This window comes from Mauremys reevesii, unplaced genomic scaffold (genome assembly GCF_016161935.1).
Source record: "Mauremys reevesii isolate NIE-2019 unplaced genomic scaffold, ASM1616193v1 Contig2, whole genome shotgun sequence".
Lineage (NCBI taxonomy): Eukaryota > Metazoa > Chordata > Testudines > Geoemydidae > Mauremys > Mauremys reevesii.
In genome coordinates, this window is record NW_024100826.1 from 687,771 (window position 1) to 749,256 (window position 61,486).

Consider the following 61,486-nt stretch of genomic DNA (forward strand, 5'->3'; position numbering starts at 1 on the left):
AACTAAAGCCTCCAAAGGGAAGGCAGTGCTAGGACTTACCGCGCATTCGGTAGGGCTCTTCTCGGCTCCGATAGAGAGGCAGCCAGAAATGATGAACTGTGTGGGGAAGGGGAAATGAACATTGTCAGGTACACCTTGTTCATGGCTGGTTGCAGGGCTGCTACTAGCCGATCAGGCATCTTTACCAGATATGGCCTAGCTACAGAACTTCATTATATACACCAGATGCATATGTTGTAAGATCCGTTAATGCACTGTCAGGAATGACTGCTGTGAGCTTAAGTAAGGCATGTCACACACAGCGCTACCTACTGGCGGAACAGTATAATACTGTTGAGCATGCCATTACTGTCTCATAGACTTTAAGGTCAGAAGAGACCATCATGATCACCTAGTCTGACCTCCTGCATATCGCAGGCTACAGAACCTCACCCACCCACTCCTGAGACCACTCATGATTTAAAGACTTCAAGTTTCAGAGAACCCACCATTTACACTAGTTTAAACCTGCAAGTGACCCATGCCCCATGCTGCAGAAGAAGGCAAAAAACCACCAGGATCTTTGCCAATCTGACCCCAGGGAAAATTCCTTTCTGACCCCAAATATTAGACCCTGAGCATGTGGGCAAGACCCACCAGCCAGACACCTGGGAAAGAATTCTCTGTAGTAACTCAGAGCCCTCTCCACCTAGTGTCTGATCACCAGGTACTGGAGATATTTGCTGTTAGCAGTCATAGATCTACTACATGCTGTTGTAGGCAGTCCCATCATACCATCCCCTCCATAAACTTATTAAGCTCAGTCTGGAAGCCAGTTAGGTCTTTTGCCCCCACTACTCCCCTTGGAAGGCTGTTCCAGAAATTCACTCCTCTGATGGCTAGAAACCTTCCTGTAATTTCAAGCCTAAACTTGTTGATGGCCAGTTTATAGCCATATGTTCTTGTGTCCACATTGGCGTTTAACTTAAATAACTCCTTTCCCTCCCTGTATTTATCCCTCTGATGTATTTATAGAGAGCAATCACATCTCCCCTCAGCCTTCATTTGGTTAGGCTAAACAAGCCAAGCTCTTTGAGTCTCTTTTCATAAAGGAGATTTTCCATTCCTCAGAACATCCTAGTAGCCCTTCTCTGCACCTGTTCCAGTTTGAATTCATCTTTCTTAAACATGGAAGACCAGGACTGCACATAGTATTCCAGATGAGGTCTCATCAGAGCCTTGTATATTGGGTATTAACACTTCCCTGTCTCTACTGGAAATACCTTGCCTGATATGTCCTAGGACTGCATTAGCCTTTTTCACAGCCTCATATTATTAAGCTATGGGTCTCTTTCAACTTTGGGATAACGTCTGGTTCCCCTAAGGGATCCGTCTCTGATGGAAATGAGGCAGGAGCACGGACCCCTTCTCCCTGCTAGGGCAAACAGGATGGCAAGCTCAGGAAATAGAATTTACTTCTGCCAGAAAGCAGTTACCTCTCTGGACTCCTGCAATCAGGAATCTTTGCTCTTTGGCTGGAAGGTGGGGTTCTCCAGGTAAGTAGGCCCTATACTTCCAGGCACAGGGCCACTAAGGCCCAGACCGTCAAAGGTAAGTGGCTGTTTCACTTCTGTGGAAATCAGTGAATTAAGTCCCTAAATAATCCTGAGGATCCAGGCCTGGGGCATGGACCATCTTTTTGTTTTGTGTCTGCACAGCACTTAGCACCATGGGGTCCTGGTCCAGGACTTGGAGCCCCAGGAGATAATCCGACATAAATAATAATAATCCATCTAATTCATCAGCATTCCGATCCTCTGTATGTGCCTCTAAAAGACATTGCAAGTGAGAGACAATACCCTCTGGGTAGGCCATGGGACAGTCATACAAACCCAGTCCTTGGTGGGTAGAGAGGAGAGAAAAATGGGCTGGTCATGGGATGCCAGTCTGAGGTGGGCTGAGAGGGGAGAACACAGGATGGTCATGGAAAGCCAGCCCAAGGAGAGAGGAGAACATGGGATGGTCATGGGAAGCCAACCCAGCCTGGATTCATTCAGTTCTATTTATGCTACTCACAGACACTCCTCCCAGGAAGGGGATCTCTCCAATCACAAAGACAGAGGTGTAAACGTTGGTGATGGTCGTCAGGACAATCCCAAAGCCAATGTGCATGAAGCCCATCATGATCTGGATAGTCTGAGAGAATGATCACAGCAATAAAATGGGTCACAATCACCCCTGCCATCACGTTGCTGACTTTATAGAGGGGTGCCCAGCAACTCTGCATTTCAAAAGCACTGTGCAAATGCAGCATGTGCTAGGTACAGGCCATTAAGGGCACTGTTGCAGCTTATCACTGAGTAGCTTGTGCTTTTTAGTTCTGAAAGTCAAGAGTTCAAACTCTGCTGTTGACTCAAGCAAGGGTCAGTGACACAAACATCAACTAACCCTCCCATATTCTCCCTGTTTGATAGATGTAGAAATTGAGGCAGAGCAGTGAAGTGACCTGCTGTAGCTCTTCCACTCAGCAGTGGTTGACTCCTAGCCACACTGAGCTCAGGACCATAGGCCAGAGCCAGAGGAGAACAAGAGACGGGGGAAGGCTGGAATTGCTGTGTGATGAGTTCTGACATCCTCAGTGGTGTCTGGGAAGAGCATCATGAAAGGCCTTGAAGGCAGGACAGTGCAAGGGCCGGATTCCTTCTTCTGCCATATTCTGGGACTGTGGGTTGTCCCCATGTCCCCCCAGCATCTCTCCCTCCATGCATGGCCAGCACCCTTCCTTTTGGGGGTGCTCTTTACCCAGCCAGAGGAGAGCCCTGCAAAATATGCTCTTCACTGCCCCAAAGCAAAGCTCTGTAACCCCCTAGCTAGGACGCAACTCTGCAGAAACCTCAGCCTCTGCCAGCAGGAGAATGGGCCTATGAATCTGTCATGTTTGGGAGCTGTGCTTTGCTCTGTGGAGCTCCCGGCAGGAGAGAACAGGCCCCAGGGGTTCTGTGGGGCTGCCAGCCTCTGCCCTCCCAAGCAGAAGGAGGGAGCAGGACTGGCCGTGGAAGCCAAGGCAGAGCAGAGTGCCCTCAGGTGGGCAGGCCCTGGAACCCTCCCACTATGCCCGTGCCGGCTCTGGGACTCTGCTCTCCTGACACTGACCAGAGCCCCTGCTGCTGCCAGTGACATGCTCACCCTGGCCAGCTGCCAATCCCACGTCTGGCAGCACCTGCGGCTGCCAGCTGGAACAGGTGTCAGCCTAGGTCTGCCTGCCCCTCCGTCCGGCTCCCCCTGCACTCTCCACCAGCTGGGGAATCAGGCTTGCAGGCCCCTGAGCAAGAGGCAGGGTGACCAGATAGCAAGTGTGAAAAATCAGGACGGGGTGGGGGGTAATCTGCCCCTACATAAGACAAAGCCCCAGATATCCTGAGTGTCCCTATAAAACTGGGACATCTGGTCACCCTTGCGTGGGGGTCACCTTGCCACACAAGCGCCTCTCAAGGAAGAGCAGCCCAGGCAGGGGGGCCCCCGAGGGGCAGCTGCAGGGGGCTTTGGCTGATGGATTTCCAGCCCAGGAGGAAGCGCTATGATCCTCGTCTGACAACCCGCATAGCACAGGCCAGGAGCGGGAGGCGCCCCACCTCTCCCCGGCACTCGGAGGCGGCTCAGGCCCTGCCAGTCCCTGCACCCCCCTGCCCAGTGCAGCCCCCTCACTTTTGCCATCTCTCAGCCACACTCACCCCCATCACTCGGTTCTTCCCCTTGGGAATCGTCTCCGCCGTGTACATCACGGCGCGTCTCCCCAGCCGTATGGTCCCCTCCCCTGGCATGGACGCCACCAGGGTGTTCGCTCCCAGCCCTTCGGGGTCCCCGGCGGCTGGACCCGAAGCTGCATCAGCCCCCCACCCCCCCGTTCCCACGCCTGGCTGAGCCTGGACCACGAGCGCCGGCCCGGCTCCCCAGCACCAGCGCTCCTCGGTGGGAAGGAGCCGGGGCGATCCCATTGGCTGCCGCGCAGGATGAGCTCACGGAGACAGAAGTGCTGGAGGACGCGCACACAGCAGGGAAAGGCGCGCGCGGGGCGGCGGGGGCGGAAATTCATTCACAAGCGCGAGCTCCAGCCCTGATTATGCAGGAGTAGCGACTGGGGTGGCAGCCCGGGGGCGGGGGGAGCTGCAGAGCCCCCTGGCTGTGGCTGCGGCTGCTGCTGCCAGCACTTCAATCCGTGCCGTGAGCCGAGGGAAGGAAACGCCAGTCCCGGGGCTGATGGGGTCGTGGGTCAGAAGCGGAGAGCGAGAATGGGAGGAACCGGTATTTACAGAGCCGACCAGCTGGAGCCTGAGGTTTTGGAGGAAAGTGAAAACTCTCGTTTGCAAGGAGCGAGAGCAGGGAAGTGTCTTCACGCAGAGGCGCACAGGCTCCGTGGGTCACCACTGTGCTCCCTGAAGGGTTAGATGTGAACACTCTGTTTCAATCTCTACAAGTGGTCATGGACAATCAGACAAAGGAAAAAGCCAGCCACAGCGCTCAATGGCCTCATGTAGCACGGAGTCCCACAGGCCCTGAGACTGCTTCCTTTCTTTTCTTGAAAATGACTCGGCCATTCATTTCATCGGGTGACTCCCTTGCTCAGTATATATGGTCAGATCTTGGAGGCAACAGGCTTCCAGCAACTTGGTGGCCACTAAAATCCAGCCCCCAGAATGCCTATTTGCTGTTGCAGCAGAAAGAACGCTCTGACACCTTAGTCTTAACTTAACCTCTACCCTCACCCTGAGGTCACTGCCTCAGCCCAATATCCAGAATCTATATAACCATAGCAATCAGGATTTTCTGGTTCCCCCATTGTCCCCCAGATTAATAGATCTCTGCCCATGGAAACCTACAACATTCCCTGCAATTCTGGAATGGAGCAGATGCAAACAGACAGACAAATATCATCAAGTTGAGCGTAAGGCCTTGCTTTGCATCCTTATGCTGTGCCTGAGAGATAGGGAAGCATTAGCCCTCCTTTTATAGGTGGGGCAATATGGAAAAACTTTCTAACTCTAAGGGTAGTTCAGCTCTGGAACAGGCTTCCAAGGGAGGCTGTGGCATCCCCATTGTTGGAGGTTTCTAAGAACAGGTGGGGCAAACACCTGTCAGGGATGGTTTAGGTTTACTGAGTCCTGCCTCAGCACAGGGGACTGGACTTGATATCCTCTCAAGGTCCCTTCCAGCCATACGTTTCTCTGATTCTGTCATGGCCCTGCCCTGCCTCCCAGGGATACAGCGAGAATAAATACAAATAAGATGGTGATACACTTTGAGATCTCAGCCTGAAAAACGATAGCATTGCATTATACCAATAAAAAAGCCCAGATAGGGCATAAGCACAGACAAGTTTGGTGTCATTCTTGCATGGAAACCCTAACTTGTGGGGAAACCAAAACAAGAACGGTAGTGCAGAGCCAAGGTTGGCCAGCAAAGGACTGCCACCCCCTTTTCCTTTCATCTGTTAAGGCAAACCCAGGCCCCCTCTGCTGATCCGGCACTGCTCTCTCTCCAGGGCTTTAACCAATAGCCTCATCACACTATTTACAATGCTCTTACTCTGCTTGTCATGCTGGGTCTATTCCCAGCACCCTGCTGGCTGCAGGTGTCTCTTTGACAGGAGGCTCCCAGCACAGCCACCTGGATGGCTTTATTGCTTTCACAGCTGGAATCCCCTTTGGAGTGTTTTACCTGATTTTAGGAGGTTAATATTATTAATTTGGATAGTATGGCTTATAGACTCGCCAGTTAATCTGATCAGCAGATAATAAAAGGTTCTTGTCTCAGAATCAGGCTACACAGAGTTTGCAAGGACCCTTGGGATGTATGACAGGACACTCACACAGACACATGTAACCTTAACGACTTTTATTAAGATAAATGGAATAGTAATCAAATGGTAAAATAACCAGAGTTACAAATGCAATAATATTGTTCTAGAGATACATGTGAGATTATATACTAGAGACAGGGGTGGCTCTAGGAATTCCGCCGCCCCAAGCAGGGCGCCGCGCCGCGGGGCGTGCTCTGGCTGTCGCCAGTCCCGTGGCTCTGGGGGACCTCCTGCAGACGTGCCTGCGGAGGGTCCACTGGTCCCGCGGCTCTGGTGGACCTCCCGCAGGCATGCCTGCGGATGCTCCACCGGAGCCATGGGACCAGCGGACCCTCCGCAGTCATGCCTGCGGGAGGTTCGGTGGGCCTGCGGCTCCGGTGGACCTCCCGCAGGCATGACTGCGGAAAGTCCGCCGGAGCCGCCTGCCGCCCTGCCGGCAAAATGCCACCCCAAGCGCGCGCTTGGCGCGCTGGGGTCTAGATCCGGCCCTGACTAGAGAGCTTTTGATTAATATACTCATCCTCTTCCTTGATAGCCTGGTGGTAAGACACAAAGGACCAGCCTCACCTCTGGCATGCCAAGAGAGTTCAGGTCCATGTTCTGCAATTCTTGAGCGGGAAGTGCAGAGCTTAGGAGACACTGAAGAGCTATCAAAGCTAACTTAGTTTTACTTAACTGACTTAAAATTTACAATTAAGAACTAACAGACTAATAACAAAAGAAGCCTGGAAACTTGAAGCCTAGAAATGCCAGAAGCTTCCTTGGCGTGGTGGGTCACTCCGCTTATAGAACTTGAGTACCTGAGCCCTCCTATGTCCAAACTTAGTTTCATCATCCACAATCTGTTGGAGGTACACTTACCCCATAAGCTGGTATGTTTGTATGTATTGATGACATATACAAAAATATTAATGACATTGGCTCATAGTCACATTTGTTATTTCTGTCCTACTTGGTTATTTCGGTTCTTTCCCCGTGGTTTACCTGTTAAGTTTAAAAGGGTATGAACTTAAGAAGCCTCCTATGCCAACCTGCTTCCACATATCCTTTATCTATCTATGGTAAAGGTTGCAGCCATATGCTTTGGCTCATCACCACCTATCTAGGTGAAAGATTCCCTAGACATATGTATGCTAACTTTGCCTTAGCTTAACATACAGGATGTGGCCTGTAGGTCTCTTGTGTTACAGCCAAAATACTTTAATATAAACCTATAAATATATTATAATAAAACAAATAATCAAACCCATAAGAAAATAAGAAATCATAAGAAAAGATATATAGGCAAGCAAACAGGCTAGCCCTATAGGATATAAGTGCGACCCACTTTCACCCCTCTTCTTCCAGCCCCAAAACTCCCCTCTCCCTGCCTCACACCAGAATTCCCCTTCTTTCCTGTCTGCACACCTGCTCCACAATCAGTGTTTCATTTTAATTTTAGCCACTTTTTGGATTGATTTCATTACAAAAGCAAAGGACACAGACACAAAGTCATTTTGAATCAAAACACCAAATTTTTTCAGAATGTATTTTAGGTTTTTGTTGTCCCCCTCCCCCAACTGACACCATTTGACAAAACCAACATTAATTCCCAAAATGTTTTGGGGGTTGCTAAATCAGCATTTTTCACTGAAAAAAAAGTTGCAGCCACAAAATGTCACCCTGTTCTAAATCACACTTGAGAATCAGCCTAAGCCCACTGGGGAAGAGGGTGTTCTGATCTGTGATGGAGGGACTGATGCTGGTTTCTTGGTGAACTCCTGTTTCCCCTAAAGCTGTAGGTTGCTTCTCCAGTCCAACACAAGCTTGGACCTAATTACTAGAGAAGGGAGTGTCCATCACTACAGACTGAGAGGAGAGTTCAAGGCTTGGTCCATCCCAGGCCTTTCTGCTCACATTACCCAATGAGGGGGACCATGGAGCTCACCCCCCTGGATAGGGTGACAATAGCATGACCCTCATGGTGGATGGATCTTGCTAATGTATGGCATAGAGCAACCAGGGATTGGGAATGTAACATTTCAAATGGGGGGTGGGGCACTAATTGTAAAGCAACAGACCAAAACTATATACTTCCAAGAGCAAAAACTGAGTCAGACTCCAGCCATCTGCTCTGGTCTCAGTGGACAACCTATACATTGTTTCCCCATGAGGGACCAAATATGCAACAGCAACACTGCTGGGGACCTCTCTGCCTGACTATCCAACCCTGTTCTCCAGCCAGGCTTTTTATAGCCCCTGGAGAGATCCCATGAGCACTTGCTCTTAAAGTGACAGTCTTTTATACACAGATTGTTTTGCAGCATGAGCTTTCGTGGGTGAATACCCACTTAAGCTGCTTGCATCCGAAGAAGTGGGTATTCACCCACGAAAGCTCATGCTGCAAAACTTCTGTTAGTCTATAAGGTGCCACAGGATTCTTTACTGCTTCTACAGAACCAGACTAACACGGCTACCCCTCTGATACTATACACAGATTGTCTTCTTAACTATGAAGCAGTTGATGCCCACATGATTTCCATTGGAGCCTTCTTTTTGAGGCAGCAGAGCAGAGTTCTGTTTGAGTCAAATGGAGGATCAATATCTAGGAGCTATCAGTAGAGGAATGCCCTTGCTAGCTGGATCAGTGGAGATTACAGAGAGAAGGGTGGAAATGAATGGATGGGTGCTGAGGGGGGATGGGAGCATACAACTTGATCTTTCCCATGCTGGGGAAGGAGGACAGGGATGTGCCCAGATCTGTAAGGCACTCACTCATAGGTCCATAAAACCAGAAATAAAAGTCTAATAACATCCTATTAATTTGGTTCTGGAACTTCTATTTGACATCAGGCACTAAATCTGAACAGGGGCATCTCAGGAAGGGCTGGTGACATTTTTTGTCTGAAACTTTTTTAGGTGAAAAATGGAGATGGGGTGACCCTGAAACGCTTTATGAATTTGTGCTGGTTTTGCTGAACTGGTTTGGCAAAACAACCAACCTCCCAACCCTAAAAATAGTCTGAAAAACTCAAGGTGTTTCATTGACATTTTTGAATTTTTTTTTTTTGCGCTTTGAAAGGTCTTTTCTTTTAGAAATTTACTTTTTAAATTTTTTTTTAAAATTCCCCAAATCAAAAACTAACATTTTGTTTGACCCCAGACAATTTTTTTAAAACGACTTGATTTGCTAAACATTTTATTTTCGGCTCGGCCCAGTTATTCCCCCCACACCCACCCACCCCATGGTATGGAATTACCAGGGAACTGAAAATCTGGTTATTCACCCAGCTCTAATCCCAGCAATAGACATTTCATGTGGAAACTGCTCATGGATAATACTTTTCCTAGATCTGTGCAAAAAAGCACTGTAGGAAAGCTGAAATGTGAAATTGGGGAGGGAGGCTCAATGACCTCAAATTTGTGCCACAATCTCTATCCTGGCTCTTGAACTGACATGCCAATGTTCAAGTCAATCTGGTGTAGAAGGTGGATTTTAGAAAGGTTTTCAGAGTGGAAGATAAATAGAAACTCTGGTGCGGTCTTGGCTGTGGTGGCCTGTGATGAGTGGGTGGATGGGTACAGGGAGCTGGAATAGATGGAGAGTTTATTCTGTGGGGAAAGTTTCTGTAAATGTAAAACCAACAAGTAAATCCAGGATCAATTCCTCCCTTTCGGACAGTTCATCACTTCTGGATCCCTCTCTGTTGCAGCTGAAAAGAAACTCAAAAGGGGCTGGGTAAGTTACAGCATTTTCTCCTCTTGTGTGTTTCAGAGAGATATAAAGCCAGATCCTCAGCTGTGACTAAAGAAGGAGGATACGTGCGCAAAACTGCCCTTGCCCCCATCCTGAGGTCACTTTGTTATTGGACAGTCCCTCTCCAGGCTGCTCCAGGCTTAAGGGGATATTCTGGCAGCTGTGGATTGCTGGATACAGACATGAGCCCTGACTGATCACTCTTCCTTGGGCCACACCCCCTATGCCAGCAGATAGAGGGCATAACAGTGGCTATAGGATATCTAATTATTTCTCTATATGGGTGTGATGGTGTCCACTCACCACAGCAGCATTTCCTGCTGGCTGTCATGGGGATTAGCTATGCCAGTTGGTGCACCCTCTCCTGGTGGTGCCTCTCCCATTGTCTCCCGCCTGCAGACCTCCCTCAGTCCAAGTACCATTGCAGCCTCTTTATGACTCGGCTGTGTCACAATTTGTATTTCCCCCCTTCCAGGGTTAGGTATCACTGTCCACCAGTCAAGCCACCATGGCAAATGGGGTTGGGAGACTCAGGCCTGCCCACTACTCTGGGACCCAGCATAGGGACCCTGTAGATAGAAGCCTCCTGCTGCATCTCCTTAACTTTGTTCAAAGCTGATCCAATTCCCTGGGCCACTTCCCTGCAGCCCCAGCACCTTCTTCACCCTCTTATCAGGCTTTCAGTAAGTCCCAGCAGCCAGCCAGGAGCTCCCTTTTGCTCCCCCAGTCCCTGCCAGCAACTGCGCTGTTCAAGGTTCTACCCTTGCTGCAGCCTGCTAGGAACACCATCCTCACTCCTTGGTCTCCCCATCGCAACTGCCACTGTTCTGCCCTGCAGCTGCTTTTGTACTAGCCTGCTGGGCCCTGATTGGCTGCTCTGTGCTGTTTCTCTTCCATTGGCTGTTTTCTGCACAGCCTCTCTAGGCTGCTTGGAGGACTCACCTCCACTGCTCTTTTCTGGGATGGGATGTGGCAGGCCCACAAGGTCTCCACTAACCCCTTTCACTCCTGGGGCGGTGTGTAAACACCCATCACAGCATGGACAAATCTTTGCAGAGCTGGATCTGCAGGGTTTAGAGCTGCTTGTGCTGGTAGAACTTAGTGGTCTGCATGTGGCCCAGTTTTGGGGCCTTATAGCTTAATTCTGCTCTGCTCAGAATGTTCCCCAGGGAGAGAGCAGTTTGGGGAGAGAAGCAGAGACCCTATCTGTCACAGCCTAACTGGACCCTGGATGCTGCTCCTGCTCTGATAGAAAGGGACCCCTGCTGAGTAAACCTGGGATAGTATCCATGTGATCAGTTGGGTGGTGTTACAGGGTGGTGCCTGTAGGAGGTATTGTGTGTAGAGGTAGGACCAAAGCCTGAACACACAAACCCCAGCGGACTCTGGGGGAACTCAATGCAGAGCTTTCAGTTACTCTCTCTCTGCATTGGGGGCAGGAACCAAGTGGAGGAAGATCCCTGTGCCTAGGCCTACCTGGCTCTTGTTATAAGTTAGCGATGCCTCAGGACTGCTCAAACTTAGCCTTTGTTTTCCATGGGGCCCCTGGGGGGTTTGAGAAGCAGAGAATAGCCAGAATGCAGTGTACTCAGGTCATGCAACTGATTCTACATCTTATGCCAGGGGCTGAAATCAGGACTGGTGCAGCATATTTATGCCTGAACTACACCAGCTGGGGATGCCCCCTGTGCAGCTGGTGTCCTGAGGGGACATTCCCACCCCATTCATGCTATCAGAGGCTTAAGGGGTCTTAAACTCAGACTCATACTTTAAGGCCAGAAGGGACCATCATGATCATCTAGTCTGCCCTTCTTCATATTGCAGGCCACAAAACCTCACACATCCACTCCCGTAATAGACCCCTAACCTCTGGCTGAGTTACTGAACTCCTCAAATCATGATTTAAAGTCTTCAAGTTACAGAGAATCCACCATTTACACTAGTTTGAACCTGCAAGTGACCCATGCCCCATACTGCAGAGGAAGGTGACCTCTCCCCGCCCATCCCATGGTCTCTGTCAATCTAACCCAGAGGAAAATCCTTGGTGCGACAGCTAACAAAACCTTTTCTCTGAATCTGAACTTCACGACTCAGTCCAGTCAGAGCTTCACCTCTAAAGAAGCCCAGAAGGTACAGTCATGGTGCACAGCTGGAGCTCACGGCCTTTTTTAGCTCTAAAGACAGGAAAGATTGTAGAGTGGGTGGAGGATGAGGACATGAACAGGAGTGACACTGAAGGGGTGTCTCTAAATGCAGGAAAATTCTCTTTTCTAAGCATAGCTCTGCCAAAATGAGTAATTAATCCCAGTTGCTCTGGGCATCCTTTAGCTATGATTTATACACTCAGAGAAATATTGGGCTGGAAAGAACCTCGAGAGGCCATCTAGTCCATCTCCCTGCAGTGAGGCAGGACCAAGTACACCTAGCCCATCCCTGACAGGCATTTGGCTGCCCATTTTAATGATATGGTCACCTTTGATGGCTCTGATTCACTGTACAAGCTTTGCAGGGACTGAACCAAGAACACCTCATCTAACATGTCCCATCAAGACTTTCCCCATGCAGCAAAGTCAGTCACATGCAACACAACCTTCCTAAGGTTCACAATTCTTCAGCATAGCAAGAAATCAGGCATAAAAATCTACACCTATGTCATTTTCACAACAGCATAATGATGAACCCTTGGGCATATCGTTGTGAGCAAGGATCAAACCTACAGCCTCTATAACTTAAGTTTACTAGCTGAGCTGGAAGTCTCAGCTTTTCTAACTAAAGCTGTCAATTGCTAGCTGTGGCCTAGCCCCCACGAGAGAGGGGCAGAAGGTCACACTGAGCATGGGTTACAATAACCATACTAGTTTTTCCCTACAAACATAGAGGCACATGGGTAGCCCATGTAGCTAGATACAGATCAGTGGCAGCAGCTGCATGGTGCTCTGTGCATGCTAGAGCAAGTGGGAGTCATTTACAACATTGCTAAGTGGGGGTACAATTTTTCCACATTGGAATGAACGCATTTTATACAGGTGCAAATGACACGAGTTAACCTTTCTGCTCAATGTTTTCAGCAGCATCAGAGTCTGGTTCAAATATCTAGGTATGTCTCTTAATACACACACCACTAGCTCAAGCCCCCACCCAGATTTTCTGGGATCATTACATACTTTTCCTGGATGCCTTCAATAGGCAGTACTGCTCTACTCACAAGCAACTGAGTCTCTACATGAAGCAAGGAGAACTTTATTTGGGGAAGTGGAACCTGCTCGACTTGGGAAAACACAACATTATATCTACATGAATGTTCAATAAAAGTCCTCCCCGACGATAACTTTGGCTGTAGGCCATTAACTCAGTTCTCCACCCACAGGTGTGAATATCCAACAGGCAAATGTCCTGTACCCCAGCCCTTCCCACTTTCCCACCTGCTGAACCCCACTCAAGGTTTGGAGTCAGCTGTTAGTGTAGTCCCGCAGTCCAGGCATGCACTCAGACAGTCCTGTCCCCAATCTCTTGGGGGAATGCTGTTTGATCCTCTCCTGAGACTCCACCCCCAACCCAGCTGTGATGACTTCAGCTTTATTTATTGGTTGGACAGAAAGAACCTCACCTCTCTTTCTGCAGCTTCCTTCATTAGTTTCAGCAATGAGCATTTTCTGTGTTGCTCCCCAAACAAGTACCTGCTGCTACATCCCCTCCAATAAAAAATAAATAAATCATCTCAACAACTAAGAAATGTTCAGTGGTAGAAAAATTAGTAGCACATAGAAACTTTGAGCAAAATCCTCCATAGGATACATTCCTTGCCAAAAACCTTTCCTTTTTGCACTCAGTTCCATTATACAACCAATTCTGAGTTTTTGTACAGTTATGGTGATTCCTGGACAGGGCCAGCTTAATCTGTTGTGGGCCTGGCACCAAACATATTTGTGGGCTCCCACGGGACACTACAGCAGGAGCACCGGCACTTTCCCCCACATCGCATCTTCCCCCCGTCCCGAGGCCTTGCCCCGCCTCTTGTTGCTTTTGCTCCTCCCCCCTCTCCATCGCTCAATGCTCTCCACCACCGTTCCCCGCACAGGGGTTTAAGCAAAGTGAATGAAGTCACTGTATGCTTTGCTTTATATGTCCATAGACTTCCTTTCTGACAAAAAAAAAAACTTCATGTGGATCAACTAGCCACTTCCAAGAAATGAAGGCATAAACATGCATGACATTTCCCTCCATATATGAGCCTAGTTTGGTCCTTCATAACCCCATACAATTTTTGGCGACTCAGTGCATGGCACTTTCTAAAGCCAGACCTTAATTACATTTATCACTAAATAATATTTTAACATGATAAATAATAGTAGTGTTTAATGTCTTTGGCATCCAAAAATCAAAGACTTCTGGACATGGTAACAAATTCTTTATAATAGTAAAATTATAAACCAAAGCTATAGATTGTATATATACCAGAGCAGGATTAGAATTAAAATCCTTGAGATTTCAATATCTGCACAGAGTATAAAATGCACAATTTCCAGTAACAACAATAGAAAAGTTGTGTCTAATACTCTTCTCACCATGTTGCCTTCATCTATAACTATTCCTTAATTTCTGGGGGAGAGTCCAGGGCTGGGCTGGTAGGGGGCTGCAGGTCAGGACTGAGAGGCACTGGCAGAGATGTGCGGGGATCCCAGGGCTGGGCTAGCAAGGAGCTGCCCAGTTTGGTCCCCGGGGAGAGGCAGGGGTCGAGAGCAAACACAGTGGGGCGGGGAGGGTGCAGATAGTATCCCTCTCCCCTGGGGTGGCGTGGAGCCAGTACATACCTCTCTCCACAGAAGCCAGGTCCTTGGGAGCCAGTTCTCTCTCTCTCTCTCTAGCTGAGCTGTAGCTCCTCCAGGCAGCAGCAACTGCTCTTCAAGCCCTCTTGGCAGGGACACTGACTGTGGTTACTCCTGTAACCTGACTTTCAATGTCCAGACAGCAGTGCTTACCAGCACTGCCAGGTCCGCTGTTTGACTGGATTTTCTGGTAAAAACTGTACATCTGGCAGAGGTGCCAGACCAGGGGACTATGGCCTCATCACTTTTAAAGGGGAAAGTGATGGGATTCGGAGGGGACAGAGATGAGAGAGCAGAGAAGAGCGAGTGGCAGATGGAGCCTTGAGGGGGGAAGAGGCCAAGCGGGAGTGGAAAGAGGCAGATTGAGGGCGGGGCCATCGTCCAGGTACTAGGGCCCCGTCTGAGTGTGGGCCTGACACCACAGCGCCATTGGTGCCATTGTAAACCTGGTACTGCTTCTGGACTGTCTGACTGAATTCTGGGTAGAAATCTTATGCAAATGAACCAGCCCATTGGCCATCCTTTCCCCTGTTCACCAACAGATGGGAGTAGAGAGCTTCAGACCCTCTAGAACAGTGGTTCCCAAACTTTAACAGCTGTGAACCCCTTTCACTAGCATGTCAAGTCTCGTGAACCCCCTCTTAAAAATGAATATTTCCAGGGATTTTCTCCTATACCTGAGTGTGTGAGCCATTAGGGAATTTTTTCCCAAGAACCCCCTGTAACATTTTGCAAACCCCAGTTTGGGACCCACTGCTCTAGAACTTTAGGCCACTGGGCTTATGCAAAGAAGCAGGGAATTGGACTCTAAATACATAGCAGGGAAACATGTTTAGTTGTGAGAATTTGCTGACGTATATAGGCCATCTAAGATTACAGTTTACTTGGCTTCACAGTGGTGCGATTATTTCCTGGGATTGCCTATAAGGAAGGCTGAGCTGCTGGTTGAAAAGAAAGGGCCAGTACTCATGCGGTAGAAATTGGCATTGCTTCTTTAACATCAATAGAACTATGCTGATTTTCACAAGCCAAGGATCTTTCCCATTATGGGGCTGACATAATTCTTAAAGCAGAGACTTAAGAGAAAATGGTAGCCAGTAAGGATCAAATGAATCATTATGGCTAGCACTGTTCAAAATTTTGTCCAAAAAAGTTTTCCCCATCAGAAAAAGCTGGTGTGACTACATTGGTATTGGGGGGTGGGGGAGGTGGTTTTTTTTTGGCAAAACCTTGTCTATTTTGATTAACTTTCCCAAGAAAATTATTTTCTACACAATTATTTTTCATGTTGGAAAAGTTTTATTTCTGAAACACTTGACATTTCAGTTTGGAAAGAAACTGTTTTGAAATGTTTCAGAGTGGTAGGTGTGTTAGTCTGTATCAGCAAAAACAATGGGAAGTCCTCGTGGCACCTTAGAGACCACACCCTGCTACAAACCCCAGTGCCAACTCTGTCCACATATCTATTCAAGGGACACCATCATAGGACCTAACCACATCAGCCACACCATCCAGGGCTCGTTCACCTGCACATCTACCAATGTGAAACATGCCATCATGTGCCAGCAATGCCCCTCTGCTATGTACATTGGCCAAACCAGACAGTCTCTACGAAAAAGAATAAATGGACACAAATCAGACATCAGGAATCATAACATTAAAAAACCAGTAGGTAAACACTTCAATCTCTCTGGTCACTCGATAACCAACCTCAAAGTGGCAATTTTCCACCAAAAAAACTTCAGATGCAGACTCCAACATGAAGCTGCAGAACTGGAATTAATTTACAAACTGGACACCATCTGGGAGTGGTTGGGTCATTACAAAACCTAAACTTAATTTTCCCAACATTAATTTTCTCCCTACTGTTACTCATACCCAGGAGCGACGCCAGGGTTTTTGGCGCCGTAGGCAGGGTCCTTCCACGCTCCTGGTCGTTGGCGGCAATTCTGCGCTGGGGGGGTCCTTCCGCGCTCCCGGTCTTCAGGGCACTTCGGCAGCGAGTCCCGGAGCGAGTGAAGGACCCGCCGCAGAATTGCCACCGAAGACCAGGAGCGTGGAAGGACCCCCCACCACCACCACGGGCGGCAAAATGCCGCCCCCCCCCCAAATCCTGGCGCCCTAAGTCGCCTAAATGGAAGCACCAGCCCTGCTCATACCTTTCCTACCTTGGTATCCTGCTGTTAATTGATTTATCTCGTTAGACTGACCTAACACTTGGTAAAGCAACCCCCATCCTTTCATGTATTTATACCTGCTCCTGTATTTTTCACTTCATGTATCTGATGAAGTGGGTTCTAGCCTTTGAAAACTTATGCCTAAATAAATTTGTTAGTCTCTAAGGTACCACAAGGACTCCTCGTTGTTTTTGTGTATTTTGTTGCATTTTTTAAATCATTAAGGGCAGCTGCTAGCTAGTACTGATGGAAACATCTTATTTTCTAACAAAATATCTCCTGTTTGTGCATAAATGACACCTTGTAAGGTAAGGCAGGGTGTTACAGGTAGGGAAACTGAGGCTCAGATGCTAAATGACTTTTCCCAGATCACACTGTGACAGAGCTGGGAATTAATTCCAAATCTTCCCAGTCATGTCTTCATCCTCAAGGGACTCTGGTACCTCTTCTTCTGCATTCCTATGCCAAGGAGATAAAATAAACTAGAAAAAGCGACTTAAGATCCCCTTTGAGTTTTTAATGGAACAAAAAACATGATTTCTAAAAACATTGGGATCCAGACACCACTAAGGGGGGGGGACGGACCTCAATGTAGATCACCTGCCAAAACCATCCCTCCAACACAGGAGCCTACCAGGCTGCTGACATGTTAATTTATCAGCTACAACGCATCTGACTGAGCAAGGCAAATGGTGTGGGCAGTTATTACCGCAAGTGTTTAATGGGCGGGTGAGAGGGAAGGATATATAATGGAGGTAGGGAGTGATGGAGAAGAGGTAGCTGGGAGCACGTAGGGAGAAGGACTGGAGATTTCAAACTGTTCTTTTAGGGACCTTTCAGCTACTTTTAACTCATTTTTTATTGCAAACTCATTTAACTGGCAATCCATTCCTACTGTATTCTGAAGTCAATGGAATTGCCCACATGCATTAAGAGAGGCATATTAGCAGGGCTGGTTGAAAATTTAACTGTTTGTCGATGGAAAATTGGGTTTCTGATTAACCTAAATTGTTCATGAAAAGTGTTTTCTAGAAAAGCAAATTTCATTTTTTGAAAAATTAAAAAAAAAAAAAACAACCCAAACTGAAATATTTTGATTAAAATCCACCACTGTGGTACTTCCTGGGAGTTGTAGTTCAGTTTCCTTATATCCCCATTCTCCCCGATGGGCCAGGCTCCCCAGCTGGACTACGTCTTCTATGATGCACTGTGTCCACTCACCAACAAAGGAGGCCTGGAGTAAATGATACACCATGATTCACACTGTTGTGAGTATAGAATTTGGCTCATAACACTACCACCTAGTTCTTTTTACCCCAGATCTCAAAACCCTTTACAAAGGAGATTAATATCATAAGCCTCATTTTACAGTAATGGAAACTGAGGCACAGGGAGGCAACATGACTTGCCCAAGGTCACCCAGCAAAGCCAGGATTAGAACTCAGGTCTCCTAGCCAGTGATCTAGCCATTAAACCACACTGCCGCCTTGTTTCTATGCAGGAGTCAGGGCATGAGAAGCCCTTGCCTCCTTCACTGAGTGGCAGTGACTCCTGAAGAGCACATTAAATGGAAGCAGGGCTCACAGTTTTTTGCTGCAATCCTAAATTAGCAAAATTTATATAGGCAGTGCAACCCCCTCCCTTTAGGGCTCTGAGAAAGGGTTGCCAAGCAGCACTTGCGCTGCTAGAAACAACTTCCACATATACATGAATTATGCTTTTCAAATCTGTATGATTCAGCTAAATCAAAGCCAGTTTGCACCAGGATCTGAACTGTTTCGCTGACAGATGTCAGCTCCCCCTCCCTCCCACTTCAGCACTGAAGCACTCCAAAAAAAGTTCACAAAAGAGAATGGATAATGAATGATGTTTGTTTGGGTTTTGTTTTCTTTCTCCAGAGAAGCCAGTTTTGTTCAAATTTTGACTCTCTGGACATGGATCAGGGCTTGAAAACTTGACTCCAAAGCTTTTATCTTTCAGCCTGATCAGAAATACTGAAAACAAGATGTTCTATTGGAAATGCTTAGGCTACCTTAGCTGTATTACTGCCACTGATGCTCCAACTATTGTAAAATGTCCATCTACGTCATAGAGTCTTAGCGTTTAAGGCCAGAAAAGTCCACCAAATCATCTAGTCTGACCTCCTGTAGATCATAGGCCAATAATACCACCCAGCACCCACACACCAACTCCAACAACTAGGCCAAACAATTACAGCCCTCTGGACACTAATCTATTGTGTGCCACAGGCAGAGAACACGAGCAACAGAAATGTTGAATAAATATTTCTGTTCTGTATTTGAGACTAAACAGACGCTAGTCTCATCATACGGTTCCATTCCACTGGTATCTCTGGAGGGTGTTAAACAGCAACTACTAAAGTTAGACACTTTTAAATCAGCAGCTCCAGATAACTTTTATCCAAGGGTTTTTAAAGAGTTTACTGAGGAGCTCACTGCACAGTTAATATTGATTTTCAGTAATCCTGAATCACCAGGGAAGTTCCAGAAGACTGGAAGAAAGCTAGTGTTGTGACAATAAAAAAAAAGAGTAAAGGGGATGACCCAAATAATTATAGGCCAGTCAACCTGGTATCGATTCCAGGGAAGAGAATGGAGTGGCTGATAGAGGACTTGATTAATAAAGAATTAAAAGAGGGTAGTATACTTAATGAAAACCAGTATGGGCTTATGGCAAGAAGATCCTGTCAAACTAATGTAATCTCATAAAAAAAAATAAAGTTTGGTTGTTAAAAGTAATAGTGTTCAGAGCACCCCAAAGTGGGGACACCTTAGCCCCTGGCCTAAGTGAACACGACATGATTGGGGGTCAAGACCCCCAGGAATCATGGGCCCAGCCTTGTCGAGAACTCTGCCACACTGGAGCCTGGAAGAGGAATCCTCAAGGTCAGGCAGGCATCCGAGTAAAGGGAAATGGAGTGAGGACTCAGATCCTTCTGCTAACCAAATCCACTGAGGTAGTGGATAAGTCAGGAAAGTTCCCCCAATAGTGGGATCATTCCCCCTGCTTACATCTGGATGCTCTACAGGAGGAGAACAAGGCAATAATCAATGAAGAGACAGATCATTGGTTTCTAAATCAAGCTCAGATGTTTCTCAAAGACATGTGCTAGTTCCAACAGGAATTTATCCAGGGAAGTCCCTGGCCTGGATTATGCAGGAGGTCAGACTAGATAATCACAATGGTCCCTTCTGGCCTTAGAATCTATTTATATCCAGGGCTGAGTCCTGCATCTCCTGGGAGCTTAGAAACCCCCATCACAAGGCGCTTCTTCGGCTACCCAGTGAGCAGCCCTGCCTCACCTGTTTTCATAGTCTCTCAGTCAAATAGGCTGGTTTCCTTTCACCACATGTATATTTATTCTTCAGTTCCATAGGCATCGACTTCCCCACTTTCCCACGGGTGCTCAACTCCCCCATCTGTCCCCAGCCCTGCCCCCACTCCACCCCTTCCATGAGTCCCCACCCCTTCCCTGCCTCTTCCCACCCCTTCCCTGCTCCCATTCCAACTCCATCCCCACCCCAGCCCCGCCTCTTCCCCTGTGCACACCACATTTCCGCTTCTACCCTTGCACCTCCCGGAGCATGCTAGCGTTGCCAAACAGCTGTTTGGCAGTGGTCAGGTGGGAAGCGCTGGGAGGTAGGCGGAGGAGCTCAGGGGGGGAGGAGGAGGTGGGGGGGAGGGGAGCTTGGCTGTCAGTGGGTGCAGAGCACCCATTAATTTTTCCCCGTGTGTGCTCCCAAGCAAGACAGAACCTGACACAGGTACACAGCGGGAGAAGACTTACCTGCAGCCTTCTCTCCTCTTCCAACTCACCCTCTGAGATCCAGTGCTTTCCGTTACTCTCAGTTACGTAGCCAACTGTCTCATTACTCCCGCAATTACCACCAGGTGTCAGCAATCTCCCCAACAGATGCCGGCTAATTGCTTCCAGTTAAATTCTTCATGCTGCAGTCACCTCAGCCACCAGGCTGCTACAGCCAACTCTGTCACCCCTCCCCCCGCCATGTAACAAGTTCTGATGTTCTCAGTGGTGTCCAATGCCAGTAATAGTGCAGGACCTGGGAGCCTGCCCATCAGGCAAAATTCTTACCTGGTTTTGTTTTGAATTCCCTTCCTTAGCCTCCCTCACAGGGCATCCCTCTCAAAGCTGTAAAGGCCACTTGGCTTCCCTTCCCTGCAGTGTGCAATCATCATTCAAAGGTTCCCTGCTTTTGAGCCTCTTCTATGTTGTTCCTCAACTAACTTGAGAGCGTCACGTGTGATGCAAGAGTCTCCCTACAGATTTTGCCAGTGCAGGCCCTTCTCCTGAAAAATGGCTCATGCACATGGACTTGTGTTTGGGAATGGGAGGGGGGAAAACAGACTCACCAGTGGTAACACTGATTCCTTCCCAAAGAGCTTCTCCATGTTGCAGAGAACATGGGCTGACCTGGCTGTTGAAATCTGGAGGAACGTCCATGACTACCATTAGCAAACATTGATAATTCCATATGGACAGTATAGGATCTTCAAAAGATGAGGAGGATGAAGAGAAATTTGTTTACAAGCAGAGCGGTTCTCAATGACTGTGGGGCTTTTTCCAGTCCCTCATTTGTGCATGGATTAGTGCAGAGTTCCTCTGGGTGGTATCTATTGATTCCTTCCCAGGGCAGTGGGGGTTGCCCTGGGTTCTATGCTTTGTGTCACCCTCTGGATCCTTTGTTTTGATCCTGTGACCTGCATTCCCATTCCTGTTTTTCCATTTGTTGCCCCCCTAATCAGTTAAATTCTGGGTTCTCTGGACCCGCCTTCATCTGGAGGGGTGGGCCTTTGGTTTTTCTCATGGGCTCCACCCACCATCCCAGGATTCAAATAGGTTCATGCTTTGCAAATGGGTTCTTTGTTTCCTTTCCCTTTGGAAAGGAGAGAAACAAACAGAAGTGAGTGAAGAGAGCGAGACAGAGAGAGAGGCAGAAGAAGAATGGAAATAGAGAGAAAAATGGAAAGATAGAGAAGCTGGCAAAAGAAAACGAAGGAAGTATTGTTTCTCCACAGAATAGCCAAATTATTTTTGCTAAAACTTTATACTAAAATTTACCTTTGGCCCAAAATATCAGCCTGAAAGATAAAAGTTTTGGAAAGTTATGACTGAAAACAGGGGATTTGAAAAATGGAAACTGTTAGGCAACCTAAACTAGAGGGATCACTAGTGTTCCACCTATAAAAGTATATGATCCTCAAAGCACAGACTAATGTAACAACACAGGCACTGAAGGTATGTCTATATGTGACAAAAGCCCACGGTTGAGCCTGGGCTCAAGCTAAACCCCCTTAGCTTCTACACTGCAATGGTGCTAACCCAGGGCTTGCAGAAATTTAACTTTGAGCCATTTGGGGTGGGGCACATTCTGAGTCCCCCCACCACAGCAACTCGCTCTTCCCTTCCTCTCTCTCCACCACCATGACCCCAGGGGCTGGAGGAGTTCTGTGCCCCCAATGATCATTTGAGGCCCATCCTTGCACCACCCCCGCTTTGTGTACGGCCCTGGCTTGAAGCCAGGGTCCAGGACCCTGCAGGCCTGGACGGTCTGAGCTTGAGTTAAGCCAGGACCCAGGGTATGAGCCTTGTTGCTTTGCAGTGTAGCCACAGCCCTGCTTGAGTCAGGCCCCAGGAGTTGGCCGGAAGTATCCCACAATTCCATGGGACAACTTCCTTAGTCCTCTCTATCTCACAATCTGCAATCTTCTCTCTTGAAAATAGAAGCAACCCCCACTTTTTCAAGGGCAGATCTCAGGTCAGCATTAACCCATTCCTTTCTGACCTCCGATCTGCAAGCACACTATGAGAGAGCCTCCTCAGTTTGCAATGAAGAGCGAACTGACCAAGCCTTTTGCAAAGCGAGCTGCTTCCTGATAACAGGCAAGTCAGGCAGTAATGTTTTCCCCACTGTGCACCATGATCCTAGGGCTAGAGTAGCCACATTTCAGAGGCAGGATGAGGGGTGCTAAGGACTCTGGGCATGATTATTTTGACTCAGGTCTGCACACTGCTGTGTGGACACCAGAGACCTAGGCTCAAGCACAGATTAGAAACACCCACCAACAGCCTCCCTATCAGCTCCCCCCAGCCAGGGCCGGCTTTAGGAAGTGCGGGGCCCAATTCAAATACCCGGTGGCGGTCCGGATCTTCAGCGGCACTTTGGCGGCAGGTCCTTCACTTGCTCCGGGTCTTCCGTGGCACTGAAGGACCCGCTACCAAAGTGCCGCCGAAGACCCAGACCACCGCCGGGTGAGTAAAAATTAAAAAGTTAGGCACTCTTCTTTAGGGTGCAGGGCTCTCTTAGGTGCGGGGCCCGATTCGGGGGAATCGGCCTAAAGCTGGCCCTGCCCCTAGCGGTCCCCATTGATCAGCGCCTCCCCCTCCCTCCCAGCACATTCCGCCCACCGTGATCAGCTGTTCTGCAGCATACAAGAGATGCTCAGGTGTGGGGGGCAGAGGGGAGGAGTGAGTGTGTGATGTAGTTGGGGAGGGGCAGGAAGAGGCAGGGCCTTGGGTGAAGGGGTGGAGTGGGGACAGGGCCTGGGGCAGAGCCAGGGGTTAAGCACCCCTTGGCACATTAGAAAGTCAGCACCTATGATAACAAAGGACAGAATGCTTTCCTGTACTTTTAATCACACAGTTGTGATGCTGATTCTAGCTTTCTTAAAGGCCATTCACATGCCACAGGAAAAAACCCACTGCTTTCCAAGTTTTTTATTAGACAAATAACATGCTGATCGTGATCATTCCCTGCTCATCATTAAAGGCCCAATCCTTCAAAGTTCCCAGCAGCTCACAGGACTGGGTGCTGTGATTCCATGTGCCAGCCGGCATCATTAGACACAAAGCTAGTGTGTTTACAATGGAAACATGAAACCAGTTCTAAACCAATTCTCTCTGGAGTACATTTCTCCCCTTGCACCTGGGTAGTCTACCACTACAACAGCTGTACACATTTTAAGCAATAAGCAAAGCTGGTGGCTTTGAGTCCCTGATACAGAAGCAGGCCTTATCTTGATATGAAGGCTGGAGTTTTCGTATGAGCTGAAGGCAGTTGGTGCTTAACTTCCTTGGGTTCCTTTGAAAAAGAATTCACAATCAAAAGGAACAAGGAAGGGATGATTAAAGATCTGGGTCTCTCAGATCAAGATTGTGGCTCCCTTACACAAGTGGCGAGTTGTTCCATTGGAACCAATAAGACTACTTCAATAAGTCTTCGTTAGTAGAAGTGGGGGGAGTCTGGTGTATAGTTAATTTTCCAAAGAAAAATCAGTTGCAGGTTGACTGAAACTGATGGCGAATTCGGGTTGAATTTGGCAGAGTTTTGGCTGAAAAAAATTGGGGCGGGGGTGGAAATGTTTCAAAGTTGAAACATGTCAACATTTTATTTAGAAATTCAGCTAGATTTAACTAAAAAAACCCCCAAAACACCAACAACAAAGGGCAAAAGACCGCAAAACAAACATTTTGGATTGAACAAACATTTAATTTGACCCAAAACAAAGTTTTTGTTGGCGGCTTTGGTTTCTTGCTGAAATTAAAAAAAAAAAAAAAAAAAAGAGAGTGTCATTTTGGGTTGATCTGAAAACAAAAAGCTTGTCAGATTTTTTGGGCCAGCCACCAAATAAAAAAAAAGGCAATTAATCTCCCAGTTCTACTCACTAAAGCAAAGGCTCCACAAACTGCCCCTAAGGGAAGCCAGACTTAAGGTAATTTGGGTTATTTAATAGTTACTTTCCACATTTTCTAATGTTGGGTTTCCTGTAAATTTAACCTTAATATTGAATTGCCTGGCTTTTAGGTAACTAAGACACCTGTAGGGATTTTTACCCTTGTTTAACTGATACCTACCCTCAGCCTTTGCTGCCAAATTCAAGCTGATCTTCACCAGAACTCTTCAGGGTCCTTCTCTTAAATGAAGGCTATTTTTCTAGGAAATTTCATCTTTCTAATGCTACCCATTTGGGCAAGAGAACCATTCAAAAGAGTGGCATAAGAATTATTTTATAATTAAGGAATGTCAGGTATTTGTCACTCTTACAGTCTGAGATGTAGCGGAGCTACTTCCCCTTTTAAACTCCATGTGCACCTAAAAACAGAAACCAGGGATTAGAAAATTTCAGCCTAAAAGGGTGAAATTTGGGAGCAAAGGGGAAAAAACCCAATAACTATCAATAGAGGTTGCTGCTGCTATAATAGGGCTCTTCTGTTCTCCATGCTCTGTCTGGGAAACACAACAGCTCATCACCATGTGACATTTCAACACAGTCACAATGGCTTCCAGGATTTCTAAAGTTGCTGGAAATCCATCCCATTTGGGAGATGAGAGGTAAGCCCACTACCCCCATACACTCAGATCAAGTGAGATTGTAAGAACCAACTCACGATCCCTTTTCAACCCATTATTGAAGAAGCTGGCATAAGAGTCGTTTTCCAAGAGGCTGGATAAAGCTAGTAAGTAATTATTGTCCATCTTCCCTTCTGCGTACTGTGAAAACACATGCGATCCCTGGACCAGACTCAAGAAGAGAGAGAAGGGCATCTTATCTGCAATGGGAGGGAGAGATTCAGGTACCCTGCATATATGCTGTTTACCCATGAAAGCTGCTTGGAGTTTGTTAGATGCTGCTGATAGACTGCTGCCATGGAGGACTGGTTCCATTGCTGAACTGTGGTTGTGGGGGTGACAGCAAAGGAAACACTTGCTCTGCCTTATGATCCTGTGACTTATCCTGGAAGAAAAGACAAAATCATTATCTGGTGGGTCTCCTTGCCACCATCTTCCTTCTCCATCCACTCCCTCAGCCCAGACAAAGAACCTCCACCCTGATACAGGCACTGACTTAATATCTTAAGTCCTCACCGAGTCAGAGGAGACAGCAGCTTTAGAAACAATGTTCTGGATTACAGAGAAGATCAGCATCAAGGCCAAGATGCCCTATGCCACACCGCCAAAAAGAGAGAGATACAATTAGTGACACTATCCTTTATGGATTAATAGGGCAAAATCTGGTGTCAGCTACACCAGTGTAAATCCAGAGTTAATTCCACTGAAGTCAATGCAGTTTGGCTTCAGAGGAGTTACACCAACATAACCAAGAGCAGAATTTAGCCCACAGAGAGAAAGTAACACAAGGGCCTGAATGGGGAGACCAAAACCAAAAACCTATCAGTTTGCATAAAACAAGACTTGAACCTTCTCTAATGTTTCAGAGAATTTGATGAGCATTTACTAAAATTATTTTCTAACAATGTTTCTCATGCTACCATGCATCCAAGTTCCAGGCAGTGCCTGTTGTCTTTAAACATCTCCCATGCTAATACTAAGGTCAAGGAGATTCCAATGAATGTGGATAACTCTCCAAACCCAAGCGTTGACCCTCCTTAGATGCCGAGCCATCACCAGTTCTAAATAGCTCAGAAGACACAGAATTCATAGCACCTTGTGGAACCTCAGCACTTACCGTATTGTAAGAACTGATGCTCTGACAGTAGTCCCAAGGGATGGGGCTTTCTTCACAGCGAAGAGGGAGAAGAAAGCTGACTAAGCGGATTTTATCCAAAATCGGGATGGAAACTTTATACTTGTTTAGAATGCAAATATTAATCAAATCAATTCCCAACATTATTCCTCCAGCTAATGAGGCAAGGAAGCTGATGGCATTCAACATATTGCTGCCTGCCTCCTGAAAGAGACATGCAGAGGGCATAAGTTAGGACAGTCATATCAATACCCAGACACATGGCCACTGAGTTTTGAGCCATGTACATACATAAGCACAGCAACCCATATTTGCAACATTCCAGCCTTCTTTTGCCCCGTTCCCTCTGACTTCATCCCTCCACACACAGATTAAGAGATCAACAAAATACACATATGGCAGAGAAACACTTCCTTTTAATAGACAGAATGATTAGCAACACTCTATAGTTAAGGTTGCCTGAGTGTGAAAGGGCTTTTTCAGTTACTTAGAACTTTGTCAAACTTTTCACTTTCTAGGCTGCAATTTTCCATATTTGTTTTAAGACCATGAATGAACTTTTGGGGAAAATGTGAACAAAAACAGTTCAGCAATTTTTTTTTAAGTACTAAGAGAGTGAAAAAAATACATCTTACCTTGGCCATAGGAAATAAATGATTAAATTGTTAAATGAAGGACAGAGAAGTCAGGAAATGGCAAAGTTAAGTGTGCTAATCACACCTGGATTCTGTCTCCTTAATGGGAAATTTTACATAGTATCACAGGATTAGAGTTGTGCAAATTATGGTTTTTTGGTTCACTGGCAATTTTCAAAAATAAAAAAAAAATTGTTTTGGCATCAAATTGAAATAAAAAAATTTCAGCAAATCAAAAAAAATCATTTCGAGCCAAATGAAACGTTTCATTACAATTGCAAACATTTTAACATTTTTTGAAAATTTAAAAATAAAATTTGAGGATAATTTGATTTGAAAAGTCAGTTCAAACCATTTAAAAAATGTCAAAACATTTTTTTTCTGAATTTTTTTGTTTGTTTTCTAAATAAACAATTCAGTGAAAACACTACAAACTGGCAAAACACCACAAACTGGTCAAGTTGTGTGTGTCTGCAATCAGAGTTTGTGGAACGGGGTGGCACTCACCTCTTGCGAGTGCCCCCTCGCTTGATGGGTTCTTTGGTGAGTCTTCAGTGACTCAGCCCTCTGGCCAAGACACACACACTGTCTGTAGGTGGGACATAACAAACCCCTTCCAGGGTATGCCCTCTTTCCGTCCCCCAGCCCTGGTATGGGGCCATAGCCCCAAGACTTCCTCTCTAGAGACACTGTCTTCCTGCAGCCCTCCCTGGGCTCAGTCCTTGTTCAGTCCCAGCAGCCAGCCACCCAGCCAGGAGCTCCTTCTTAGCACCCCGTTGCTTGCCGCACTGGCTGCTTTTTCAGCCAACCAGGAACACGGTTCCCTCTTTTCCAGCTCCAGGCAGAAACTGACTGTCTCCACTGCTCTTTTTATTGTAGAACTTCTGCCCCCTGACTGGCCACTCCTGCAGTCACTCTAGGCCACTTAGAGGACTTCTCTTCTGCTCCTGTCTGGGATGGGGTGTGGCAGGACCATGAGGCCTCCAGCAGGGGCCCTTTAGGCCTACTCCACCCCATCACAGCACTGAAGATTTACACCCCAGCTTGCTGTGCACTAACTCTCCATCTAGATAAGCCCTTAGAATTCCAGTATCAGACCCTAGTTGTAGGTGGCCATCTAGGTTACCATCCCCAACTCTCCTGAGATTCCTTCCTCTTCCCCAGAGAAAATATGGCATAGATCCACTTCCTAGTCCCTAATGGGACGATTAATGCCTCCACAGGCAGGTAAATATCCACATCCTCTGGGCCCTCTCCTTTTAAAGGGAAGACTAATTCTGCAGATGAATTTAGACAGGGTCCACAAGGGATCCTCAAACAAATGAAGTCTGGGGGCGGGGGAGGGAATCTGATTGGTCTCTATAAATACATCAGATTTGTAAACACCAAGGATGGAGATGAGATATTTACACTAAAGGACAATGTTGGCAAAAGAAGGAATGGGGATAAACAGGCCATGAATAAATTTAGGCTGGAAATGAGAAGAAAGTTTCAATTCATTCAGGGAGCAAGGGTCTGGAACAGCCTCACGAAAGCAGGAGTGGGGGCTAACAACCCAACTAGTTTTAAGATGGAGCTTGGTATATTTATGTATTGGATTCTATGATGGGGTTTCCTACCATGTCAGGTGCCTGGACTCGATTACCCAGGAGGTCCATTCCAGTCCTATCTCCTTTGTTCCTAAACAGCGTTTTTTTGGGAGTTATTTTAAATATCAGTCCAGAAGCTTTTTCCCAGACCCAAGTTGGGTCCACGTGGCCTAGCAGTTAGAATTCTTAGTTTTCACCTAGATGGCTGGGTCTTGACACCTGGTGTGGGGTGAAGATCCAAACCAAAATGACACAGCCTGCTCTGCTTCAGGAGGAAACAGCCTTCATCTCAGTTCATTGACTCCTGTCCAAGTCCCAAATGGAAACAAACAGAACCTTTTTCTCCAAGGATCAGATGGATCACTGCCCTCAGACCAGAAAGCTGTCATCTCATAACTGCTGCAGACTGGACATCTAGGAGGCTAATGAGCCCTAGCAGACTGATCTCTGTCAATTAACCCTTGCCTTCCCAGCCTGAGTCCTATGGCTCTCTCATTCCCAGGTCTCTGAGGGATGGTATGTCCTGTCACACCCTGCCATATTAACCAAACAGTTCAGATGGTGTTCGGTGAATGAGGGAGGAGGTCCACTCATGGAAAAGTTAAGGATAAAGAAAAATATTGAGCAGAGCTGGCTCATTCACTGAGCCCCATCCAACCCATGCTCTGAAATCAGACTCAATCATGCAGAGAAAACAATCTACTGCAATAATGCAAATATACAAGGGGCACCGTTAAAGTTGCGTGGGCAACCTTAACTTTGGCATTTTCTAGCTTTTGCATGCATGATGCCACATGTAATGCATATTTTTAAAGAATCATAGATTTGGGTTGGAAGAGACCTCAGGAGGTCATCTAGTCCAACTCCCTGCTCAAAGCAGGACCAACCCCAACGAAATCATCCCAGCCAGGGCTTTGTCAAGCTGGGCCTTTAAAACCTCTAAGGATAGAGATTCCACCACCTTCCTAGGTCACCCATTATAGGGAATTGTGTTTCAAGCAAATTCACATGCACTTCTGTAGCAACCCATCTTTCCTTGAGTGAGAGGGGAATTTGTTCAATTCTGAGTTTCACCATTACATGCCCCTCCCCATGGGACACCAGCTGTATCCTGGAGAGCATTCTTGACAGACAAGGGCTCTGATTTCTTCCCTTATTGTTAACCTGTAAGTATCTCCCAATAACAGGAAACTGCATAGCTCACCAGACCCTCTGTGATATTCTTTGCAGTTGCAGCTGCAGCTGAGAGGGACCCAGAAACGATGAACTGTAAATAAAAGGAAATGATCATTAATTAAGGTGAGGGTCACTTTAAAGTTTTAGATAAAGAGCCCTTCCCCCGACCCATCCATAGGTCTGAACATTCCATCCACCCACCCCATCCATCTACACCCACCAACTCCAAGCATATGTACCCATCCCTCTCACACCTATTCATAGCTTTCTCATCTGTCCATCTCATTGACTACATCCTTCCTGTGACAAATTAGCCCGATTAGAGTGCCCTTGGCTGGGACTAACGTGTCACTTCACCTACAGAAAGAAAGTTAAAATAAAACTATTTGGTCCTGTCCCTTGTATGTTGATTCAAGTGATCAGGGAGCAGCCTGTAGCCCCACTAGTGTGCCAGTGATCAGTAAGCAACCAGTGGCCCATGGCAAGACATATGACTGGGTCAAATCAAAACAAAAATAGGAATATCTTATGAAACATCTGTGTCACTGTTCTCTCTCTCTCTCTGCTAGAAGGATGTTGATTTATGATCTAGTCAGCCCATAGGTAAATACGAGAATGCATCTGTCCAGCGTATCTATAATTAAGGTTGGATTCAGTTTTTCCACTTAAAGCATGGATTCAACTGCTTTGTTGTCGCTATCCAATATAGTATTTCTGTAACACACACTGAGTCTTTGTCACTTTCCAGTGGCTGGTTCATATAAAAAGTTTTAGAGACTTACACAGCTTCCAGCTATAGAACTTAGTTCTTTAGAATAATCAGTAGAGGCTTTCAGTGTTTCCTGGTTCAAATCCCACTGCTAGCCCTAGCAGGGTTGGTTACATATCATTCTCCAAATTGCAGGGGTGGAGTAAAGACTGAATTTGCTGAAGATTTTCAACTAAAATCCACTATTTAGTTTCGCAGGGGAAAATAATTAAAAATAGAACCTTTAAGCCTCCCCCTCCCCAGCATCTCACCTTCTTTTGGACCCTGTTTGCTAACAAGTGACTGTGGTTTTTTATCCCTGACACTCCCATATTGCTAAAACTTGCTGAAATTAGTGACAGTGTACATTTGAAGAAGTTAGGTTGCAGTTAAGCAAAGTTATGAAGGATCACTGTTTTTGCCATTGTTGCTGCAATTTTTCCTTACTCAAAATGACTGCCATTTTCCATGATTTGCAATGGGATTGAAGCTACTCATGCCCTCAATAAACATAGTCACTGGTGTATGCCTCTACTAAAGATGGCTGCCACGGCCCATTGTTTCCATTGGAACTGAAGCCATAGACTGCCCTCAAGGAAGATGGCTGCCATGCCACAAAAGCCTTGTCACATAAAAATGATGCTGCTTCTGTGAACACTAGGGTTGCTAGGTGTCTGGTTTTCGACCAGAATGCCCGGTCAAAAAGAGACCCTGGTGGTTCCAGTCAGCACCGCTGACCAAGCTGTTAAAAGTCTGGTCAGTGGTGCAGCAGGGCTAAGGCAGGCTCCCTGCCTGCTGTGGCTCTGTGCAGCTCCCAGAAGCAGCAGTATGTCCTTATACTGGCTCCTATGCATAGGGGTAGTGAGGGGGCTCCTCTGCATGCTGCCCCCACCTCAAGCACCAGCTCTTCAGCTCCCAATAGACAGGAATTGCAGCCAATGGGAGCTGCACGGGTGGTGCCTGCGGATGGGGCAGCACGCAAAGTGCCTGGCCTCACCTCTACGCAGAAGCCAGAGGGGGGACATGCTGCTGCTTCCAGGAGCCGCCTGAGGTAAGCACCACCTGGAGCCTGCACCCTTGACCCCCTCCCGTGCCCCTATCCCCTGTCCCAGCCCAGAGCCCCCTCCCTCACTCTGAATCCCTCAGCCCCGACCCCCCTCCTGCATCCCAACCCCCTCATCCCCAGAGTCTGCACCCCCAGCCAGAGCCCTCACCCCCCACACCTCCTTGTCCCAGCCCAGATTCCCCTCCTGCACCCCAAATCCCTCATCCCCACACCAGAACCTGCAACCCTAGCTGGAGCCCTCACCTCCCTGCCCCAGACTGGTGAAAATGAACAAGTGAGTGAGGGTGGGGAGAGTGAGTGACAGAAGGAGGAAGGATGGGCTGAGTGGGGGCAGGGTAGGGCAAGAGTGTTCAGTTAGAATATCAGGGTTTGAAGGGACCTCAGGAGCTCATCTAGTCCAACCCCCTGCTGCAAGGCAGGACCAATCCCCAATTATTTATTTATTTAGCCCCATATCCCTAAATGGCCCCCTCAAGGATTGATCTCCCAACTCTGGGTTTAGCAGGCCAATGCTCAAACCACTGAGCTATCCCTCCCCTGGTTTTGTGAGAGTAGAAAGTTGGCAACCCTAATGAACACAACTTCCCATTGTTTCTAATAGGATTGAAGTCAGGGACTGTCCTCGAGGAAGATGGCTGTGCCATATGCTCTGTGTTTAGAAATCTGGACAGGAAACCATGAGGAGGTAGTCTACGCTGCGGGCTCCCACTCAGTCAGAGAGAGTAGCAGCTACGGTTGCAGAGGAGCTACCGGCTTTGATACTAGGTGCTTTCTGGCCTCATTAGTAGTTCTGTGGCTTTGCAACCCTTGGAGCTGTGGCTGGCCCACAGAGCAGACAGCACTTGACAGTCTACCCACACCTTGGGAAAGTGGGCAGAGTTATGCTGGAGGTAGGGGCAGCAGGCCTCCTCCTCGCATTTCCCTCACGATCACACACCACACTCAACCTACCAAATGCTGAGTATTTGCTAGAGCTGCTGAGGTTTGGCCTCAGACTGAGGGGGATGAATACACCGCCTGTAAAGTGTTTCCTTATCTCTTGAAGGCAGCCTGTCTCTACAAGTAGGCCCATGAGGTGTGGGCATTAAATATGGTTAAGAGACAGGCCATATTCCCTGCCTTTAAGGGTTTGTATCTCTGCTGCCCCTGGCTTACACTAGGGGTACAAGTTACAGGGAGCTGTCAGGGATATGCTGCTGATCCCCCAGAGCTGTGTATAGCAGCTGGGGTCCTCAGGGACCATATATCAAGTGGGTGTTGGCAGAACACCCCTGCCTGACCCTCCTTAACCCTATCTTGCCTCTGCACTAAGGGATGTGGGGCAGAAGTCAGCTCTGCTTGTTGTCTGCCTGCTGGGGATTCCCCCATATCAGGGGTATTCCCAGCAGGGGAAGATTCTGTTCATAGAATCATAAATTCTATGAATCATCATAGAATATCATAGCTGGAAGAGACCTCAGGAGGTCATCTAGTGCAACCCCCTGCTCAGGGCAGGATCAATCCCCAGACAGAATTTTGCCCCAGATTCCTAAATGCCCCCCTCAAGGATTGAACTCACAATCCTGGGTTTAGCAGGCCAATACTCAAACTACTGAGCTATCCCTCCCCCCTATTGTGCTGCCCAAGTTGTGTGATAGGAGAGTGCCAAATCTGTGTGGCAGTATTTATGGAGATCACATTTAGAATCCATGAAGCCATCCCTCCACTGCTTTTCTCAATACCACGTTTATCCAGCCATCAATCCATAACTCCTCATCGTTCCTATCTCTAGAGCTAGTATCCATCTAGCCCCCCGTGTTTCAGCAATAATAATTCCGTACATTCCACTTACAAGTCCTGCTCCCCAGAACGGGTACCAGGAAGCCATGCACAGCGGGACAGATTCTTTTGAAGAGAAGAACAAGATGCCCCCAAGGCCAAGGTGTATTAAGGCAATGATGATCTGTATAGCCTGCAGGCAGAGACCAAGGTCAGTACAGTCAGTAAGGTTCTCCTAATGATAAGCACTTATCCACCGCCGAAGGTGCCCAAAGCATTACATGATAATTAATGTGACACATTAATTACTCAAGCCTCACAACTCCGTATGGAGTTGGAAGGGGCTACCAGCTGCCATCATGGGCTCTTGGATCCTAACACAATCACAAACCTCATTACAGCTAATGAATGGGCCAAGCACATTCCTTCAGGCTAAACAGAAGGTGCACTCAAGCCTGTTTATGTAGTAAAGACAGCAGAAAACAATGGAGGCTACTGCCCAAGGCAATAGGTGCATGGCAGGTCAAAACTAAACCATGTGGGCTGTGGGATTTTCCTGGCTGCAAACACAAAGGCTAGGCGATTGGTTGCAGCTCTCTGTGTTGGAGGCAGAGAAAAGCCAGGAGAAGCAGTTACAAGTGTGACCCTGAGAGGAAACAGAGACAGGGCTGTTTGGGCACAGAGCTTACTGGAGAGGCAGACATTGGGGATTTCTGAGCCGGGAAGCTGCATGCTATTGTTTGGTTCCAATGTATTCAGGAAAGAGGACTTTGTGGACATTCTTTGTAAATAAACAAGAGCACACCAAAGAATATACCCAGCTTAGCATCAATTTCTCAACCTCATGGAAACAACTCTGCAACGCCCTGAATACTGGCTAACTGCTCATGCCAAAGGCTAACAGTATAGATATTAAAGTGTGAGTATTATTATGTTATTAAAAGAGAGAGGGAAACTGAGGCACTACAGCAGTTAAGTGGCTTGCCCAGGACCTCACTGATTCAGAAATTGAGCATTATTCCCACACTCCCAGGGGGATTAGCAGCATTGCAGAATGAGTTGTCCAAGAGGTGTTTGGAAACCTCACCATAAAAAACCCACCACCTTATGCAATGTTCTTAACTAGTTTGAATTGTCTCTTCTCCAGGCAAGGTGTGGGTGCATAGCATTAGTCTCTGCATTGGTGAAGATCAACCCCAATTTCCCCCCTCCTCAAGGCCATATTGTGCCCCCACCCCGTTGGCCCATGGGGTGGTAGTTCACATGAGGTTTGGCAGCCCCTTAGGGGAACAGCAGACATTCCTCCACAGTGAAATGGGTGCCCCATCTCCCATGCATGCACGTTTGAGAAGGTGGCAGATTTACCCCTAGCGCCTCATTCTTTCTTGGGAATTTCCTCTGAGTGTCATCAGGGCTGTATGGAGGGATGAGCAGAGTCACATTGTTAGCTGCAGTCCCGGGAAAGGCCATGGCATATCAACGGCTGCTGGAGAAAAATACAGCAGAGACACAGCTTATCTAGGGAGAGAGATCAAGAGAGATTAATTTATGAGCAACAAGATCACTATTGGAATAATTGTTACATCACGTTGATTTGGCGTGGGCTGTTCATCTCCAGGGATATGGATCCCATGTCCAATCCTCTTGCAAGCTGGGGCACAGGGAGTGTTCTGTAGCACACAGGAAGGGCATGTCTCCATATCTTCCCCATGCCCCACCTTTCTGCAGGGGAACATAGGGTTACTACTGTATAAGGCCCCCTTTATAGCTGCCAATTCGGTTTAAGGGCTGTTCTTCAGCTTACACTAAATGGGAAATCCATCTAGGGACAGATTCTGATCTCGACTGCACCAGTGTAAATTCAGAGTCACTCTCTTAAGGCTGGTTGTTGGTGTAGCCAATGGCCCCCTTCCCCACTGGATTTCAGCTGCTGTAACGGAGAGCAGAACCTGGCCCTGACAGTCAGTGGCTACCCAAGGAGCATGTTTGTACTGAATGACTGCAAGATGGCTGGGTGAATGGGGAGGAGATCCCATCAAGCCAGTTGGCTTTATATGCCTGCAGCTGTATTTCTTCTTGCTCTGTCTTTTAGATTAAGACTTTTCAAAACTGATCTTCAGTTTTCCTTGGAGGGCCTAGACATCCAGAGCCAGAGCCTCAGCTGAAGTCACTGGAAGGAATTTTCCTCCAGGGCAGATTGGCAGAGGCCCTGGAGGTTTTTCGCCTTCTTCTGCAGCATGGGTCACTTGCTGGAGGATTCTCTGCAGCTTGAGGTCTTCAAACCACAATTTGAGGGCTTCAATAACTCAGACATAGGTTAGGGGTTTGTTACAGGAGTGGGTGGGTGAGATTCTGTGGCCTGCATTGTGCAGGAGGTTAGACTAGATGATCATAATGGTCCCTTCTGACCTTAAAGTCTATGAGTCTATGAAATTAGAAGAGGTTCTGATACCTAGCACCCCATCAAGAGTGGATATAGAAAGGAGTATATGTGAAGTAGGTATGTGTCTAAGGATGTTTGTAATGCCTCATCCACTGGTGGACCCTTCCATTGCCTCAGTTTCCCCACTCTTCAGTCAAACCACCACAACTGGTGCATTTGAATTACGATCCCCTTCTCGGTCACAACATAAAATAACAGCTTAACTCAAAACCAACCTCACAGTCCATTACATCCCTCCTTGGCTTCTAATTCCCTCTGAGGAATTTTGCTCTCACCCCATACACAGATAGTTCCAAACAGGCATTTCCTTCTGGCCTAGATAATCTCTTCCCTGCTCCCCTATGGTCCCCTGCAGGTCTCTCTCACTTCCCAGGCTCCGAGTCTCCCTTCCAGTCCTTTGAGTTTCTTCCTCAGCCTGGCCTGTATGTCCCAATAGGCTTGCGTCTGAATCACATGCTACCACCATGTGACCCCAGGACTTTTTCCCTTCACCTGGGGAGATGGGCTAAGCCTGGCCCAAGTGCAACTGAGCTCTGGCCCCCTTAAAGGGCCAGCTGCCCCTGTGAGTGAGACTAAGGCCCAGATCCACAAAAGTATTTAGGCTCCTAACTTCCACCCTAAATACTTTTGTGGAGCTGGGACTAACTCCCCACAGCCCTGTCCTTTGAGTTGCCATTCACATCCCTGCAAACTGAGTGTAAAACAGTGCCATTCTGCTGTGCACACTCATTTTGCAGTGGTGTGTAAATGACAACACAAGGCACCGTGCAATGATGAATTAGACCCAAAGCCACTGAAGTTTGGATGCTGTCAACCAGAGTAGCGCCAGGGAAGTCAGTGGTCCTATGCCAATTTATACCAGCCTTCTCATATAATAGGCTCACTTCTCATATAATCATAGAATCTCAGGGTTGGAAGAGACCTCAGGAGGTCATCTAGTCCAACCCCCTGCTCAAAGCAGGACCAACCCAACTAAATCATCCCAGCCAGGGCTTTGTCAAGCTGAGCCTTAAAAACCTCTAAGGCTGGAGATTCCACCACCTCCCTAGGTAACCCATTCCAGTGCTTCACCACCCTACTAATGAAAAAGTTTTTCCTAATATCCAACCTAGACCTCCCCCACTGCAACTTGAGATCATTGCTCCTTGTTCTGTCATCTGCCACCACCGAGAACAGCCGAGTTCCATCCTCCTTGGAACCCCCCTTCAGGTAGTTGAAAGCAGCTATCAAATCCCCCCTCATTCTTCTCTTCTGCAGACTAAATAACTCCAGCTTCCTCAGCCTCTCCTCGTAAGTCATGTGCTCCAGCCTCCTAATCATTTTTGTTGCCCTCTGCTGGACTCTCTCCAATTTGTCCACTTTCCAATTTCTCTCATTTACATGGGAACAAACCAGAAATAAACCAGGTGAAGTCAGTGTGTGCAAGAGAGGAGAATCAGGCCCTTGGTTTTTATCTGCCAGCACAAGATCCTCTCTATCTGTAGAGCTCATTGCTAGTCTGTGCAACTGGACCTACCTCATTCATTTCACAAATGCTTTCTCGCTCCTTTCACAAGCCCCTTCTGATATCTTTGCTACATCTGGAGCTTGCTGCTTTTGACCACAGCATCACCACAGTGCACTGAGAGTAGAGATGTTTTCCTTCCTGAGCAGCATTCAACACAAGCAGAGAGGAAGTAGCCAATGATATTTCTTTGTTCTTACCAGCCTTAATAGAATGTACTGTTCTCTCTGGTCAGGAGAGGCCATGAATTTTAAAAAGCTGAGATTACAAAATAAAGGGGGAAGGGACCGAAACCACTGTTGTCTCGCCATCAGTTTCGTGCATCTCCCCTGTTCCACTAAACGGAGCTAACTAATGTGGGCAAGGGGCATAGGTAGCAGTCATCTGATTTGTGGTGTCCTCTGTTGATTGAGTTCCCATGGTGAAGCATACACCCTAGGGCTCCTTCTGCCTCCCAGAGCAACTTCAGTACCCGTGATGCCCGAAGGAGCCAGGTAGGGCACAGGCAGTAAGATCTCCTGCCACACAGCATGGGGAGGGGGAAATTCATCAGGATCCACAGAAGAAAAAAAAAAAAAGTCAGGGGAGTGAGTTTATATAGCAAACAGAAAATCAATCCTGCTGCCACTCCACACCTCTCATTCCCCTAGAGCTTCAGAGCCTGCCCCTTCTACAAACCCCACATTCACCTCTGCCTCTCCCCACTCATACTTTGGAAAGGGAAGCAACTCCAATTTCAGGGCATGCATTATTCGGGGCAGAGAGCTTTGCTCCCTGGGTAAGCGCACATGTTGCAAAGAGGCATAATGTGGTCAGCCAGGCCCAACTCTACAGAGTGTAACTTGCCAATGTAACAAGCATGTTCATGGCTTCATCCTGCTCCTGCTGAAATCAGCTGGACTTCCACCATTGAGTGGAACCCTCCACTGCTCAAGAAATCATAAAAGTTTGTTCTTGGAATCATAGAATATCAGGGTTGGAAGTGACCTCAGGAGGTCATCTAGTCCAACCCCCGACTCAAAGCAGGACCAATTCCCAACTAAATCATCCCAGCCAGGGCTTTGTCAAGCCTGACCTTAAAAACCTCTAAGGAAGGAGATTCCATCACCTCCCTAGGTAACCCACTCCAGTGCTTCACCACCCTCCCAGTGAAAAAGGTTTTCTTAATATCTCAGTTCCCTCAGCCTCTCCTCATAAGTCATGTGCTCCAGCCCCCTAATCATTTTTGTTGCCCTCCGCTGGACTCTTTCCAATTTTCCCACATCCTTCTTGTAGTGTGGGGCCCAAAACTGGACACAGTGCTCCAGATGAGGCCTCACCAATGTTGAATAGAGGGGAATGATCACGTCCCTTGATCTGCTGGAAATGCCCCTACTTATACAGCCCAAAATGCCATTAGACTTTTTGGCAACAAGGGCACACTGTTGATGCATATCCAGTTTCTCGTCCACTATAACCCCTAGGTCCTTTTCTGCAGAACTGCTGCCTAGCCATTCAGTCCCTAGTCTGTTACAGTGAATGGGATTCTTCCGTCCTAAGTGCAGGGCTCTGCACTTGTCCTTGTTGAACCTCATCAGGTTTCTTTTGGCCCAGTCCTCTAATTTGTCTAGGTCCCTCTGTATCCTATTCCTACCCTCCAGCATATCTACCAGTCCTCCCAGTTTAGTGTCATCTGCAAACTTGTTGAGAGTGCAGTCCGCACCATTAATGAAGATATTGAACAAAACCAGCCCCAGGACCGACCCCTTGGGGCATTCCGCTTGAAACCAGCTGCCTGCTAGACATGGAGCCATTGATCACTACCCACTGAGCCTGACGATCTAGCCAGCTTTCTATCCACCTTATAGTCCATTCATCCAGCCCATGCTTCTTTAACTTGCTGGCAAGAATACTGTGGGAGACCATATCAAATCTTTGCTAAAGTCAAGGAATAACACATCCACTGCTTTCCCCTCTTTCACAGACCCAGTTATCTCCTAGAAAGCAATTAGGTTAGTCAGGCATGACTTGCCCTTGGTGAGTCCATGCTGACTGTTCCTGATCACTTTCCTCTCCTCTAAGTGCTTCAGAATTGATTTCTTGAGGACCTGCTCCATGATTTTTCCAGGGACTGAGGTGAGGCTGGCTGGCCTGTAGTTCCCTAGATCCTCCTCCTTCCCTTTTTTAAAGATGGGCACTACATTAGCCTTTTTCCAGTCATCCAGGACCTCCCCCGATCGCCATGAGTTTCCAAAGATAATGGCCAATGGCTCTGCAATCACATCCGCCAACTCCTTTAGCACCCTTGGATGCAGCGCATCCGGCCCCATGGACTTGTGCTCATCCAGTTTTTCTAAATAGTCCCAAACCACTTCTTTCTCCACAGAAGGCTGGTCACCTTCTCCCCATACTGTGCTTCCCAGTGCAGCAGTCTGGGAGCTGACCTTGTTTGTGAAAACAGGCAAAAAAAATAATCATTGAGTACATTAGTTTTTTCCACATCCTCTGTTACTAGGTTGCCCCCCTCATTCAGTAAGGGGCCCACACTTTTCTTGACTTTCTTCTTCTTGCTAACATTCCTGAAGAAACCTGACTCCCACCCCAGTGCAGTGCCAGGGAACTGATTGGGGGGGATAGGGAGTACACCCCCTATGTGATGCAATGCAAGGGAGCTGATGGGGAGGGGGTATATTCCCACCCCCCAGCCTGGTGCAGTACAAGGAAGCTGATGTGGGGGTGTAGTCTCACCCCAGTGCAATGCAAGGGAGCTGATGGGGGGATATATATCCGGCCTCACCCTGGTGCAATGCAAGAGAGAAGGAAGGAGGCTAGTTGTGGGGTGTGAAAGTGAGGCTAGCTACCCTCCCCCAACACACACACTCCGCAGTGGAAAGTGCAGATTGTTCTGCACTTGCATGCATCCGACGAAGTAGGTATTCACCCACGAAAGCTCATGCTCCAATACGTCTGTTAGTCTATAAGGTGGCACAGGACTCTTTGCTGCTTCTACAGATCCAGACTAACACGGCTACCCCTCTGATACCTGAAGAAACCCTTCTTGTTACTCTTAACATCTCTTGCTAGCTGCAATTCCAAGTGTGATTTGGCCTTCCTGACTTCACTCCTGCATGCCTGAGCAATATTTTTATACTCCTCCCTGGTCATTTGTCCAAGCTTCCACTTCTTGTAAGCTTCTTTTTTGTGTTTAAGGTCAGCAAGGATTTCACTGTTAAGCCAAACTGGTCGCCTGCCATATTTACTATTTTTCCTACGCATCAGGATACTTTTTTCCTGCAACCTCAATAAGGATTCTTTAAAATACAGCCAGCTCTCCTGGACTCCTTTCCCCTTCAATGGTAACTCCTCTCAAATCACCAAGTGGCATAAGGCAATATCTACCTAAGGTCTTTAGCTTCCCAACACCCCTGTGAGGCAGGGCAGTGCTGTTGTCCCCATTTTACAGACAGGGAACTGGAGCACAGAGATATTCAGTGACTTGCCCAGCATCACACAAGAAGTCTGTAGAAAAGCAGGAAATTGAACCTAGGTGTCCTCAGTCCCAGATGAATGTGCTAACCACTGAACAATCCCATCTCTCCTAAATCATACATGGAATTCCATGTAATAACCCTGTGCTTACCTAGGTATTTCTACAGCACTTATACCATCAATGCAGTAAACTGTACTAAGAAGCATTGGATTGGGTTCTGATCTCATTTTAGCTAGAGTAAATCAGGAGTAACTTAAACAGAGTCACTCCAGATTTAAACGTATGCCATTAGGATCAGAATCTGACCCCAAAATGTGCCATAAATCACATGCCCTTCAACTCCATTAATTGCAGGGACATTGCATATGAGGTAAGCTAGGGTGAAATTTGACCCATTCTTGGTAATACATTAATTTCAGAACCACACTATCATTCACACTGAGAGTCAAAAATCCATGTCATCCATTCCTCAGAGCTTGGAAAAGAATCTCTGGGTCTCTCGAAAGTTTGTTAGCTCAGGAATGTCATTAAAGCTTCTTGCAGGTAAGAGACTGTGAAATTATTGATACACATTAGCTAGTACATGAAATTAACAGGATACCTTTCCCTTCAACTGCCAATGCCGCCTTTGTCACGTTGCAATGAAGAGCTGGACAAGGTCCAAAAGGAGATTCAAAAAGCCACTTCTTATTCCTTGTCTGAGTGAAGACAAACACGAGAGTGTGGCTGGGACCTAGCTTTATCTCAGGCAGCAGAAATAGAGAGGGAAGACGCCTCCAAAGGAAACATAGGATTTATCTGCCTTTCTTTCAGGCTTCTTGCCTCTCCTCTTAGCTTCTTGTAGCCAACTGGGTGCTCAACTTGTGCTGCACAGTCACGTGATTTCAGAATCCGATTAGAAACAAAACTTTCATTTCCTGCCAGAACAAAAGAAAAGGAACTAGATGTGGTGAAATGATGATTTTAGTGCCACGATGGGTGGCTGAGGGAAGCAGCCAAACAATTAAAGATCAGAGCATCTGTGACGGGTTGCATCACAGGAACCCCCTTGGGAGCTGCCAACCAATGTGCCAAGACTACTTCTATCCCTGTTTTCCCTGCCAGCTCAGGACTCCAGCACCCTGTCTTGCCAAGCCAGACACTCTTGTCTACTTCAACAAAGACCCAGAGTCTGAATTACCTGCCCCAAAGCTGCAGGTTTACCTGAAAACAGCTCACAGAAGCATGCTTGTCTTTAGCACCCAGATGCCCAACTCCCAATGGGGTCTAAACCCAAATAAATCTGTTTTACCCTGTATAGAGCTGTATCTATTGGGTTTCCAGGAAACGGGGCAGGCAGAAGCCCGTCCCATGCTAACGGAACCCCCCCTCAGCCTAAGGGGAGGATCCACAGGGCCTCAGAAACCCACTAATTGCGGGGGACAACTAATAAAAGAACAGGGACAGGAGTGCGGAAAAGGGTCATAAGAAGGGAGCCTGATGGGGACACCGAGCAGAGAACCCCGGACAGCGCCCACTGTTCCTCGAAGGCATCAAGGGAGCCAGCGGACGCCGCCCAGAGGAACTCCGCCCGGAGACATGAACGAACTAAGGATCGGAAACAAGCCCCACAGTCGCAGGAGTCTCCATTGGCCAACCTCCTCTCCCTGGTCACGTAGATGGCCATTTTTGCCAGGGCGAGGAGGAGGTTGAGCAGGAGGTCCCGCGACTTTGTGGGGCCACGGATAGGGAGTGCGTGGAGAAGGAGGTGAGGGGAAAAGTGCAGCCAGAAATGCAACAGGATATTGGTGAGGAGCCGGTATAGGGGCTGCAGCCTGGCGCACTCTACGTAGACATGCGCCAGGGTCTCCCTCACACCGCAGAAGGGGCAGGTGTCTGGGACAGGGGTAAACCGCACCAAGTACACGCCCATGTTCACGGCCCCATGGAGGAGCCACCAACCGAGATCCCCGACGGGCCTCGGGATCAGGGTGGAGTACAGGCTGGCCCACCGGGGCTCCTCACCCTCCAGAGGTGGCAAGAGGTTCTGCCACTTGGTGTTGGGGAGGGACACGAGGGTGAAGAAGTGAAGGGTGTGGAGCACGAGCGCGTAGAGATGCTTCCTTGGCGCGGTTTGGAAGCGGACCGGCTGCAGATTGTGCAGCCGGCTTGCGGTGAAGGGGCGGGGGGGCCGGTCGGGTCCATGGGTTAGGGGCCCGATGAAGAGGTCTGGAGGGCTTGGGGTGGGCGGGGCGTGCCTTCACACAGGACCTGGTCGAGGTAAACCCGAGCAGCGGGCGGCAAAGCGGCCTTCACCTCCTGTAGTACGCGCCGGGGAGTACAAGGTCTGGAGAGACCCATACGTTGAGCGAGCGTCAGGGGATCCAGCCAGTCTCCCCAGGCGTAGTCCAGGAGGTCTCCGACCCTGGTGGCTTCTGCCAGGACCAACCTCTTGTGCACCGCGGGGGACTCCGCCACCTGCACACGGAGCTGGGGGTTGTGTAGCAGGGGCTCTGCGAGGAGATCTGCCCCCTCGGTGGCCGCCATGGACCTGGTCGCAGAGAACAGCTTCCAGGTCCGGAGGAGGTCCTGGTAGAAGACCGGCAGCCCGGAGAGGTCTCGCGGAAGGCCCCTCGGATAGAGATAAAGGAGCTGCCGGTCGTATCGGAGCCCTCGGAAGTGGCGCAGGAAGGCGTGCGCCAGGGCTCTCCATGCCGGACTACCCGCACCAAAAAGGAGCCTCTGCAGTGCCTGGAGGCGGAAGACATGGACCTGAGTGCGCAGGCACTTCAGGCCCTGCCTTCCCTCCTCCAGTGGCAGGTGGAGCACCCCTGCAGGGACCCAGTGCAGTCCTGGCCAAAAGAACTCCAGAACCACCCTCCGGAGGTCGGTCAGGAACACCGGGGCTGGGACCAGGGTGTTGGGCCGGTACCAGTGCATGGACAGGACCAGTTGACTGAGCACCAGTGCCCTCCCTCGGAGGAAAAGGCATCAGAGGAGTCCTGTCCATTTCCGGAGCCGCTCCGCCACCCTGCCCTGCAAACCTTGCCAGTTCTCCGGCGGAGAGGGATACGTGGCAGAAAGGTAAACGCTGAGATAGAGCAGCGGACCCGCGCTCCACCGGATGGCCTGAAGCGTGGGTGGGAGGGAGCTCGCCTGCCACCCGTCCCCAACCACCAGGCCAGAGCTCTTGACCCAGTTGACCCGGGCGGAGGAGGCCGCCGAGTACACGGTCTGGCAGGCCTCACCTGCGCCAAGTTGCCCGGGTCCTGGACCACGAGGAGCACATCCCTCTCCAGCCGCAGCTCCGGCTCCCGAAGCACCAACCCTGTCAACCTCCTGCAGAGGAGACAGAGGAAGGGCTTGATCGCCAGGGCGTACAGCTGGCCCGAGAGGGGGCACCCCTGCCGCACTCCCTGCCCGAAGCTGACCGGCTCGGTCAGGGTCCAGTTGAGCCTGACCAGACACTCTACGGAAGCGTACAGCACCTGGAGAAACCCCACAAACTGGGACCCAAAGCCGAACGCCTGCAGAGTGGCCAGGAGATACCCATGGTCCACCCTGTTGAACGCCTTCTCCTGATCCAGGGACAGGAGGGTGAACGACAGACCATCCCTGCACCCAAGCTCCAAGAGATCCCGGACCAGATACAGGTTATCGAAGATGCTACGGCCCGGGACGGTGTAGGTCTGGTCTGGGTGGATCACGTCCTCCAGCACGGCCCCCAGCCACAGCGAGATGGCCTTGGCTACGATCTTGTAGTCCGTGCTGAGGAGCGAGACGGGACGCCAATTCCGTAAGTCGCAAAGGTCCCCCTTCTTCGGCAGTAAGGCGAGCATGGCTCGCCTGCACGAGAGAGGGAGGACCCCGCTCCGCAAGGACTCGGCCCAGACGGCGACCAGGTCCGGGCCGAGGACGTCCCAGAACACGCGGTAGAACTCCACGGTCAGCCTGTCCATGCCTGGAGACTTGTTGGTGGGCATGCATAAGAACATAAGAAAGGCTGTACCGGGTCAGACCAAAGGTCCATCTAGCCCAGTATCTGTCTACCGACAGTGGCCAATGCCAGGTGCCCCTGAGGGAGTGAACCTAACAGGTAATGATCAAGTGATTTCTCTCCTGCCATCCATCTCCATCCTCTGACGAACAGAGGCTAGGGACACCATTCTTACCCATCCTGGCTAATAGCCATTTATGGACTTAGCCACCATGAATGTATCCAGTCCCCTTTTAAACATTGTTATAGTCCTAGCCTTCACAACCTCCTCAGGTAAGGAGTTCCACAAGTTGACTGTGCGCTGCGTGAAGAAGAACTTCCTTTTATTTGTTTTAAACCTGCTGCCTATTAATTTCATTTGGTGACCCCTAGTTCTTGTATTATGGGAATAAGTAAATAACTTTTCCTTATCCACTTTCTCAACATCACTCATGATTTTATATACCTCTATCATGTCCCCCCTTAGTCTTCTCTTTTCCAAACTGAAGAGTCCTAGCCTCTTTAATCTTTCCTCATATGGGACCTTCTCTAAACCCCTAATCATTTTAGTTGCTCTTTTCTGAACCTTTTCTAGTGCTAGAATATCTTTTTTGAGGTGAGGAGACCACATCTGTACACAGTATTCGAGATGTGGGCATACCATGGATTTATATAAGGGCAATAATATATTCTCAGTCTTATTCTCTATCCCCTTTTTAATGATTCCTAACATCCTGTTTGCTTTTTTGACCGCCTCTGCACACTGCGTGGACATCTTTAGAGAACTATCCACGATAACTCCAAGATCTTTTTCCTGACTCATTGTAGCTAAATTAGCCCCCATCATGTTGTATGTATAATTGGGGTTATTTTTTCCAATGTGCATTACTTTACATTTATCCACATTACATTTCATTTGCCATTTTGTTGCCCAATCACTTAGTTTTGTGAGATCTTTTTGAAGTTCTTCACAGTCTGCTTTGGTCTTAACTATCTTGAGTAGTTTAGTATCATCTGCAAACTTTGCCACCTCACTGTTTATCCCTTTCTCCAGATCATTTATGAATAAATTGAATAGGATTGGTCCCAGGACTAACCCTTGGGGAACACCACTAGTTACCCCTCTCCATTCTGAGAATTTACCATTAATTCCTACCCTTTGTTCCCTGTCCTTTAACCAGTTCTCAATCCATGAAAGGACCTTTCCTTTTATCCCATGACAGCTTAATTTACATAAGAGCCTTTGGTGAGGGACCTTGTCAAAGGCTTTCTGGAAATCTAAGTACACTATGTCCACCGGATCCCCCTTGTCCACATGTTTGTTGACCCCTTCAAAGAACTCTAATAGATTAGTAAGACATGATTTCCCTTTACAGAAACCATGTTGACTATTGCTCAAGAGTTTGTGTTTTTCTATGCGTCTGCGGAGGGCTTCCGAGAACTCGGCCAGAGAGAAAGGCAGCTCTAGCCGGTCCCGGTCGCCCGCGCTGACCGTCGGGAGCCCGTCCCAGAGCACTCTGCAAGTGGCAGGATCGGTCGTATCCGGGGAGAAAAGGCATGCGTAGAAGGTCCGGGCCCTCTCGCACATCTCCGCCGGATCCGTGAGGGGGGAGCCTTCCTCCGCCAGAAGGCAGGTGACGTGCTTCTTGGCCCCCCTCCGTTTCTCCAGGGCGTAGAAGAAGCGGAGCCGCGATCCATCTCTCGAAGGAGGCGGATGCGGGATCGAATAAAGGCGCCCCGGGCCCGATGGTCTTCGAGGACCCGGAGCTCCTCCCGCTTCTCCCGGCAAGCCCCGCAAACGGATGGATCCTCGGGGCTGGCGGCCAGACACCTCTCCAGCTCCAAGACCTCCCGCTCCAACTGCCCTATTGCCGCATCCCTCTGTCGGCTGGCGCCCCGGGTGTAGTCACAGCAGAAGAGCCAGGCGCACACCTTCCCCACATCCCACCACCGCCGCGCCAAGGGAAAGGCACACCGCTGCCCTCGCCAGGCCAGCCAGAACTCCCGGAAAGACGCCACGAAGCCCCCATCCTCCAGCAAGCTGTTGTTAAAGTGCCAATAGGCCGGCCCCGGCCTCTCCGCACTGAGAGAGGCCGTCACGGTGACGAGGTGGTGGTCCGAAAAAGGGGCCGGCCGGATGCTGGAGGACTGGGCCCGTGAGAGATGGAAACGTGACAAATTGATGCGGTCCAACCAGGAGCGGCACGATCGATGGGCTTCCACCCGGACATAGGTGAACGTGGAGACATCGTCCGGGTGGTGGTCGCGCCAGACATCCACCAGGGAGTGCTGGGTGACAATCTCCCGGAGGACGTCTGCGGCGGCCGGGCTCTGCTCGGTCCCGCTCCTCTACGACGGTGTTAAAGTCCCCGCCCAGGACCAGGCACTCACGAGGATCCAAGGAGCCGAGGAAGGCGGACGCCTGCTGGTAGAACCGCAGCCGCTCCGGGGCTGATGTCGGGGCATAGACGTTGACGAGGTTGACCACAAGCCCCTCCATGTGGACCCGGAGGTGCAGCAGGCGGCCCGGCACAGCCTCGGCGACACCCAGCACCTCAGGCCGTAGGTCGGGGGAGAACAGGGTAGCCACTCCAGCCCTACGGGTTGTGAGATGGCTGAAGTAGACCCCGTCCCCCCACTCCAGCCGCCAGCTAGCTTCAGCGGCCGGATCCATGTGGGTCTCCTGCAGGAACACCACAGAGTACCCCCCCCTCCCGAAGGAAGGAGAGCACCTGGCTTCTGTGGAAACCCACCCTACAGCTCCGGGTGTTCAGTGTGGCAAAGGTGACAAGTGCCATGAGGCAGGCTGAGGGGGATCCTCGTCAGCAGGGGCACTCACAGCCCCCGGTGGGCTGCGCAGCAAGCCATGGCCCTCCCCGAAGGTGAGCAAGGAGTCACGGAATTTGCGCACCCGATGGTAAGCCACAGCACCCTGCTTCCCGGTCCTCTTGCCCTCCCCCAAGAGGGCCCTCACGGCCCGGAGGATCTGGTGGAAGTCCCCCCAGCGCTGGAGAGCAAGCGGGACCTTGTTGCGGGAGCCCCGGCCGTCCTCCAGGAACTCCTGCAACTCCTCTCTCAGCACATGGTGGGGTGGGGTCACTGGCCTCCGGTGATCCGCCAGTGGGGCCTCTGGCGCAGCCTCGTGGCCTATTGGGATGGGCAAGCAAGGGGCGGACCCTGGCTCAATGGGGGGCGGTGGAGGGAAGAGTGCAGCCCCTAGTGGGTCGGGACTGTGAAACTCAAAGGCCGCTCCCTGGGAGTCATCCTCCGGGAAAGGGAAGGAGACAGCTCCAGGGGTGGCAATAACATCATGGGAGGTGGAGGGGATAGGGCCAGGGCCAGGAGTAAGGGCAGGGCTGGGGTCAGGATCAGGGGTGGAGGGAGGGACAGAGATGGGACCCTGGGTCACAAGAGCTGGACCATCAGTAGGTGGCTCCTCGCGGCCAGGCGCGGGGGTTTGAGGGGTAGGGAGGGGGTCCCCAGTGACACCAGGCTCGGGCTCAACGGCAGGTAGAGCAGCCTCAGCGTGAAGAAACGCAGAACCCTCAGGGGGGCCCCCGCCCGGGAAGGAACTCGGTTGCCCCGCACTACCGAGGGACACCCCTGGTAGCCCGTCTCCTGGCCACGAGGCTCCGGCCGTCGCCTCAACAGGCTTGGCGGCCAGCAGCAGGGTGCCGTCCATGGCTGGGCAGGTCGAGGGGTCCAGGGGACCCTCAGAGGCAGGAGCGGACATGGCAGTCGGGATGAGGAAACACGGGGAAGGGGAAGCTGGGGTGAGTTCGGCTAGGTCGAGGCCCGCTGACAAGAGGTCGTCGTCCCCCAGGGTGACGGGGGGGGGGGTCAGACCCAGGGCCTCAATCTCCGTGAAGATGGAGGGGAGCTCACCGCCCCCCACCCCAGGGTACTCCCTGCTCACGCCCGAGACGACGCTCACCTCGGGTGTTGCAGGGGGCACAGGCGGCAAAGGAACAGGAGGGGTCTCATCGGAGGCCTCCGCAAGGAGGGACTGCGGAGGAGGGATGGTGGTACCCTCCGGTGCTGCCACGTCTACCCTAGCCAGCACTGGCAGATGGGTCGACCCTGTGGGCATGGCAGAAGGCTAGGTGTCCGTAGCCCCCCTTCTGGTCTTACGGGGGGCTTCCGCGTCAGATGGCACAAGTGGAGCCCGAGCCTTCCTCTTGCCCTGCTTACCCTGTACCTGGGTCCAGCCCTCCATGGCATCGTCTTCAGGCTGGTCGACAGGGGTTGGGTTGGGGGGCAAGGATGCCAGTTCGGGGGCTTGGAGAGGCACTGGTGGGACAGCAGGAGAGAGGGAAGTGTCCCCCTGGGGAGAGCCCTCTCCCACACCCGGCAGTACCCCTGCCGCACCCTCCTCCACAGGCCCCACCAGAGTGCAGGCAGCAGAGGCAGGGCTCTCCTGCTCGTCTGGGTGCACTGGAGGACGTACCCCTGAGGCCCGAGCGGAAGCAGTGATGGGCTGAGGAGGAGGAGGAGGGGCGACTCTGGGCACCGGGCGGCCAGGGGTGCCGGCGATGACGGGGCCGGCACCCTGCTGGGGCTCGGGAGTCCCGGGCGCTCCCCCATGCCGGGCCAAAGGGCAGTCCCTCCGAACGTGCCCTGTCACCTGGCAGAGGTAACACCGGGCCTCCCCCGTCGAGTAGTGCACCCGGTAATGGGCCCCCTGATAAGGGACCAGGAAAGACCCCTCGAGCGCCTCTCCGCCACGCGCCGCCGGCGGCAGTTGAAGCTGCACCTGCCGGCGGAATGAGATGACGTGACGGAGGGTGGGGTCTTTGCAGCCCAAGGGGAGAGGGCTCACAACAGAAAGGGGCTTCCCCAGAGTATAGAGGCCGGGTAACAGGGCGACATTGAGCAGGAAGGGAGGGACAGAGGTCAGAATGACATGGACACCCAGGTCCTCCAGCGGCTCCAGGGGGACGAACACGCCCCCCACCGCCAGGCCCTTCTCCATCACCTCCTGGGCGGCGGCCTCTGAGGCAAGGAAGAAAACCACCTTGCCGTACATTTTGGAGGCTGCCACAATGGCCGTGGGCCCCATCACCCTCGCCAACGCCCGCAGGTAGGTCTCCACGTGGGGCGAGGCGTCCGTTGCCTCCTGGTGCCCACCATGCTTCCGGGTCAAGGTGGGGAAGGGGCCCTGGCCGCTGTAGATGGTAGCGGAGGCGGCGGTTGGGGGAGATGATGTAGTAGCAGGCGGGCGGGCCGCCGCCACGTGGGCGTACGCTCTGGGGGCCGAGGGAGGGGCACCCGCAGAGCTGGTGGAGGGGACAGCGGGGAGGGACACCGCGGCCGGTGGCGGGGCCGCGGCAGCGGTGGCAGGCTCTGCCATGGAGGGCTTAGTCATTCTAGCGGGGCCCTTTCCCTTCTTTTTGCCCCGACCCTTTCCGCCAGCTGGGGGGGCTCCCCCAGAGTCAGAGGGGGCGAGGGACGTGGCAGCAGCAGAGGGCACCCCGTCAGTCGCTGCTGCCGGCGCCTCAGTGGGAGCAGGTGGTCCGGCAGCGGCGGTTGAGGTCGAGACTGAGGGGGTGTGGGGAGCAGGCGGGGAGGGGGACAGGCGTTGTCCCTGGGGTCCCACCTGCCGTGTCTCCCGCCATGCTGAGTCGGGAGGGAGGGAAAACACCGGAGAAGGGGGAAAATAGGCCAACCACTCCTCCCCGCTAGGCTGTGGGCAGGGGAGGAGGGTCCCAAACTGGGAGGGGGGGCAGATAGGGGGAGTATCAACAACTTGGGGGGGGGTCAGTCACTGACATGAGATTGAAATCCGGCTCCTGTAGCTGCACTAGGGGAGGGGAAGGGAAGCAAGAGCAATGGGGGGGGGGGGTGCAGTGCAATAGGGGCAAACTTAAACAGGGGAGAGGCACAAGCGCACTGATGGAGCTATGGGCGCACAAGGGGAGGGGCTAATCAGGGTGAGGGGCTGCAGAGGGAGGGGAGCAACCAGGCTGGGAGTGGGCCAGAGGGACCAAGGGGCTGGCTCCAGGGCTGGGGCGGAACAAACAAAGCTGCAAAGGGAGACGGGCGGGGCAGGCAAACAAACCGAAGCTGGGCAGGGGGGGGGGGGCGCAAAGGCTACGAGGGGCAAACGGGGCAGGCAACAAGGGGCAAAGCCAGGGGGCCTGCTGCAGAGGGGAAGGAGTCAGTCCAGGGAAGGGGGGGGGGGTGCGTGCACCCACAAGCACTTGTGCAAAGTCTATGGCTGGCTGGCGGCTGCTGGAGGCCCAAACGGTGGCAATAGGGCGTGGCAGGCCAGGCGAGCAGCTGAGTCCCAGAGGCAGGAACTGAGGCAGATGGTAAGGGGCCAGCAGGGGTGGTGGAGGGGGCAGCGGTGGTGGTGGGGGTTGAGGGGGGGACACAGATGGACCAGGGGGCAGGCTCCACACCACACCCCCTGTGCCCCCACAAACACAGTCTAAACCCCCACCACTAGAGCACAGTTAAAGAGTTACACAGTCTTTGGTAGCCCCCTCCACAGAGGTCTTCAGAGTTCTGTGCGCTCCCCCAGCAGCCAGTGGTCTTCTCAGTCCTCTTCCTCCTCTTCCAGGCTCCAGCAGCTCCCCAGGACAAACACAGCTCCAGCAGCAGCAGCAGCAGCTCCTCCTTCTCCAGCAGCTCTGGTGGCCAGGCAGGAAGGACCCCCTACAGGTGGTAGCTGTAGTAGTGGTGAAGGTGGGGTCCTAGCTTCTCCCTCCAGAGATGGGGGAGTGGGGGCTGGCCAGCAAGGCCCCCCCACTCACTTGCTCGGCAGCAGTCCAGGGAAGGAGCACTCCAGCAAGCAGCAACAGCAGCCCAGGAAGGGAGAAGGAGCTCCAGCCAGCAGGGCAGCCAGAGAAGGGGGAATGCTCAAGGCAGCCCAAGCAGGTAGAGTACTCCCGGTAGCAGGGGGAGGACCCTTGCTCCTGGTCTGAAGGGGTTGAAAAGTGGCCTGACAGGGCATGAGAGCTGCTGCTCTAAAAGCTGGGCTGATTGGGGAAGTGGCTGCAGCTGGGCCACACCCCAATCAGGCCACAGCTGGCCCCTATAAAAGGCCAGAAGCCAAGACAGTCTCTCTCTGCCTTCAGTGAGAGAAGGGTTTAGCTGTAGGGAGCTTGAGACTGGGTACCTGGGTGAAGCAGGGCTGGGAGCTCTAGCCTGGAAAGCCCCAGGCTGCAACCTAGCAGAGGGCTAATAGGTACTGGGGTTGCAGAAGACAGCCCAGGAGTAGGCCAAAGCAGCAGGTCCAAACCTTCCTTGCCAGTGATGAATAGGCTGATACTGCAGTCTGCTCCAGGATGTGGGGCTAGACAATGACTGGCAGTAGCCATACACTGAGGCAAGGTGGGGATAGAGGGTGGGGGTTCCCTGAGACAAAGGGGTTACTGCTGGGGGGGCAGCACCCCATGTAAAAGGGCACCGGGTCCAGGGAGGGACATGGGGGGCCAGAAAACAGGCGGATCACCGGCCTGCAGAGGGCGCTCGTGCTGGAATGAGCTAATTCCCCAGAGTCACCAGCAGGAGGCGCCGCAGGGGTGAGTCCGACCCATCTACATGAGCTTATACAGGGCAAACTCATAAATTTTTCGCCCTCTATAACACTGATAGAGAGATATGCACAGCTGTTTGCTCCTCCAGGTATTAATACATACTCTGAGTTAACTAATATTCAAAAAGTGATTTTATTGAATACAGAAAGTAGGATTTAAGTGGTTCCAGGAAGTAACAGACAGAACAAAGTAACTTACTAAGCAAAATAAAATAAAATGCGCAAATCTATGTCTAATCAAACTATATACAGATAGGACCCTCACCAGTTCCAGAATGCTCCCTTTTACAGGCTAATCTCCTTTTAGCCTGGGTCCAGCAATTGCGCACACACCCTCTAGTTACTGTCCTTTGTTCCAGTTTCCTTTAAGTATCCTGGGTGCGGGGGTGGAGAGGCTCCTTCTTTAGCCAGCTGAAGACAACACGGAGGGGTCTCCCAGGGATTTAAATAGACTCTCTCTTGTGGGTGGAGACCACCCTCCTCACCCTGTGTAGAATACAGTCACCAAATGGAGATTTGGAATCACATGGGCAAGTCACCTGGCCAGGCATTACTCAAGACTTGCAGGGAGCAGCCATTACCCACATGCTACCTTGAATGTCCTCAGGTAGACTTCTTATGTGGATTGGAGTTTTCCAAGCTCTTTTGTCTATTAAATGCTTCCTGATTGAGCACATTCCTCTCCCAAGGAGTGACCAAATGTTTTAACTAAGGCTACTTAGAAATCAAGCAATTATACAGCCAATGTTCATAACTTTGAGCACACAAATGGTGCCTACATACAACTAGGATGAACATAACCTTTACATAGATATGTTACATGGCATATGCAGCAAAACCCTATTCCAGTTATATTATACACACATTTATGAGCACCCCCACCCCATAAAGCCTTATGGAGTACACTGTCACAGCATCTCTCTGCCGCAAGAGCTGTTCTTGGCAACGCTCCTAGTCCCATTACAGCTGAATAGGAGTTTTGCCTTTGACTTCAATGAGACAGGACTCTTTAGCCCAGATCTTCAAAGGTGTTCAGATGCCCAACACTCACTGATGTCAGTGGAAGCTAGATGTCATTGAGGATCTGGGCCTCAGCGTTTAAAAGAAATCCACGGGCCAGATTTTCTATTAGTGTAAATGGGGGTGGGGGGAGGTTTATTGACTTCTCTGGAGTGTCATCTATTGGCATCAGCGGAGAAATTTTTCAATGCATGTGTGTCACACACACACTCTCTCTCTCTTTCTCTCTCTCTCTCTCAGTGGCTCTTTGCAGGCAGGTACCCTGAGTTTTTCTGTTGCTGCATCCCATTTGGTTGGAGCCATCTCCATCCAGCCATTCCCAAGACATGGCCGGTAAAGGCTTCTTTAGCGCAGTGGCTGTTGATCAGGGTGTGGCGAGAATGCTGTCCATGCTCTCCGACAGGCTGGAGGGGTTGGATTGCTTCAGACTCAACCGGCTTTCAGCCAGCCACTGGTGGCCCTTGAGAAAGTTGTCCAAGAGTCATGATTGGCTGGGTTGGTCCTTGCCCATCAGTCAGTTGCCAGGGCAGCAGTGGAGTGGGTGAGGGTTACATGACCTAGGTGAGGAAGTCACCAGCATTCCGTGGTATGAGTGTAGTTGCTGGGTCCAATGAAGCCTTTTTGTATTCCCTGTATCTGCCACCAGGGGCTTTCACAGTGGCTGTTCTGCCATCATGGAGGGTTAACCTTCCCCAGCCATTGGACTTTCCTTGCTACCTGGTAGAAGAATCATAGAATATCATGGTTGGAAGAGACCTCAGGAGATCATCTAGTCCAATCCCCCTGTTCAAAGCAGAATCAACCCCAACTAACTGGTGTCTAGGTTGGCCTGTGGGAGCTGCTTGTCCAGTTTCTATGCAGATGCCCACGAACATTTCTAAGCAGTTTCACCAGCAAGAGGTTTCCCCACTGGATGGTCCATCCCTTGGCAAGCCTAGTCCTCTGCAGCCTGGGCCCAGATAGCAGCACTTCCCGTCTGATGATGTTTGACTTGTGAGGGTGGATTGTAGAGCTGGGAGTCTCTACACATGGTAATAGCTGTCACTGCAAGCCATGGTCCCACCAGAGATAAATGCCACTGAAGGAAACTGCAGTCACGCACTGAGCTGAAGGGAACGGTAGCTCCACAGGACCTAGCAGTTCTACGGAGCTCGTTACAGAAGCAGCGTCCATGTGTCAGTCTAACAGTCGTCTGCCCTTGTAAAGAGGCTTTGCATTAAATTATGTTAGGTCCCACTCAGAAACCTGTGACCATATTATCTCCCTCAGCCCTTAGCCAACCTCACCATAGCACCCCAGCCAAGTGCTAGACATGGACAGATGAATAAATACCAGGTGGGGTACGAGTCAGAAGTTCTGAGCCCCCCCACCATGCTCCCACTGATAAAAGAGAGAGCAAGGTGCAGCCTAAGCGCTTTGAAAATCTGGCCCAAAGGCTCAGATCCTCAAAGGTTTTAAGCCCCTAGAACCCATGGATTTAAATGGATCTGTGTCTAATTGTCTATGGGCCAGATCCCCCGCTGGTGTAAATCAGTGCTACTCCAGTGGAGTCGATGGCTTCAGTAAGCTGTGCTTTATGGCTTTAGTTTGGCTGTGGTACACTCCTTGCAGTGGTTTACCATAGACCCAGATAACTTAATCCCTTCCCCAGGGAAATCTGTCTCTATCTGGGCTATTTGATGAGTTGGCCTTGAACCCTGTAAAAGTCTGTATGTCCTGTGGAGACACAGGGGCTGTATCAACCTCCCCTGGGCTTTGCTGTGAGAAATCAGCCTGGGTGGTGGTTTTCCTGCTCTTAATATGCTTCACAAATTGAAAAAACCTGAGTTTTGCAGCTGGCTGTGGTGGTTTCCACCACATCGAAACACAAACGCACAGACGTGACAACAACAAAGCGAATTCAAAGAATTGACGGTATATTGTGTCAGTTATGAAACAGACAATGTTCCAGCTGAGTCCTTGCTCCTCCCCTGGAGCTACTGCACGTCAGCTTTCACTAAGGGGCAAATCCTCGTGTGGTCTCAAGAGGTGTCATTTACTCCAGGGCAAGGAGGGCAGTTGCCCCCTCCAGACTGTGGTTTGCCTCGCCGCCCTAGACTTTTCTTATGTCTATGTGCTCCAGTTTTGCCCTCTCCCCACCCTGACTTTGCAGGATATAATATTATCACATATAAGATGATTGAATTTCCCCAGCTATATAATCAATCATAAAGTTTGCTTCAAAAACGTATAGAAGACGTGCAGTTTTTCAAACATTGTTCTTTCTGATCTAGCCCTACAGAACACAGGTGGCTGCAATACGATGTAATCATGCAGCTGTCAACCCTTCACCATGCCAGTGGACATTCTTTACTTATCTATTGCCCCCTCTCCCCCACGAGTTTTTCTTAAATGACACCCCAGTGGTGTCACTTGTCATAGCGCATTGATCTCAAGCCAACAGAGCTATAACAATTGACAGCAGCTGAGGATCTAAGTATTTTTCTTGGAACCTTCTTGACTCTTTATCACTTAAATAAGTATATAACATTAGCTGAAAGCCCGGGCTGTAATTTACAGGCTGAGAACTTAAAAAATTGAAAGGTAACAGATTGCAAATCCCAGTGATGAATCAAGCTGGCAATATTCTGACCAAAAAGAGCTCTCGGCCACGCTTGTAGCCACTTCCATCACTTCACACTGACTCAACAGGCTTCCAAGTGACACATACAGTGACAATCCTGGAAGCTTAATAAATATATGGTTTGCAAATAAACACAGCAAGCTGGCTCTGCTGCAGTTTATGGGTTTGTAGTGTATAGGAATGGGATAACATCCCTTTAAATAGCTTGGAAGTCATCTAGTGAGCCTCGATGTCTTCTATGGAAGAAACCACCAGACCTCAACAGACCATATATATATATATAGCTAGCAAGGCCTTATGTGTTAGTAAAGAGTTATCTGGAACTCAGCTTTGCCTGTGCTGATTCCTGTTATTCTCAGCCCTGGTCTACACTACGAGTTTAGGTCAAATTTAGCCGTGTTAGATCTATTTAACCCTGCACCCGTCCACATGACGAAGCCATTTCTGTTGACTTAAAGGGGTCTTAAAATCGATTTCTGTACTCCTTCCCGATGAGGGGATTAGCACTGACATTGACAGGTCAAATTTGGGGGTCGTGTGGATGCAATTCGACAGTATTGGCCTCCGGGAGCTACCCCAGAGTGCTCCATTGTGACTGTTCTGGACAGCACTCTCAACTCAGATGCACTGGCCAGGTAGATAGGAAAAGCCCCGCAAACTTTTGAATTTTATTTCCTGTTTGGCCAGCATGGCAATCTGATCAGCACAGGTGACCATGGAGTCCCAGAACCACAAAAGAGCTCCAGCATGGACCATACAGGGGCTACTGAACCTGATCGCTGTATGGGGAGACAAATCCATGCTATCAGAACTCCGTTCCAAAAGACAAAATGCAAAAATATTTAAAAAAATCTCCAAGGGCATGAAGAACAGAGGCTATAACAGGGACCCGCAGCAGTGCTGCGTGAAACTCAAGGAGCTCAGGCAAGCCTACCAAAAAACCAAAGAGGCAAACGGTTGCTCCGGGTCAGACCCCCAGACATGCCGCTTCTATCATGAGCTGCATGCAGTTCTAGGGGGTGCCCCTACTACTACCCCACCCCTGTACGTGGACTCCTGCAAGGGAATCTCATGCAACAGGGATGAGGATTTAGGGGATGAGGAAGATGATGAGGAGGTTGAAGATCGTGAACATCAGGCAAGTGGAGAAACCATTCTCTCTGACAGCCAGGAACTATTTATCGCCCTGGAGACATTACCCTCCCAACCCGTGCTCCTGGACCTTGAAGGCGGAGAAGGCACCTCTGGTGAGTGTACCTTTGTAAATATAAAACATGGTTTAAAAGCAAGCATGTTTAATGATTAATTTGCCCTGAAGACTTGGGATGTATTCGCGGCCAGTAAAGCTATTGGAATGCAGTCAAGCAACATCCATTCTTATCTCTCTGTGTTATCCTCAGGAGAGTATCATCATTCATGGTCACCTTGTTGAAATAGGGGAATTTTATTAAGGGGACATTCAGAGATGGCCGTTCCTGCTAGGCTGGGTGCCTGTGGCTGAAAAGAAATCATCCTCACTGTTAGCCATGTGGTGGGGGGAGGGGTAAAGCAATCATCCCAGAGAATTGGGTGTGTGCGGGGGGGGGGGGGGTTGGGTTGGGTTTGTGCTGCATATTAACGCAAAAACCACAGCCCCTCCTTTTAAATGGCCAACCCATTTTAAATAGTCAACCCAACTCTCCCTTTTTTCCTCCCGCAGCTGTAAATGTTTCAATGTTACCACTATCATCTCCATCCCAGAGGCTAGCGCAGATAAGAAGGTGAAAAAAACGCACTTGCGATGAAATGTTCTCTGAGCTCATGCAGTCCTCCCACACTGAAAGAGCCCAGCAGAATGCGTGGAGGCAAACAATGTCAGAGTCCAGGAAAGCACAAAATGAACATGAGGACAGGAGGGATATGCAAGATGAGAGGTGGTGGGAGCAAGAGGCGCGGTGGCAGCAGTGTGATGAGAGGAGGCAGAATGCAATGCTGAGGCTACTGGAGGATCAAAGTGATATGCTCTGGCACATGGTTGAGGTGCAGGAAAGGCAGCAGGAGCACAGACCGCCGCTGCAGCCCCTGTGTAACCAACCGCCCTCTTCCCCAAGTTCCATAGCCTCCTCACCTCCAGATGCCCAAGAATATAGGTGGGGCAGCTCCGGGCACCCAATCAATCCACCCCAGAGGACTGCCCAAGCAACAGAAAGCTGGCATTCAGTAAGTTTTGAAGTGCAGTGTGGCCTTGTCCTTCCCTCCTCCCCTCTTCCACCACCCAACCCAGTGCTTCCCTCCTCCACCACCCCTCCCGGGCTACCTTGGCAGTTATCCCCCTATTTCTGTGACTAATTAAAAAAGAATGCATGAATTTGAAACAACAATGACTTTATTGCCTCTGTAAGTGGTGATTCAAGGGGGAAGGGGAGGGCAGTTGGCTTACAGGGAAGTAAAGTGAACCAAGGGGGTGAGTTTTCATCAAGGAAAAACAAACAGAACTTTCACACCATAGCCTGGCCAGTCATGAAACTGGTTTTCAAAGCTTCTCTGTAGCGCAGCACACCCTGCTGTGCTCTTCTAACCACCCTGGTGTCGGGCTGCGTGTAATCAGTGGCCAGGCAACTTGCCTCAACCTCCCACCATAAACTCTCCCCCTTACACTCACAGATATTGTGGAGCACACAGCAAGCAGTAATAACGATGGGAATATTCGTTTTGCTGAGGTCTATCTGAGTCAGTAAACTGTGCCAGTGCACTTTTAAACATCCAAATGCACATTCTACCACCATTCTGCACTTGCTCAGCCTATAGTTGAACAGCTCCTGACTACTGTCTAGGATGCCTGTGTACGGCTTCATGAGCCATGGCATTAAGGGGTAGGCTGGGTCCCCAAGGATAACTATAGGCATTTCAACATCCCCAGCAATTCTGGTCTGGAAAGTAAGTCCCTTCCTGCAGCTATTCAGACAGACCAGAGCTCCTGAAGATGCAAGCGTCATGTATCTTTCTGGCCATCCCCCGTTGATGTTGGTGATCCACCAGTCCTTGCAGCACCATTGAAAAGTACCCTTTGCGGTTTATGTACTGGCTGCCTTGGTGGTCCAGTACCAAGATAGGGATATGTGTTCCATCTATAGCAGTTAGGGAATCCCATTGCAGCAAAGCCATCCACTATGACCTGCACATTTCCCAGAGTCACTACCCTTGATAGCAGCAGCTCAGTGATCGTGTTGGCTACTTGGATCCCAGCAACCCCCACAGTAGATTTGCCCACTCCAAACTGATGCCCGACTGACCAGTAGCTGTATGGCATGGCAAGCTTCCATAGGGCTATCACCACTCACTTGTGAACTGTGATGGCTGCTCTCATCTTGGTATTCTTGCACTTCAGGGCAGGGGAAAGCAAGTCACAAAGTTCCATGAAAGTGCCCTTATGCATGCGAAAGTTTCACAGCCACTGGGAATCATCCCAGACCTGCAACACTATGCGGTCCCACCAGTCTCTGCTTGTTTCCCGGGCCCAGATTCGGCGTTCCATGGCATGAACCTGCCCCATTACCACCATGATGTCCAAATTGCCAGGGCCCGTGCTTTGAGAGAAGTCTGTGTCCATGTCCTCATCACTCTTGTCACCGTGCTGCCATTGTCTCCTCGCCTGCTTTTTCACGTTCTGGTGCTGCATACACTGCAGGATAATGCGTATGGTGTTTACAGTGCTCATAACTGCCGCGGTGATCTGAGCGGGCTCCATGCTTGCCGTGGTATGGTGTCTGCAGGACAGCAGGAAGGCAGTGGAAGCGTGATGATGGTTTGCAGCCCTACTGCACCATCTGCTGCCAGAGCAGGAGAGCAGAGTGGCAGCGGCAGCAGTCATTCGGTCGTTCAACGACAATGGTTTGCAGCCCTATTGTACTGTCAGCTGCCAGAGCAGGAGAGCAGAGTGGCAGCAGAAGCGTGACGATGGTTTGCAGCCATACTACACCATCTGCTGCCAGCAGCACCCAGAACACAACAGTGGCAGACAAGCTGAGCGGGCTGCACACTTGCCATGGTATGGCATCTGCACGGAAAAAAGGTGCGAAACGATTGTCTGCCGTTGCTCTCACAGAGGGAGGGGTGACTGACGACATGTACCCAAAACCACTCGTGACAATGTTTTTTCCCCATCAGTCAGTGGGAGCTCAACCCAGAATTCCAATGGGTGGCAGAGACTGTGGGAACTGTGGGATAGCTACCCACAGTGCAACACTCCGAAAGTTGACACTAGCCTCGGTACAGTGGACACACTCCACCAACTTAATGCGCTTAGTGGGGACACACACAATCGACTATACAAAATCGCTTCCTAAAAAATCGACTTCTATAAATTTGACCTAATTCTGTAGTGTAGACATACCCTTAGTGTTATGCAGAGAGCAAAGACACTGCTGCAGTCATGTTCTTCATTGCTCATAAGTATTTGGAGGCCATCATTTTATTCGGGAAAGCAGCTGCAAGTCCTGATAGCTTCACAGATTTTAGCCCAAATTAGAATTCATTCCTGAGATAAGTTATTGCTCTCTGTTACTGGTTATTCTCCTGCTTTAAAGGTTTTAACCATCCAGTCAAGGAGTAGCAGGTGACTAATCACACAGCACAACTAGCAAACAGCACAAAGTGAACAACCCCGTAAACTGAAATCTCTCTGCAGATAGTTGCAAAGAACAAACTTGTGAGGAAACGTCACACATGATCCCCACCAGGGAGAATGACTCAATCAATCTGATAATTTACTCACAAACAGAGCAGTGCAAATAACGGGTTTTTCAGTTCACTGGCAATTCCTATGGGGGGGGAAAAGTCTAAAAAAATAGTTTGGTTTGGGTTGAACAGAAAAAGGAATTTTTGGCAAGTCAAACGTTAAAAATAAACCCATGTTTTGACACAATAAAATGTTTTGTTTTAATCCTGCCCATTTTAAATTTTTTAAAGGAAATTTTGAAACAAAAAGTTATTTTGAATCCCTCCCCCTCCCAAGTTTAGATTTGAAAATGTGTAAACAAAATGTTGGGGGAGGGATGTTAGGTTTATTTCCAACACTTTCCAAACAATTTGGCAAAATGGACATGAATTCACCTGTTGTTTTGGTGAATCTCCATTTTTCACCAGGGAAAAAAAAGGTTGTGGATAAGAAGTTTTGGCCAAAACCTTTCACCCATCCCTACTCACACTGGTAATTCCACCAACTCTATCTGGTTCCTTCTTATATGTGGATGTCTGAGACTTCTCTGCCCTTTTTCCTGCTGTCCCTGTAAGGCTCCACCTCTCCCCCCGTAGGAGAAAGATGCAATGTCTCCTGTACACTTTCTGAGTTCCTTGGAGGTGCTTGACCCCCTCTTTGTCCCAGACCCTGCCCCCCACTCAACCCCTTTTCCAAGCCCCTGCCCTGCCTCTTCCCGCCCCTCCCCCACACGTGCATCTCCCTCACGCCTTCTCCCCACCGCCCCCAAAACTCCTGCATGCCGCTGAACAGCTGATCCTTGGCGGGCAGGAGGTGCTGGGGGATGGGGAGGAGCTGATCTGCGGGGCCTGCTGGTGGTGGCTGAGCACCCACTATTTTTTCCCATGGGTGCTCCAACCCCGGAGCACCCATGGAGTCAAGGCCTATGCTCATGTAATTTAGAGGAATCCAGGAAAGGAATCTCATCCCCAGCCTCCTTCAGCCTAATCATACCAAATTTGAGGCCTCATTGGCTAGTACCCCTCCCCGCCATGCTCCTGGGATTACAAAGCCAATCAGCATAAAACTTTTGAAAGGCAGCAAGGTCTATTCTCGGGTTCTGTTGTGATACATGCAGTACAAACTTCTAGAGCAATTGGGTAGAAACAGTCATGACGGCACCTA

The 61,486-nt window shown here is 49.8% G+C and overlaps 2 protein-coding genes across 9 annotated transcripts in view; both read right to left on the reverse strand.

The window, feature by feature from the left end:
* Positions 1 to 3,974, reverse strand: part of LOC120393404 (membrane-spanning 4-domains subfamily A member 15-like) — an 8,839-nt gene extending 4,865 nt beyond the window's left edge. Inside the window, exons 1-3 of the mRNA XM_039517899.1 lie at positions 3,711 to 3,974; positions 2,056 to 2,175; positions 40 to 96 (exon numbers count right to left, since the gene is read on the reverse strand). Coding sequence (XP_039373833.1) covers positions 40 to 96; positions 2,056 to 2,175; positions 3,711 to 3,974 — 441 coding nt within the window. The remainder of the gene's footprint in view (positions 1 to 39; positions 97 to 2,055; positions 2,176 to 3,710) is intronic.
* A 19,343-nt stretch (positions 3,975 to 23,317) lies between these two features.
* LOC120393464 (B-lymphocyte antigen CD20-like) lies at positions 23,318 to 50,673 on the reverse strand. Of its 8 annotated transcripts, XM_039518045.1 has the most exons (9): positions 49,068 to 49,175; positions 41,090 to 41,405; positions 37,220 to 37,537; positions 34,438 to 34,590; positions 33,146 to 33,265; positions 29,529 to 29,591; positions 26,083 to 26,304; positions 25,482 to 25,556; positions 23,318 to 25,350 (listed from the first exon to the last, which is right to left on the reverse strand). In XM_039518045.1, the coding sequence occupies exons 4-9, from the start codon at positions 34,540 to 34,542 to the stop codon at positions 25,237 to 25,239; spliced, it is 699 nt and encodes a 232-aa protein (XP_039373979.1). In that variant the 5' UTR covers positions 34,543 to 34,590; positions 37,220 to 37,537; positions 41,090 to 41,405; positions 49,068 to 49,175; the 3' UTR covers positions 23,318 to 25,236. The 8 variants fall into 8 exon arrangements, with proteins under 8 accessions (XP_039373979.1, XP_039373978.1, XP_039373982.1 ...); XM_039518044.1 differs by lacking the exons at positions 37,220 to 37,537; positions 49,068 to 49,175 and adding an exon at positions 50,638 to 50,673; XM_039518048.1 differs by lacking the exon at positions 37,220 to 37,537 and having other exon boundaries at positions 34,438 to 34,558.
* Positions 50,674 to 61,486: the final 10,813 nt, after the last annotated feature.

Coding starts and splice junctions, on each gene's coding strand:
- LOC120393464 (XM_039518044.1), bottom strand. CDS start 34,542: ATGGCCTTTCCCGGGACTGCAGCTAACAATGTGACTCTGCTCATCCCT. Junction 29,592..33,145: donor CGTTCTGGGGAGCAGGACTT/GTAAGTGGAATG, acceptor TTTTATTTACAG/TTCATCGTTTCTGGGTCCCT. Junction 25,351..25,481: donor CTGCTGTCTCCTCTGACTCG/GTGAGGACTTAA, acceptor CTTTTCTTCCAG/GATAAGTCACAGGATCATAA.